This window comes from Pinus tabuliformis, chromosome 5_1 (assembly GCF_031772625.1).
Source record: "Pinus tabuliformis cultivar Carrire ecotype Pingquan chromosome 5_1, CPIR1, whole genome shotgun sequence".
NCBI lineage: Eukaryota > Viridiplantae > Streptophyta > Pinopsida > Pinales > Pinaceae > Pinus > Pinus tabuliformis.
Genome location: NC_142305.1, coordinates 757,763,455 through 757,835,543, shown reverse-complemented (window position 1 = coordinate 757,835,543; position 72,089 = coordinate 757,763,455).

Sequence of the window (72,089 nt, the reverse complement as noted above, 5' to 3'; positions counted from 1 at the left end):
ACACAACATCATCAATTTGAAACTCATCTGCTTTGGCCTTTTTGTCATAGATTTTCTTTATGCGCTCTTGCAACTTAAGGGAATTCTGGTGAACCTCATCTCGTGTCTGCTGTAAATGAATCATTTGACTGATCCGTCGTTGCATAGGATCGTCCTCACCACTAGCTTCTTGAAACAACTTGGCTACTGGAACACTTAGTGAAGTAGGAAACACTGCATCTACTCCATAAACAATTTCAAAAGGTGACATACCAATTGACTTCTTTTGACTTACCCGATCAGCCCATAGTGCATTTATTAACTTCTTGTGCCAGCTCTTCTTGTTTATTTCCAGCAATTTCTCTATGATGTTCACTAGAGATTTGTTTGAAGATTCAGCCAGCCCATTACCTTGCGGATGATAAGCGGTTGAATGCCCCAAGCTGATGTTATATTTATAGCAAAAATCAACCAACTTCTTTGATTTGAATGCAGCTGCATTGTCAGTAATCAACTTTTGTGGACATCCAAAACGTGACAAGATATTATTTTCAAGAAAAGAAATAATTACCAAATCTGTGGCCTGCCGGGTGGGAATGGCTTCAATCCATTTTGTAAAGTAATCTGTGGCCGTCAAGATCCATCGATGCTGCCCAGAAGATGCTGGGTGAATTTCGCCAATAAAATCCAAGCCCCACTGCTGAAATGGTGCGCTGATTTCCACCGGTTTGAGAGGCAATGGCTGTAATTTCTGTTTTCCTTGAAAAAATTGACATTCATGACAGCTCTTTACCGCTTTATATACATCAGAAAATAAAGAAGGCCAATAGAAACCAGCTCTCAAGATCTTATTAGCCGTGGTCTTCCAAAATAAGTGACCCCCACAGTCACCTTTATGGAAATCATCTACTGTTGTTTTAGCTTCCTCTTCGACCAAACAATTCAGCAAGATGCCACCGGGATCCTTCCAATAAAGTGCAGATTTGATAATGCAAAATTTGACAGCCTTTAGCTTCAATGTTCTAGCTTTGTTTCTAGGCATTCCAGGAGGTGCAGATAAGTTTTGAAGCACATAAACTATATCAGCATACCAAGGAGAAGACACAAAGATATTGGACACCTGTAGAACTGAATTTTCTTCATCTTCATCGGACAAGGCAGCAATCAGATTTATATCAAGGACATGAAGGTTTGCTTCAACCATCAACTTAGCTAGACCTTGACCCTTAATCAACTTGGTAGGCTTAATTTCTACATCATATTCTAAGAGTGCAGCGATCCACTTACCCCTTCTTCCTTCCGGTTCCGTTTGCACTAAAACATCCTTTACAGCTGCATTAGGAACATATGCTAAAACATGAGAATTCAATATGTAAACTCGGAAATCTTTCAATGCTTTGATCAGGGCCAATGCTTGCTTCTCAATGATACTATAATTCAGTGCTCTGTCCCTTATGATGCGGCTGAAAAAAGCTATGGGCCTTTCAACTCCATCTCTCTTTTGCATTAACACGGCTGCCAATGTATGCTCAGAGGCGAATGAAAACAAAATAAAATCCTGTGTATAATCCGGGCTAATCAAAGTTGGGGCTGAAGATAAGATTACCTTTATCAAATTAAAAGATTTCACCGCCTCTTCGGTCCATTTGAGCTCGCTGTCCTTTTTCAGCATATTTGTTATCTCTCTAAGATGTTCAGCAAGATTGGGAATGAAACGACGCAGAAAATTCAATTTACCATTGAAAGACTGAATTTCTTTCTTGCTACGGGGCTGCTCCACTTGCTGAATTGCTTTTACTCGTGCAGGATCTATACGAATGCCTTCTTTAGAAATGATATGGCCCAGTAGCTTGCCTTCGCTCATAGCAAAAAGACTCTTTTTCGGATTCAATGAGATACCATATTTTCTGCACTTCTCAAACACCTTAGTCAAATGAAACAAATGCTCTTCATCTGATTTAGAAAACACGGTCAAATCATCAAGATAAACAACTAAAAAGACATCCTTTTTGTTTGCAAAGGCCATGTCCATTGCCCGCTGAAATGTGGCACCCGCATTCTTCAATCCAAACGGCATCTTGGCATAATGAAATGTACCCCATGGAGTAGTAAATGTTGTCTTGTCACGGTCATCTTCGTGCACCAAAATCTGATTATATCCAGAGTAACCATCAAGCAATGACATCCTAGATGCCCCCACAACCCGCTGCAATATGTGGTCCATCTTGGGCAGCGGATAATTGTCCTTTAATGACACCTTGTTCAGATTTCTAAAGTCTATACACAAGCGAATCTCACCGGTTTTCTTCCTCACGGGCACCAAATTTGAGATCCAATTGGAAAATCGGATTGGCACTATGATTCCAGACTTATACAACCTGTTGACTTCCTTCTCAATCAATGGCAGCAATTTAGGATTAATTCTTCTCAACTTTTGCCGGAAAGGCTTTTGATTTGGCTTTATGGGGATGGTATGCTGAATAATGCTTGTGTCATAAGTTTTCAAATCTGAACAGTCCCATGCAAAAACATTAGAATACAGAGACAATAATCTGATATACTCTTGCTTTACCTTAGGCGGCAATGCTTTTGAAAGCTTCACCATCTTTGGATTCGCAGCTGTCCCAAGGTTCACATCTTCAACTCCTTCATCTGTAGGCCTCAAAGTTGGCTTGCGGGCCACATCATCCTGATCAAACAATTCTTCCAAAGGAATCAATCCTTTAGGAATGTAATTGTCCTTGAGCTGCAACACATCCATCTGATTCACTCCTTCGGCTTCCGTATCTATTGAAATGTCTTCGAATTTACCTTCAACTTGCAGAAAATCTTTGATTTCTTCATCATCTTGGAACACTTGCCAACACCTTTGGTTATCTGGAACTGTAGGACGATGCTTCACATATATCTCAAACTTATTGCTGGAATTCATGGGTATTTTCAGGTTACTTGCTGCCTTAGCCAATGCATCCGCAACACCATTTTGAATTCGGGGCACACATGTCAAAGTATGTTCAGAAAATCTTTTCAAGATATCTAAAACAGCATTCCGATATGCTCTCATGCGAGGATGTTTGGCCTGAAATTCACCTTTCACCTGTTTGATAACTAACTCGGAGTCGCCATAAACCACTATCTTCTTTGCTTTTAACTTCCGAAGAATTTTCAGGCCAGCAATTAGAGCTTCATATTCCGCCTCATTATTTGAACAATCAAATGCCAATTTATAAGAACATACCCGTACCTTGCTTGGAACTTGATCTTGGGCTGAGAATGAGCTTCGGATCCACACACCTATACCAGCACCATCGCTGCCCACTGCACCATCAAAATCCATGGTCCAAAGACCCTCTTCATCATCTTCTAGGTGCTGAAAGTCTGATTTTGATTCATGTTCTGCTTGTTGCCCATTTATTTCTGCAATCGGCCTTATGACAGTAGACCTTTCTTCACTTTCCTTTCTCAAAACTTCTCTGAAATTTTCTGAAATGTCTGGTATATCTTCTACTTGAACTAACTGACTATCTACCTCATTGAAATTTTCCGCAAACAAAACAAAAGATTCTAAATCTGTTTGTACATAATTTACAGGATGATTTACGGGCTTTTCCTTACTAGTGATCATGTATTTCATCTTTTGTTCCCGATATAACTTCCTCATTTGACCGAAAACTGGAATTGTAGCATATGAAAAATCAAGTTGAATTGTACCTTTGAGTTTGGCTCCCCATGACCTCGACAACAACATGCCAAACCGTGGAGGAATATCCACCACCACCACATCCATCAAAACATTTTTCGCTGGAATTTGATCTAGGCTCACCACTAAGTCTTTGATCAAGCCAATACATCTTACCCGGCTGGAATCAAATGAATACAGATCATGATACTTTCTTGTGATGTCAAGTCCCAGCTTCTCCATGATTGTTTTTGGCATCAAATTATGTGAAGCTCCCGAGTCAAACATGGCATTGTGCAACACAAATTCATGCAAACGTAAACTGATATAAAATGGAGGAATATCACTTTCAGGAGACTCACCATTCAAAGCTGGCCCAAAGATTAACTCCAGCTGATCATCTTGTGCATTCACCATGTCTAGCATTGGGTCAACATTCAGGAACTTAGAAATTTGACCTCGATAAGTGGTGTTTTTCATGACCTCCGTTAAAGGAATAGATATCTTCAACTTTGCAATCTCATTCTCCAAACTGAAAACTGGAAACTTCTCACCTTCTTTTGCCGGATTATCCCTTTTTTTCAGCTTTATCCTTCGGTGCATTTGATGGCTGGTCAATCTTTGCTGCTGGTAATGTTTGAGTTGTTGATGGACTGACTATATCTTTACCCTTTGAAGAAACCGAATCATTCTTTGATGCAATGTCTTTCCTCTTCTGCACGGGATTTATAGGAATAGCCCTACTTCTCAATTGCCTTTGTTGTCCTTGCTGAGCTAATAAAGCATTTAAATAGCCTCTTTGATACTCTTCAGATTCTTCTTCAAGTATTGTATCATTTGACAAAATATAATGCTCATCTTGAGGAAAGACAGAATTACTCACCAACTCATCTTCTTCCGTAATATATGTGGGCATATCATCAGGAGTGAAGAAATGATTTTCCTCACCAACATTATCACCTTCATCTTCAGATTCTTGGCTAACAAAATTCTGCTGAAAAGGAGGTTTCATTTGCTGTTGAACTGCTGTGTCTTGCGCCTTTGTTTCGCGCTGCTTGATCCTATATTGTTGCTGCTGTTGACCTCTGAAATTGGGATTACGAATTTGAGGCTCCGGCTTGTCAAGGGTGATCTTTTCAAGTGCCCTCTTTATCTGTTCAACATCACGATGTAACTGATTTGAAGTGGATGCTTCCTCCTTAATTGTGACTCGCTTTTCTGCCTTCATCCTTGCTCTTTTATCATTTAAATTTGCCTCAACGGTGACAGCAATTTTCTGCATTTCTTCCAATGTAGGTGGATCTCTGTCTCTCAATGAATAAGCCATCTCCGGATCAAAACCATTCGGGAACTTAAGAAGTGCTGATTTTCTAGATGGCCTCAAATCATCGGGAATAGCATTATAAACTGTATTGAATCTGATTATGTAATCTTGAACAGACTCACCCGGATTACGCTTGAGGTTGTTGTATTCGGCATTAATTTGAAGTGGATCCTTTTTGATTTCCCACCGATCTAAAAACTGATTCTGAAGTGCTTCCAAAGTAGTGATGCTGTTGGCTGTCAACCCTCTGAACCATTTTCTAACTTCTCCTGCAAATGTTTGCATGAATAACCGCATGGTAACATTTTCTTCATCTAACTCATATAGATCAAAAAATGTGGTCATCTTGCCGATATGTTGCTGAGCTGTAATACTTTGTGGAGTGCCATCAAACATGGGGATTTTACTTTGGTAATCAGCTGGCATATCATGAAGATTTGCAGGTAAAACCAATGGGGCAAACCGGGCAGCCATTGCTCTCGGAGGGGGAGTAGGATGAGTATGAAGTGGAGGAGCTGTGATAGCAGGGATTATTATAAGAGGAGGTGTAGTTTGTGGAGTTGGGGGAGTCGGAGGTGTGGGAGACGAAGGAGGAGAACTGACTGTTGATTCAGGATAAGTGATTATAGGTGAAACTGAAACATAAGGAGGGTAAGATTCTTCGTGAGCCGTGATAGTAGATCCAATGTGATCAGAGATACTCTCAACAAAATCAGCAAGGGTAGTAGCTTGAACACTTGACTGAAGATGTCTTAAGATGAAATTTTCAACCAATTTATTATGTCTCTCAAACTCAATAACAGCTGCAAAATCAGGGTCAAGAACTAGAGAATCGAGCGCACTTTCAGACTTAGCTTTAAACAGAGACAACTCAAAGCTTTCGTCAAAATCTAAATCTTCAAGATAATCAAAAATAGTTGGGCATGAATGAGATCTGAAAATGGGTCTAGGATCTGTAGCCAGCTTGTTTTCTCAAAATGACTAGGAAAGAAAAAGCATTCAGCCTGTGAAAACTCTCAACCTATCATCCACGGCTCAGAGTTAACAAATACACGGGGATAAGATGTCAAAGAAGCGCTATGTTCACAAGCTCATGGAGATTGACTGAAGCAGCGTTTATCTACTTGCGCTGATGTAAAACAAGAGCGTTTTCGAAGGCTACCTGGCGTAACTTCAGGCTCCATCTAAGACTTATGAAATAACACGTTCAATGAGAAAAGGATTAGATGTTCTCCCCAGTATGGTCGCCAGTATGTTAGCACTTGAAATTTCACCTTAGGCTGAGAAAGGCAAACCTCAAAGCTACATCAAACCATTCAGCCTCGTAGCTAGCCCTACGGGGCAGGAGAAGGCTCTCTCCGGTCAATCTCGGTAGATATTTCAATAGGATGAGATGACCAACAAGGTAACACTGATATTAGGCTAGTAAACTGATTATAAAGGTTGATTTGGGGATTTTTTGGGGTTTTTGGTGGCAAATTGAGGAGCTGCAATTTAGGGTGCGGGGATTGGACACAGTTTCTGCAGGGGGGTCTTTGGGGCGAGGTAGGAGCCTGTATTGATGCCTTTAACTGAAATGAATGGTGAGGAATGAAATATGAGGAGCTAAAGAGAGCAAACAATCACTTTGAATTCTCTTTAGACAGAAAAAAACATTGAAATTAAACAAATTTAAAAGCAGAGCATGGCTAGCATGAATTCATACTTTAACACTTCATTTGTTTAATGTGCATCAGTTAAGAAAGGAAATGAATCACATAACAAAGCTTACAAGAACATGAAGAAACACACCATCAACACATGAGTCCACAAGAATCCCAAAGATGACTGCAAAACCCTGGTCTTCCTTAGCCAAAAATTGCAGAGATACAAGTGATAATACAATGATAGCTTCTCCCTCAAGAGTCCAACCTTTCAACCTCTGAAAATGATTAAGAAAATACATAATATAGGCAAGCCAACCTCTTCCCTTGCCTCTAGGGGTCGAGCTCATCCTTCTAGGAGCTGTTTCAACTAATTCTAAACTGAGCACTAAAATCTAGGCAGTCAAAACAACTTGCCTCTATAAGCTAGGAAACCAATCCATTCATTAAATATTTACCCTTGACATGAATGAATCTTCTAGAAGTGTTAAACAAGAGTAAAATTGTCTTAGAGTTACAATAATTACATCAAAGATAATCATCTTCAACCCCAAAAAGTCAAACTGAGTCAAATCTGCGTTTTCTGGGTTGTACAATGCAATCTGGAAAAATCTGCTCAACGGGTCGCGCCCCCCTACTCAACGGGTCGCGCACCACTCTGCTACCTGAAATCACTGTGATTTTGCTCCTTTCGCCAATCACTCTCTCAAACCACTCTTTCAATCGTTGGGATGCACAATAAGAGTAAAAGGTGGGAAGTTGAACCTTTATAAACTTCATTTGAAAAAATTTCATCCATAAACCCACTTTATAAAGTTTATTTTTGACACTTTTTAAAACACTGATTTTTTGGTTTCCTTTATTCTGAATTTGACTTTTTGAGTGCTTTGACTTGATTCTTTTTGCAGGTAGATCATCTGAGGGACTGTGGCAAGGGGACCAGGGTTATTGCTGCCTTTTTGAAGACTTTTTGGAATTTTATTCTTTTTACAAAAATTTAACATGACCTTGGCTTTAAAAACAGAGTTTTTAAATCCAAGGTTAAAAATGAACTGTACATGATGAAAATATCAAAGAAAAATGTTTAAAATCCTCCATCTGGCTTGCTGGGCACTCAACGATTTTCAAAGACATGACCTTGCGAAGATAAATGACCAAAACCCTAGACCTAGGACTTTGACCTCAAGACCTAACAAGACAAATTTTGAAATGCTTAATGACTGATATGACCAGATCCAGCAAAGCCAAGAGGGGCATAATAGACCAGCTCCTCCATCAGGGTTATGGCATGCCTAACGGGATGCAAACTTTGACACTGATGAGACACCTACTAATGCAAATGCAAAGAGCTTTGATCACTGATGGAGGGCTTTCATGACCGACACTAACATGGTGCAACAATGGAAAAAGCTCCCATTTATAGCCACTGACGACGTGATCTTTGCAGTGTTAGAGACATGGCCTCTCGAGTGGCGCACCCAGAATTTGGCAGAGTTGGAGAAGACATCAGCACAGAAAAGGAAGGATGAAGCCAAGCTGCGTGTCACCCAACTGGCTAAGAGAAGATGAAACAAAAAAGCGGCAGCCAAGGTAAGGGCAGCCCACAAAGTGGCACAGGTAGCCGCAGAACAAAAGAAGGCCATAGAAGCAGAAGTAGCAGCAATAGCGTAGATAGCAGAGTCCGTAATAGTGCATGTAGAGGAGGGCCAAACAGTGTCCTCAGGACATGGGGCAGAGGACATGGAACTTGTAGAAGAGAGCACGGACCCAAGGACCACCTCTACATAGCTCAAACTGCTGCACATTGTAGAAAGATTAGGTCCACAAAAGAAGGCCAAGGCCTCGAAGCTTTCCATCAACCCGATCACCTTAACTGAAAGTGATCTCCATCACATCGGCGAGATGGTTTGCGATGTCACGAATGAAGTGCTCCAAGAGTTTATGACAAAGCAGTAGACTGTGTTGGGGGCCCTAAGGGCGCAACTACAGGAGTTACAGGTGCAGCCCCCACTGGAAGGAACCTTGTCTACCCACGTCGCAGTAGGCACGTCAGCAGCAGAATAGATGCTATGCGCGAAGATGGAAAATACGATAGTATTTCCAGATGGAGTGTTGGTCTCAGAAAACATGATGGATCGAGTGATGCTTAATATGATGAAAGGCATTGGCCTTAACTTGGTTTCCCTTCCCCGAAAAACACTATGTCAGCTGCAGGATGGGATATCAACAGAACTTTGTGCCAGAGAGAGCTACACAATCCAGGTTCTGAGCGAGTAGAAGATTAATATCAAACAGCTTAGCTTGCAGCGCGATGAGTTGGTGTCCCAAAATCGGCAATTGGTACAGACGGTAGATGATGCTTGCCGACGCATCCCAGAGTTGGCTATCATAGCAGATCTACCGGTAGAAGTGTAGATCCACAGTTTGGCAAGTGGATTCCATGATGCGAAAGAAGAGACAACAAAGGTTCAGCTAGAGCTAAACCTTCAGATTTCCAAACTACGGTTGAAGGTGCAACCTTCCACCCCCTAGAAATCAGAGAACAGCGTGTGAGCACTATTATAGCAGGGTTGGAAGATATTGGAGGTGCAGTGCGCGACTGTAAAAATATGTTGGAACAGGCACTAGAGGTCCTCACGACTTTGCTGGAGGATCCCAATATCCAGCAGCTGGAGACAAAGGCACGCGAACTCCAGCAGTAGTACGACAACATCAGAGGGACTGTGCAGACAGTAGTCCTCACTTAGCAACATGCGAGGATGCAGCAAGCCAAGGCATTAAATGAGTAGGTGGATGCGCATGCCATAAGGAAGTCGTTCTTAAAGCGTGCATCCATCCATGGATCGACGAAGCCTTCACAATCATGGTAGCTATTGAAGGAAAGCTCATACATATTTAGGGGATGCATGCATAGATGCAGTGCAGCATGCTGGAAACAAAGGTCTTCGAAGATATAATGCAGCAGGTTCAATAAGTAGCAACTCAGTGCGCTATAGAAATCAAGATTGTTTGGGATTAGTTGGAGGGACTCTGCACCAAGATCGCTGCACTGACAGAGTGACTCAAGGATGAGTCATGATGTTTGTGTTAGGGGCTTGTTAGGCATGGAATCCCCCCACAACATGTTTTAGGGCTCAAAGCCCAAGTTTTGAGTAATATTGTTGTAAAAACTCCACAAATTGTGGGTGCGAAGCGCAAATTGTATGTTAGATTCATAGGTTTTCCACCCTAAGTTTTGAATGTAGTGTTGGCCTACCCATGGTCCGCGGACCATGGGATTGTATAAATAGAGCAAGGTTCTAAGTGGTAAATGAAAAAAAGGCTATGAAGAAGGAATGAAGGGATAGAATATGATAGTAGCAAGAGCCTAAGTGTCTTGGGTCGTAGTAGTAGGAAGAGGCGCTGCAGCTAAGTGCACAGAGGCCTAGTAGAGTCTGCAGCTAAGCGCACGAACCCTTGCAGCTGAGTGCGCAGGGTAAGGTCAAGTCTGTAATAGAAGGAAGAAAATAATAAAGAGAAGTTTTATCTAAATCATGTGTATCTGTTCTGAGTTATTACATGTTTGATATTACTTGCAATTATATTGTTTGTTTACTGTGTGCACTTATATGAATTGTGAAAATTGTTATGTATAACTAAAAGGATATAAATAAGTTCAGTTAATCACCTAATATTGGGCTGCGAGTAAAGATTTGGGTAATAACACTTTTTGGTCCCCAAATAGGGCTGCATGAAGGCAGCATCTCAGGCTGTGAGGTATGGGTAATCACGTGTAGCCACATGCGCAGGGTTGAACCGCGGACCACTTGATACCATCAGACATCTCTAGGGTGTGGAAACCTGGTTCTAGCAACCTGCCATACTACTTCGGGTGAGATCTTAGTCTGTGCTCCATGGATTGTTGCCGAAAGGGCCAGTAGTACCAGGATTTGTTTGGCTAAATCACCTCCGAACTTGGGTCAGGCCCCAACAAGCTAACAGCCCGACACTACAACTCCCTTTAAATGGCCTGTAGACCTTCGCGAAGGTCTACGATACCTTTTTGTGGACCCTTAACATATGAGTCATCCACTTATGCATATCAGAAAATACCCCTAGATCTGAGCTCATTCAGATCTACTTAAGCATTTAATAAACATGACAGAATGTATTATAATCATCATGAAGGTACTTAACATGCATTGCGTACAGTTAATAAGACTTATCCCATAGATTCGTGCGTCAATAGATCAATATTTCATAAAGACGTTATTCTATCACAACATATATTGCAAACATAAATAACAAAAGTAAATAGATAAACACAAAGATTCTTCAATAGTCTTCTTTATTGATCTTGAATATGGTATTACAAACTCAAAACTGCCCTGCGCACTCAGCTGGAGGGGTCCGAACACTCAGCTACAGAGCATTTTCCCTTATGTCTACCCACTTCTTACTTGCCCTTTTTTCTCTCTCAGACATAGGCATGCCTTAGAATCTCTAAGACACACCTATTTATAGATTTTTACATACAATCCAACTCAACTTTACATAGACAAGGGGCTAAAACCCCTTTTGACTCCTAACTATCTACGCACTCCACATCCACAAATTGTGGATGCTTTACATCTTTTACCAAAATTTACCTCAATACTTGGGTTTTTAACCCCAAAGCTAACCTAGGGGACCCCATTACAACATTGGGATATAAGGAGTTAGGGCTCGAACTGGTCGAACCTTTGCAAGACCAGCCTTCCGACAGCACCCCATGGGGAAGAAAAGAAAGATGAGGGAGTAGGAGATCCTATCAAAATATTTCTCGAGGAGGCTCTCCAGAAACAAAGGAACATGATGATGGATAACTTTTCCTAGATCCTTCAATGGTTTCCCATCAGCGGGGCATCCACATCCAACAACCTCTGTAGAGGCTCCACACCTTTTAAAGTACAAGTAAAATTTTAAAATCCCCTGTTTGAGGGCCAATTAGATGCAGACGCTACAGATAAATGGTTGAATCTGCTAGAAGGATATTTTTCTATTCCTAATTTTTCCAGCCAAGAAAATATTACTTTTTCTCTTCTCAAATCTGCCTCCCACGTTAAGGACTGGTGGGAAATCTATTGTGAGCAGAAGGTGCGACCTCACTATTTTCAGTCACATCCACCTGGAATTCATTTCGGGATGCCATTAAGGAGCAGTACTACCCTATCGGTAGCTACAAGGATAAATACATAAAGTGGACCACACTACAGTAGGGAAGGGACGAAGATGTGCCAGAGTTTACCAATGTTTTTCATACCCTTCGTAGGAAGTTGGGTATCAAGGATTCTGAGAAACACTTGGTACTCAAGTACCATGGATGCCTACATAGATACATCTAGGATGAGATGGAGTTCTTGGACATCTCCTCGCTTAGCATGACATATAGATACACCGTAAAGATCGAGCATAAGTTTAAACAGAAGAAGCGAGACTTTGGATCTGTGAATCTGAAGCAAGGGAAAGGTGCCACACAATCACAAAACAAATGACAAAGCTAAGGTAGGATGTCCTAGGACAAGCCGCCAAGGCCACAAGTAAATGATAAGACTACGAAGCTAAAGAAGGACACGGTAAAGTGGTGTGTGTTCCATAAGAGCTCCACCCACAACACAAGTGAGTGTCGGGCAGAGCAGTCACTGGTGGCTGAGATGAAGGCTTCGAAATCAGATGCATGTTTTGACTCTGAGTTAGAACCCAATAAGGGGAATGAAAAAGGGAAGCAACTTATTGATGTGAAGCCAAATTCCACCATCACCACCACAAATATCCAGAAGGATGAACTCGAAGATCTAGAGGAGGAGGAGCGTCTCTTCCACTCCTAGATGTGGGTAAAGGGTTCCCCGCTACAGTTCATTGTCAACAGCAGGAGCCAAAAGAACCTCATTGTAGTAGAGGTCGTGAAGCAGTTGGGCTTGCTGACCATAGTACACCCACAATCGTACACCATCTGGTGGCTTCACCAAGGATGGGATCTGTGCATGAGCCAACAATGCCACCTTCCATACAGCATCAAGCCCTTCATGGATTAGGTATTATGAGACGTTTCTCCACTTGATGTTTGTGATGTATTATTAGATCAATCATACTTGTGGAAGAGACATGCTGTGTATGAGTCAAGGCCTCATGCTGTTATTGTTACATTAGGAAATAATTTGTACAAGATACCAGAGGTAGCACCACCTACTACCATCTCTCTAGTTCCTACAAAACAATGTAGTAAGCTCATTTCAAAAACTAGGAAATTTGTTTTCCTGATGATACAACCTCAAGGAAAGAAGATAGTGGCCACAACCTCCATACATGGCCCCTCCGCATGACAACAATAGATGGACAAGGTCATGGAGGTGTACGAGGACATCTTCACCTCCCCCATAGGGGTGCCTCTGCACTATCAGGTCAAGCACTCCATCGATCTGACCCTAGGTGCATTGTTACCCAATGGACCAATCTATCGGTTCTCCATTATGGAGAATGATGAAATCAAGAGGAAAATTCAAGAGCTGCTACAGAATGGTCACATTCGGTCGATTTCATTGCCCTATGAGAACCCGATCGTGTTGGTACAGAAGAAGGATGGGACTTGGAGACTTTGTATTGACTATTGGGTGTTGAACAAGATCACTGTCCAGAATAGGTACCCGATCCCACGGATTGATGACCTTCTGGACCAACTCAAGGGGGGGAAAATATTTCAGCGAGATCAACTTGAAGTCTAGATATCACCAGGTACCAATCGAACTCTCTGATGTGTGGAAGACTACCTTCAAAGCCAAGGAGGGCCTTTTCGAATGGTTGGTTATTCCTTTTGGGTTCACAAATTCTCCTACAACCTTCATGAGGCTGATGGATGACACCTTGCAACCATTCACCAACTCATTTTTAGTGGCATACTTGGATGACATCCTGATCTTTAGCCAAAGTTGGGAAGAGCACTTCCACCAAATCTGACAGGTTCTCCAAACACTGCGGCAACACAAGCTGTGTGCCAAGTTGGAGAAATGCACTTTTGGCATGACCCGGGTTCAGTATTTGGGATACATTATTAATGAACGGGGGTTGCATGTATATCCAGCCAAGATCCAAGTCATTTTGGATTGTCCAACCCAACCACTCTGACAAAGCTCTGCAGCTTTCTGGGTCTTGCCAATTTCTACTGTAGGTTCAAGTTGGGGTTCTCTCATATCAATTGGCCCTTGAATCAAGTCACCAAAGGAGGAGCGAAAGAAAAATTCTTTTGGTCTAAATATTAACAAAAAGAATTTGTAGAGTTGAAACATCACCTCTGCTCTGCACCAGTGCTCACATTACCAAACTTGTAACAACCATTCGAGATTGAGACAAATTCCTCTGACTGTGCTATTGGGGCAATCCTTACTAAACAGGGGCATCCAGTGGAATGTCATAGTGAGACACTTTTAGACATGGTCCAGAAGTATCCCAATTATGACAAAGAGATGTATTCCATTATGCAGACCTACTAACAATGGAAGCATTACATTTTGGGGAAGGAAACGGTCATCCACACATACCACCAACCCCTACAGTTCATATAGATGCAAGGGAAGTTGTAGAATAATCACCATCAGAAGTGGTCCACATACCTTCAACATTTCCATTTGAATAACAAGTATAATAAGGGAAACACAAATAATGTTGCATACTACCTCAACCAACCACTAATCATAGTGTTAACCACCGTGCTCAACTCTTGTGGGTATGAGACTTTTGATTGGCCACTTCTCTACAAAAGCGACCGAAAATTCGGCCACACATACCATACGCTCTTGGAGGGTCAGCAAGTTCCAGATTTTCACCCCTAGGATGCTCTATTATTCCATGTGGGACATCTTTGTGTTCCTTCAAGCAAGCATACGAAGATGATTTGGGAAGTGCACTACAGTCAGGCCACTGGGCATTTCGGGGTTGAGAAAATGGTGGCAGTAGTGAAAAAGTATTTGTATTGGCCCAATATTTGACATGATGTCAGGAAGTACATCATATCATGCACTACTTGTGCCATTTCCAAACTGAGCATCAAGAAGCAAGGTCTCTATACTCCGCTTCCTACTCCTAGTTGACCTTGGGAATCCATCTCCATGGATTACATGTCAAGCCTTCCTTCTACTAAGCATGGCAACGACTATGTTTTTGTGGTCATCGATAGATTCTCAAAGATGGCGATTATGGTGGTCTGCAAGAAGAGTATCATAGCAAAATCCACTGCTAAACCCATCTTTCAATGAGTGTGAGTACACTTTGGGACCCCCCTGTCTATCATCTCAGATTAGGATAGCAGGTTCCTTAATACATTTTGGTCCAGTCTCTGGTTGATGTTGGACACCAAGCTCACTAAGCCCACAACTTCCAATACACAAACTAATGGTCGGATAGAGGTCATCAACATGATGATCATACACATTCTATGCATGTACAACTCAAATCATGCACACACATGGGATGAGAGCCTCCCTTTTGTCCAGCACAGCTAAAATCGGGCTCTCCACAGCTCAACTAGCCACAACCCTTTTTAGGTGGGCTTGGGATTCCAACCAATATGTCCCATTGATGTGGCCATACCATTTGAAACGACTCATGTAGATTCAGCTCATGTCCAGTTAGAAGCCAACAAGGAAAATAACTTCATTCATCATATTCAACACATCCCACCAACAGGTCCATACCATATTGGACAAAGCTAATGCTAATTACAAGTAGCGGCATGATCAGCATCGGGTTCCACACAAGTTCCAGGTGGGTGACAAAGTTTGGCTACATTTGCAGAAGGAGCGCCTCACTGAGCCCCACCAAAAGATTCACCCACTTTGATATGGGCCATACACCATCACCAAGGTTGTGGGAGATAATTCTTTTGAGCTCAGCATTCCCCCATTCCTTGGCTTTCACCCAGTGTTCAATGTGGATTGCCTTCAGCCATACTTTCAACTATTACTAGACACATCCAACATTGCAGAACAACTCACACCAACATAGTTAAATCCAGACTGCATGGAACAAGATGCAACTGATCGGATCATGGACATGCAGATCAAGAACACTCACCAGCAGAAGATCCAACTGTATCAATTTGTCAAAGCTGACCAACTCCTACACCAAGGAAAATGGCTCACTGGGGACCAAGTCCAATAGAAGTTTCCTCATCTCATGGAGGAACTCAATGCAATGGAGACCATTGCTTCCTAAGGGGGGAGGAATGATCTAGGTGGATATTGGTGGCCACCCGCCTATTCCACTTGGACCCCCACGGAGATAATATGACCAGGTTATGACCCCGGGAAGTTGGTTACCCAACTAACCCCAACGGGTCCCATAAAATCTTGGTGTTACATCTCCTTAGGTTAGGGTTTTGGTTATTTAGGGTTTTCTCTTATTATTCAATAATAAAAAAGGCCCTTGAGCCTCATTGTAACTCATTTCAAAGGCATGTAGCTGCCACATCTCTTTTCAGAGATAAGCTACCATCACCCAAGATAGTCTCATTTGCATTTTTTTTGTAAGCATATTTCATTATTTGATATTAATGAAAGGAAGTGTTATTTCTACTACATCTATGTATTTATGGTTATAACTGTAATTTGCTGCATTCCTATTTAAATTCATATAAGAGAGAAGTAACAAAGGAATATTTGGCACTTATAATGCACTAAAACTTGGCACTTGGCACGTATTGGCACCTACACTACTACAAAAAGGGCCTTTAGGGTTGATTTGGCTTGCAACGGTCTTGCCAAAACAACCTCTAAAAGTGTTTTTAGGGATTTAGGCACGTGTTGGGAAAGGGTCCCATGGGTCAAATTTTGTTAAGTTTTGTTAGAAATTGTAAAGTCTTCGGTTTTTGAGGAGCGAAGCATGAGTAGCGTAGGTCGATAGGAGTCAAAGGGGCTTTAGGAAGGTCAAAGCACCTTATTTCGTTAGAGTCAAGTTGTTTTGAGACCCACCCATGGTTCACGAACCATGGTATTGTAATGAAGAAGAATATAAAAGGAATCCATAGAAGAGTCATAAGGGAGAAGCATAGAAGTACGAATAGAAAATGAATTGGGTTTGATTTTATCTCTTTTATACTTGGGCGAAGGGGAAGACTCTTGTAGTTGTGTGTGCGAAGACCTTGATAAGTCCACAACTAAGTGTGCACGCCCCTGCAGTTGTGCACGCAGGGTTGGGAAGAACTGTAATTGAGGATCTGAAGGATAATAAAGGCTTATTTTGAAGAATTATCTGCATATCTATGTATCACTGTTTATCTCTGAATTTACTCTATTTTTGATATGTTGAATACATTTAATCAGGAAAATTCCCTGATAGATTTGCAAAGATGTAGATATGTTTATTTATATGATGTTATGCATGTTTAACACAATCAACGAAGGACATAAACCTAGTAACTGTTAATTATTGTAAAATCTAGGTTTTAAGGGTTAGGGTTTGTGAAGGTCAAAGATAAAGCCCTAAGTTTGGTAGAAACACGTCACATAGCCCTCTGGATGTAGAAAGATGGTTCTAACATCCCCCAATACTACCACTAGTGAGACTACAACCTACGTTACATAGGTTGTTTCCAAAAGGTCTGTAGTGTATGGTTTTGTTGGTTAGCACAGCTAACTCCAAACTTGGGTCCAAGCCCACTCAAGCTAAGAAATGGTTCCATTGCCAAGACTGGGATCTATCTGAGGAATGCGTGATGTGTCATAAGTGGATGCTGACCAAAAAGAAGATTGATAAGTGGATATAGTGAAAGCTGCACGCGTTTGCAATTCAAGAAAATCAGAACTCGCACCCGTCGAAAGAAGAGTGGTTGCAGAGATACCTGTATATAGAGGAACATGAAGTTTTCTTCTTCTATTTTCCATGTGAATTATATAAATGATGGGATAAATTGGTGGATGGTAAACCAACTTGGAAATTGGATAACCCTGTTGTGTGGACTCTAGAGTTAGTGAAGCATGTGGAAGGATTAGAAAACAAGGTTGTGAAGTTTGTCGATTATTGGATCGATAGTATTTTGGGAAGATTCATTACTTAGTTCGTGATTGATACGTATGCTAGTTATAGCGAAGTTGAACTCTTGCTTTTCAAGGGACCAAGAGGTAAGTATCTGAAGTCTCTGAAAACTTGGATTAAAATTCTATTGTGTGAGAAATGGGTTATGCAACTAAATTGATGTTCATATGAGACTTGATGGGAGCTACACAAAGTGGGAAACAATTCAGAAAATATCTAGATACAATTGCTGAGTACAATCCTCTGTTGGGAGCATTTGACAGTGAAGAATAAAGTAGTAGCCCAAAGACGCCCACAGTTGTGCTGTAGCTAGTATATCAGTTCACTGTGGGAATACCACATCCACCCACTCTATTAGCACAAGGAGTTACTCCTAGACTACAAAAGGAGTAAGCCTTAAACATCATGATTTCATTTCAAAATTTAAAAGGGTTTTTTGAGTGGTGGAATGGATTCTGAAGGAGTTTTGAAATGATTGTGTTCCTCTTTAACTTTCAGGCATTTGGAAAGCTGTGGAAAGAATAAATTGCATGGTTAAGTGATTAATATAGGGGAGCAGAGGAAAGAGAACATGTAGCTGATAAATATCCTAAGAAAATTGAGTATCTTAAGACAGTCACTTCAACTACATAAAGAACCTTGAGACAAACTCTATTTCTTGGCAATGAAAATAATAGTTAGAAAGTAAGAAAATGTATAAAGTTTTTCACAAAGCCTTTGTGAAACCTTCACTAACAATTTCTACTTGAATTGATATTATGATTTACAGAAAATTGGATAGTAGATAAGTCATCATTAGATCCTCTCAATGATTTCTCACTCATACTATACTAGCTGCTGTATTTTATCATTTAAAAGATTAAAATGGGCTTGACAAGGAAAGCAACAACTAGAAAGTAAAAACATGTATAAATTATCCCACAAATCATTTGTGAAACCTTCACAAAGACGTTCTACTTGAAACATAAATTATAAATTACAGAAAAATGGATAGTAGATAAGTCATCATCAGATCATCTTAATGATTCTCACTCATACTATACTTGACTACTGCAAATTTATAATTCAGAAAATTGAAACAAGGAAATAAACAAACCACACATTACATATAACTTGAATAAAAAAATCCTCCAGCATGAAGTGCAGAAAAAGCCATTTTATTAAGCTGAGTCTTCAAGTGAACCAAAATCCAACCTTGAAATGATATTTACAAAAGGTATATATATAGAGAGAGACACCAATTCCAACTCTTGTAAATTGGTGGTTCTAGTCTTTCCTTGTTACATAGGTGTTTTTTAGATATTAAAACCATCTCTCATCAAATCGCCATAGAAAGTATAGGTGTAGATGAGAAGAAGACAAAAAATGACACTTGGCTGCTGGAAAAACTGATTGGTTGCCACTTTTGCTGCTAATTTTTCTCTTTATGGTCTTGACTATTAAATGACCATATGGCTTCATTCAATACAACTTTCAACAACTTCATAACTCTCATATCCATCATTTCCCTTATCCATATTGTTATGGGTTGTTGTCTTTCCAAAATTCGCTTGGAGGTTTTCTGCTGATAGCTGTATATTTCTATTGAAACATGTGCTACCTAAAATTTCGGTAATACTTGTAATAGGGAAAAAGATGGAAACACTTTCGGAATTTCTAGTAGGATAACGTTTTCACTTCAAAATTTTAATAGAAAATAATTCGAAACGCCTGTATATGCTTGGATATTCTGATCTTTAATATTCTCATTTAAAACTTTGACTTAATATGTAGAAAGATATTTTTTAAGGAAAATTACCCTTTCATTTCATGTGAGCTACAACCTCTACAAATTTATCCACATTTTTTTTATTTCTGGCAGCAGATTCTAACCTTGTTATTTTGGATGTTTCTTCTTTGATGATGATCTTTTTCTTTTCTTCTTCTTTTTGGACCTTTCTTCTTTTGGGAGGCTCTGATGGTTGGTCCATGGGAGCTTTACCTCTTTGTTTCTTCAAAGATCTTATGATTTCTAAAATTGAAAGATCTTTAGTCTGCAACTCTGTATGTTGTTCTTCTATGAATATTACCTCAGTCAGTAAACTAGGATTATTTAGGGCTTTTGATTTCAGTCTATATTTGTTTCTTTACCTAGTATGTCTCCTCCTAGCTCCAACAATTGGTTTTATTTCTTCTTTCTTGTTTTTACAGATCCTTTTATACCTCTTTCTCTCAACAATTCCTCATCAGAATCAATAGGTTGGTTTTCTTGTTGTTGTTTATGTGCTTCTGAAATTTCAGGAAGCACCTGCGCTTTAGATTTCTCTTTAGCTACAAGTTTTCCTCTTCGAGTTCTTGTGTAAACCTTAGGAAAGGTCTAGCAGGAGGAACCATTTTGATGCTTTTTGTTTTCTGGGCAGAAGAGCTTTCACCTTGCTCCTTTTTCTTTTCAAATTCAGTAGTTGAAGGCTTCTGTTTGTTGCTTTTGGTACCTCTGCTTACACTTCTTTTCCTGTCTTTTGGAACTTCCTTCATCTGATGTAGTTGATGTCCTTTTTGTCTAAACCCGCGTTGAAGAATATTTAGCAGTTTCTTGGGGTTTTGGTGTAAGTTCACTTGCCCTGTAAAACAAGAAATGTTCCCAAGTTTGGTTTCTCTTTTTTAGTTATTATTCAACCAGAACCTTGATAATTTCCTGATGATATAGGTTGTATTGTCATGCTTCATGGTGTGTTTGAATTATGGTTGCCATTTTGGTCAGGCTCTTCAATATGAAGTAGGGCATATTAAGAGTCCTCATACCCTCAAAATGAAAAAGAAACCTCATATGGTAAAGAAATACTACTATATACCTTCTCTCACAAGTGAGAAAAGTATTAACTAGTTTGATTATTTCTTCCCATTCCTTCTTAAGATAATTTGTGGGAATTCCTTTGGCCCAGATAGGATAAACCACTTTTCTCCTTCCTGGGGATGGTTAAAAGCTTATGCAATTGACTGTTATGAAACATACAATTTGAAACCAAAGATGGTAGCTTCCTGTCCATTGAAAGTTTGAGCAAACTCCTATGCTACACCTTGATTTGAGCCTCCTAACCTGGTACAGAGTGGATACCAGCTTGCCTGAATAAACAATCTTCTAACAATTGGATTAGCATCAACTAGTTCATCTCCTTGGGGTTCGATTCTCTTAAGCTTTCCACCTTTCCTAGACTTTGGTGTCATGTATATCTCCTTGCTTGTTATGAAGAATAGGTGTCTAAGTATGGAGGCTTACCCAACATATGTTGTAATTAGCTTGAATTAGGCTGCCTGAAAAACTGGGATGTGTTCTTAACCACCTCAATCACTATCTCCTTTGCTGCACTTCAGAAATTCGAAATTGTGAAATTTCCTCCATTTTCGAATATTTGAGATAAAGCTTTGGTTCAATCTCCTATGCATATGATCCTTCATGATTACATGAGATTTCATGTCATAATAGACAACATGTAATAGTAATGATGAAGTCGAGTTGCTTTGGAGAGTCCATCTAATATGCTACAGGTGGTTGTACGAGATATTTTGCAAATCTTGCAATTTTCTTGCTTTAATTCGGACTGGTCGGAAATTTCAGTAGTGTATTACGCGGAACAGAAAGAATGGCCGTCGAAATTTGAACATATGACTAAGACTGATGTTGTAGACACGTTTTAATTTTGGAAGCATGGGTTTATTTAAGATTAGTGGGATAGGCAATGGCTGGCTATGGCTGTGACTGACACCTAGCTAATACAATCAACCAAATCGATTAGCCACTACCACTTGACTCGAATTGAAGTTTGTGACCTATCCAATCAAAAAATCTCATGATTTGAATTAAATATTTCACCATTATGACACGTGGACAATCTAAAACTTTTGTGTCTTCAACTTTATTTTTTTATTAATGGGAGACGCTACCAGAAAATTAGGAAAAAAAAGCAGGAAATGAAATAGGGACAAAAAGATTGTCTGAAAAACATGAGAGACTGTCTGAACAAGAAAATCGGGCACTACCAGAAATTCTAGTACCATTTTAATTTTTTTTTGAAATTTACAAAATTAATCCTCAAAAATAAAAATTTAAAACCTACTCATGACTTAGCCTAGAACTGTGCTAACATTGGCTCCACAGGGGATAGAGCTCTCCCTGCAAGGCTCTAAGAATCTTTTTGCAGTTTCAATGCCTTGTCATTGGCCTATGGAGTATTATTATGAAATCACACATATATTTACAGTGAAATCAGGCTACCAACAACCTTCGTAAAATATTTTTTGTGAAAATGCCCATTAAATGGGCCTCCATACAGTTCTGTCCCATCAAGATGTTGTAACTAAAAAGTATTGTTCTAGAAGACATTTGAGATATTGAAAGGACCAAGCCATAAAGCATCAAATTTTGAATGCTTACTTAGATCTTGGTGCTGTGCATCCCACTTCAACACCAGATCCCCAATCTGAAAATCTTCTTTTTTAGTCCCTTTATCAAATACTTCCTTTACAACTCGCTGATATTTTGTTACCAAATCATATTGTTGTTCTCTCTTTTGTTGCACTTCTATGATCTGATAAATTCTCCTAGTCATGTCATTTGGTTCAACTTCATGATCTTGCAGTAGTTTGGCTACATGAATAGCTAACTGTACTGGAAAAATAGCATCAATCCCATAAACCATTTGAAAAGGTGATGTATTAATAGACTTTTTGATTGTCACCCTATTAGCCCATAAAGAAAATTTGACCCAAGCTTTTTTGTTTTTCTCTAGCAACTTGGTGACAATTCTTACCAAACTTTTATTAGATGATTCATCTAAGCCATTCCCTTGTGGATAGTAATATATAGAATGAGTAAGTTGAATACCATAATATTCACAGAAATTTACCAATGGTGTGGCTTTAAAAGCAACTGCATTATCTACTACTAGTCTTGATGGACATCCAAATCTGGTTATGATTCCTTCTAGAAAGTTAATGATAACTCTATGAGTGGCATTCTTGGTAGGTATTGCTTCGATCCATTTGGTGAAGTAATTAGTAGCAACAAGAATCCATTGATGTTTCCCACTTGAAGGTGGACGAATTTCACCAATGAAATCTAATCCCCACTGCTGGAAAGGTGCAGAAACAATTATGGGCTTGAGAGATAAAGACTTCATATGCTTTTTACCAGTGAACCTTTGACATTTTTCACATGATCTCACCTCAGCACATACATCAGAAAATAAGCTAGGCCAAAAATATTCAGCTCTCAATATTTTGTGTGCAGTAGTTCTCCAATAATGATGACCTCCAAAAAAACTATTATGCATTTGAATATGACCTTTCTAGATTCCTCTGGGTCAATGCATCTCAACAAAACTCCTGTAGGATCTTTCCAATAGAAACAGTTATCCTTGATGCAATACTTAATGGTTTTCAACTTCAAATATCTCACTTTGATTTTATCATAATCTGGAGGAGGTTTAAAATATTTCAGAAAATAAATAACATCTTTGTACCAGCTATACTCAGCAAGCTTTGAATCTACTGTCATATTGTCAAGAGGTTCTGAAATTTGCCCTTGTAGATTATCATCCATGAAATTCAAACCCAACACTTTACAATTTTCTTCAACAAGTAGTTTAGCTAATCCTTGACTTTTGATTAGTTTAGTAGGCTTTATATCTAGATCAAATTCAAGAACTTTAGTCACCCATTTACTTCTCTTTCCATCAATATCAGGTTGAACCAGTATCTCTCTAACGGTAGATGAAGGGACATAGGCTATCACTTGAACATGCATAATATAAACTCTAAAAGCTTTCAGAGCTTTAACTAATGCATAAGCATGCTTTTCCAACATTTCATACTTTAATTCTCCATCTCTAAGAGCTCTGCTGAAAGATGCTATGGGCGCTTCTTTATTTTCTGAATCTTTCTGTAACAAAACAACAACAATGGTGTCCTGAGAAGCAAAAGAGAATATTAAGAAAGGTTTTGAATATTCAAGACTCACCAATTGAGGTGCTTCAATGATAGCCTTTTTTATCATCTCAAATGAATTTCTAGATTCAACTATCAACTTAACTTCTTTGTCCTTCCTTAGCATATAAGTAATATGTTTCACCACTTCAACAATATTTGGGATGAATCTTTTGAGAAAATTGATCTTACCAGGGAAATATTTAATCTCTTTCTTGGATCTTGGAAGTGTTAAATCTTGAATTGCAATATGGATCAATCTTCACTCCATTTTTAGAGACTACGTGACCCAACATCTTACCTTCTTTGAGAGCAAAATGAGACTTCTTCAGATTCAAGGATATGTCATATTTTCTGCATTTAACAAGTACTTGTCTTAAGTGCTGAAAGTGTTCTTGATTTGAAGCTAAAAAAACAGTAATGTCATCCAAATATATGACCAAGAACTTGTCCTTTTCTCCAATGAATGCAAAGTCCATAGCATGTTGGAAAGTAGCTCCAACATTCATGAGCCCAAATGGAATCTTTGCATACATGAATGTACCCAAGGAGTAGTGAATGTTGTCTTCTCTCGATCTTCTGGCAAACAAATATTTGATTATACCTAGAAAAACCATCTAACATGGAAATTTTGTCTGACCCAGTTACCTTTTGAAGAATATGCTCCATCTTCGGCAATGGATAGTTATCTTTCTTGGAGCCTTTGTTAAGATTTTTGAAATCCACACATAATATGATTTCACCACTTTTCTTTCTTACTGGCACTAGATTGGCAACCCAATCTGAGTATCTCAATGGAATAATGATTTTAGCATCCAACAATTTCTTCACTTCCTTTTCCATCACTGGTAGCAATAGTGGATTGATTTGACTTAACTTCTGCTGGAAAGTTTTAGTACCATCTTTCAATGGTATTCTATGCTCAATGATAGATGTATCATATGTCTTAATATCTTTATATTTCCAGGAAAAAACATCAACAAATTCACAAAACAGCTTGTGATATTCCATCTTTCTTTCATCTAGTAAAGCTTTTGACAACTTCACATACCTTGGTTCTTGTGTTGTACCTAAGTTGTAATCTTCTAATTCATCATCTACTTCAGCTAACTATGGCTTGACTGCAACATCATTCTGATCAAAAATTTTCTCAATTGGAATTAACCCCTTGGGAATATGATTGGTAGGCAGCTATATTATAGGTTGGTCAACAATTTGTTCTTTTAGATTTCTGGAATCTTGATGATCAACATCAACTTGTGTTAGGTATTCTTCTTTATCAATATTTAGAACAACAAACTCTTTAGCAACTTCAATGAATTTTCTGATCTCTTGGTCATCTTCAAAAACTTTCCAATGCTTAACATTATTAGGAATGCTAGGTCTAAACCTAACTTCCACTTCATATTTCAACTTTATAGGCATTGGAATTTTGAATGAGCTGGTTGAAATAGAAAGTGAATCGGCTAGAATATCACTCTCTTGGAACAAAAGAAATGTTAAAGGCCAGGAAAGAGTCTTCTACAATGTCATATACTGCATTCTGGTAATCTCTGAGTCTAGGATGCTTAGTTTGATAAACATTTCTGATTTGCTGAATAATAAGTTCAGCATCTCGAAAAACATAAATTTCGGATATATTCATATCTTTTTCCTTTTTTAAACCAATTAATAGAACATCATATTCAACCACATTATTAGTTGTCCCAAATTCAAGTTTGAAAGAAAAAGTGGAACTTTCCTTCAAAGGAGAAATAAGAACAATCCCTACACCAACACCTTCTTTGGAACATGAGCGATCAAAATTTTTTTTCCATACCTTCGATCCTTCATGACTGATTTGATTTTCAGCAGGCTTTAAAATTTAAAATTTTTTTGTAGGCAAGGCGAAGTCATCCATATGTAGAATACTTGAACCTACTCCAGTTTTTCTAGAATATATCGGATGATTAGTAGGGTCTTTACTGTCAATAATGACATATGCCAGCTGAGATTCTCTGTAAAGTATTCTTTGTTCTTTTCCAAAAACAGGAACAATAGCATAAGTTAAATCCATTTGCAAGGTTCCTCCCAACCTTTTAATCCATGACCTAGAAAGTAACATACCAAATCTGGGAGGGATATCAGCGACAACAATATCCATTACCATCCCTCTCATAGGTAACCAAAAAAGACTTACTGCAAGGTCTTTGATGACACCAAGGCATTGGACTTTCCGAGAATCAAAATAATAGAGATCTTGGTACTCTCTAGTTATCTCAAGATCTAGTTCATCCATAACTACCTTGGGAATTAAATTATGTGAAGCTCCAGAGTCCATAAGACAATTATGTAGGGTCTTTTCATGAATATTCAAAGATAGATAGAAGGGAGGGGTAGAGTCATCTTTGTCTTCTACAAATGGACCTAAAATAACAATGGGATTATCATCTTGAAGGTTAACAAAATCAAGGACTACTTCAATAGGTGAAGGCTGAAAAGCTTTCATAAAAGTATTTTTGAAATCTTGATTTTTCATGAGTTCTACAAGGGGAACAAGAATCTTGATTTTTTGAATCTCATTTTCAAAATTGAAGGCAGAGTGTGGTTTGTGAGAAATTTTTACCTCAAGTGAAGGAAAATTAGACGCTACCAGAATTTCCAGTTTGTCAGGTTTAGTCACTTGTTTCTCTACTGGAATATTGGATGCTACCGGAATTTCCAGTCTGCCATATTTTTCCGCTGAAATTTTAACTGCATCTTTATTCTTCTTTGGCTATGAAATAGGCTTAGAAGTGTCATCAGTTTTCTTTGATCTGAGATTGTATCTACTTTGATGATCAGCTACAATCATGGAATGATTAGGACTCACTTCATTATTCTGAGTATATGACATGAATTCTTCATACTCTGCTTGTGTAAGATGAATCATCCCTTCCTTGTCTCTAAGACAATTTATATCAACACCTCTTTCGAACCCTTCAACTTCTTCTTCATCTTCAAATATAGCATTCTGCAAACGAGGCTGCACCTTTTGATCATCATCATCTCTTCTCTCTCTGCATAATTTGAGGAGCATTAGGTCTTCTAAACTACTGTCTATTTGGAAAATCAAATGAAACATTTTTGATAGTAGGTGGTCTTGCTTCCATCTTCAACTTATAAATATCAGTAGTCAATGATTTGACCATCTTGGTAATCTCATATAGCTTAGGATCTATGTCAGAAGTTCCTAAAGTAGAAACTTCAGCTTTTTTCTTTCTGTTTTCTCTGTCAATCCCTCCTCTAAGTCTATTAGCTGCTAATATATTTGATTCTACCTCCAGTGTATTGTCCTGCATTTGTGATAGCGTAGTAGATCTTCTTTTTCTCAACAATAAACAAAAGTTAGGATCAAAAGCACCAGCATTAGTGATTTTAGCTGAAGCTTTAGTAGGCTTGATTTTAGTAGGTATCTTGCTATACATTTTATTGAATCTCTTAGAAAAATCAGAAACTGGTTCTCCTTCTTTTCTTTTGATTGCACCAAATTCTATGATATAATACAAAAAATCTTTCTTGTCACCCCATTTTATTAAGAATGTATCATCCAGGACTTCAATTCTAGATGCTACCATCTGTCAAAGATCTGAACCATTTCCTTATATCACCCTCAAGGCTCTGAACAAAAACTCTCATTCAAACATCTTCATGCTCAATGTTTTGTTTATCAACATAGGCATAAAAATCAGCCATATGTTCTTGAGTTATTACCTCCCCTTCACCATTAAATTTAGGCATGTACTTGAGATAATCTCCGCAGGTAATGCATTCATAGGCTGAGGTAAAACTAAAGGAGCATACCTAACAGCAATAGTTGCATCCATTCGGTTAGGGGGTGGATTAGGACCTGCCATGGTGTGAGTTACTGGGATTTGTGGAATAACAATTGTAGGATTTTGAACAATAGATGAGGAAGAACCAACACTTGATGTAGAGGTTGTTTGTTGATTGGAAAATGAGAAAGGTACAGAAATTTTTGTAAAATCAGGAGACAAAATTTGTTGTACATTTTCAGGAATAGCTTTTTAAAAACCAGAAGTAGAAGAAACAAGATTTCTCCTACTATTTTTCTTGATTAGCTTCTCAAGATCAGGGACTTGGTTTTTCAAAGGAGAATATGGGTTTTCCCTGGTTCTAGCCTTTCTTGGAGCCAGAACTTCAGCAATGCAGTCGCCAAGTGTAAAGCAGTCGAAAAAGACAGTTGGATCTTTACACCTCAGAACCAGACTTATAAATTTGTCATTTACCCATGGATAATCTTCAATTCGCCTCCCCGACAATGGTGCCAAAGATGTTAGCGGAAGGAGTTACTCCTAGACTACCAAAGGAGTAAGCCTTACACATCATGATTTCATTTCAAAATTTAAAAGGCTTTTTTGAGTGGTGGGATGGCTTCTGAAGGAGTTTTGAAATGATTATGATCCTCTTTAACTTTCATGCATTTGGCAAGTTGTGGAAAGCATAAATTGCATGGTTAAGTGAGTAATATAGCGGAGCAAAGGAAAGAGAACAGGTAGCTGATAAATATCCTAAGAAAACTAAGTATCTTAAGATAGACACTCAAGTACATAAACAACCTTGTGACAAACTTTGTTTCTTGGCAAGGAAAATAATAGTTAGAAAGTAAGAAAATGTATAAAGGATTTCACAAATTCTTTGTGAAGCATTCACTAATAATTTCTACTCGAACTAATATTATGATTTACAAAAAACTGGATAGTAGATAAGTCATCATTAGATCCTCTTAATGATTTCTCACTCATACTATAATATCTGTTGTATTTTATTTTTTAAAAGATTAAAACATGATTGACAAGGAAAACAAAAACTAGAAAGTAAAAACATGTATAAAGTATCCCACAAATCCTTTGTGAAACCTTCACTAACAAGTTCTACTTGAAACATATATTATAATTTACAGAAAACTGGATAGTAGATAAGTCATCATCAGATCCTCTTAATGATTCTCACTCATACTATACTTGGCTACTGCAAATTTATAATTCAGAAAATTGAAACAAGGAAATAGACAAACCACACATTATATATAACTTGAATCACAAAATCCTCCAGCATGAAGTGCAGAAAAAGCTATTTTATTAAGCCAAGTCTTCAGGTGAACCAAAATCCAACCCTGAAATGATATTTACAAAAGGTATATAGAGAGAGAGAGAGAGACCAACTTCAACTCTCCTAAATTGGTGGTTCCACTCTTTCTTGGTTACATAGGTGTTTTTTAGATATTAAAATCATCTCCCATTGAATTGCAACAAAAATTATAGGTGTACATGAGAAGAAGAGGGAAAATGACACTTGGCTACTGGAAAAACTGACTCACTGCCCCTTTTGCTGCTGATTTTTCTCTTTATGGTATTGACTATTAAATGACCATATAACTTCATTCAATACAACTTTCAACGGATTCATAACTATCTCATATCCATCATTTTCCTTATCCATATTTTTATGGGTTGTTGTCTTTCCAAAATTGGTCCGGAGGTTTTCTACTGACAGCTATATATTTCTGTTGAAACAGGTGCTACCAGAAATTCCGGTAATACCTGTAATAGTGAAAAAGCTGGAAACACTTCCGAAATTTCCAGTAGGATAACATTTTCACTTCAAAATTTTAACAGAAAATACTTTGAAATACTTGTATATGCTTGGATATTCTGAACTTTAATCATCTCATTCAAAACTTTGACTTAATATGCAAAAAGGTATTTTTTAAGGAAAATTATCCTTTCATTTCATGTGAGCTGCAGCCTTTTCAAGTTTATCCAAGTTTGTTTTATTTCTGGCAGCAGATTTTGACATTGTTATTTTGGTTGTTTCTTCTTTGATGATCGTCTCTTTATCTGCTTCCTTTTGGACCTTTCTTCTTTTGGGAGGCTCTAATGGTTGGTCCATGGGAGCTTTACCTCTTTGCTTCTTCAAAGATCTTCTGATTTCTACAGTTCAAGGATCTTAAGTCTGCAACTCTGTATCTTGTTCTTCTATGACTATTACTTCAGTCAGTAAACTAGGATTATTTAGGGCTTTTGATTTTAGTCTGTATTTGTTTCTTTCCCTAGTATGTCTCCTCCTAGCTCCAACAACTGGTTTTATTTCTTATTTCTTGTTTTTACTGGTCCTTTTATACCCTACTTCTCACAAAAATTCCTCATCAAAATCAATAGGTTGGTTTTCTTGTTGTTGTTTATGTGCTTCCGGAATTTTAGGAAGAACCTGCGCTTTAGATTTCTCTTTAGCTACAAGTTTTCCTCTTCGAGTTCTTGTGTAAACCTTAGGAAAAGGTCTAACAGGAGGAACCATTTTCATGTTTTTTGTTTTCTAGGTATATGAGATTTCACCTTGCTCCTTTTTCTTTTCAGATTCAACAGTTGAAGGCTTCTCTTTGATGCTTTTGGTACCTCTCCTTACACTTTCCTTCTTTGCCTTTCTTTTGGAACTTCCTTCAGCTGATGTAGTTGATATCCTTTATATCTGAACCTGTGTTGAAGAAGATTTAGAAGTTTCTTGGGGTTTTGGTGCAGGTTGGCCTGCCCTATAAAACAATAAATGTTCCCAAGTTTGGTTTCTCTTTTTCAGTTATTGTTGAAACCAAAACCTTGATAATTGCCTGATGATACAGGTTGTATTCTGATGCTTCATGGTGTGTTTTAATTCTAGCTACCATTTTGGTTAGGCTCTTCAATATGAAATAGGGCAGATTAAGATTCCTCATACCTGCAAAATGAAAAAGAAACATCATATCATAAAGAAATACTATTTTATACCTTCTCTCACAAGTGAGAAAAATCTTAACCAGTTTGATTATTTCTTCCCATTCCTTCTTAAGATAATTGTTGGGAATTCCTTTGGCCCAGTTAGGATCTTTGTATTCATCTCTAATAAAAGTATTGAGATCTCCTCCTGTAATGAGTTGTCCCTTAAACAACTTTTCTTCTTCCTGAGGAAGGTTAAAATCTTCTGCAATTGACTATTCTGAAGCCTGCAATTTGAAACCATATATGGTAGCTTCCTGTCCATTGAAAGTTTGATCAAACTCCTGAGCTACACTTTGATGTGAGCCTCCTAACCTGGTGTAGAGTGGATACCATCCTGCCTAAATAAACAATCTTCTAACACTTGTATTAGCATCAACTAGTTCATCTCCTTCAGGTTCGATTCTCTTAAGCTTTCCACCTTTCCTAGACTTTGGTGCCATGGATATCTACTTGCTTGTTATGAAGAATAGGTGTCAAAGTATGGAGGATTACCCATAAAATCTTGCAATTAGCTTGAATTAGGCTACCTGAAAAACTGGGATGTGTTCTTAACCACCTCAATCATTGTCTCCTTTGTTGCACTTCAGAAATTTGAGATGGTGAAATTTCCTCCATTTTCGTATATTTGAGATAAAGTTTTGGTTCAATCTCCTATGTGTATGATCCTTCATGATTACATGAGATTTCATGTCATAATAGACAACATGTAATAGTAATGATGAAGTTGAGTTGCTCTGGAGAGTCCAACTAATCTGCTACAGGTGACTGTATGAGATTTTTTGCAAATCTGGCAATTTTCCTGCTTTAATTCAGACTGGCCAGAAATTTCGGTAGCGTTTTACACAGAACAAAAAGAACGGTCATTGGAATTTGAACATATGGCTAAGACTGGCGCTATAGACATGTTTCATTTTGGAAAAATGGGTTTATTTAAGATTAGTGGGGTAGGCAACGACTGGCTATGGTTGTGACTGACACCTAGCTAATACGATCAACCAAATTGAGTAACCACTACCACTTGACTTGACTTGAAGTTTGTGACCTATCCAATCACGAAATCTAATGATTTTAATTAAATATTTCACCATTATGACACGTGGACAGTAAAAAATGGTTGCATCTTCAGCTTTATTTTTTTAAAATGGGAGATGCTACTGGAAATTCAGGTAGCATCGAAAATTAAAAATAAAAATAAAAAAAATAAAAGAAAAAATAGGAATGAAAACACTGTCTGAAAAACAGAGGAGACTGTCTAAACAAGAAAATCGGGTGCTACCAAAAATTCTGGTATCATTTTTATTTTATTTTTTAAATTTACAAAATTAATCCTAAAAAATAAAAATTTTAAAACCTACTCATGACTTAGCCTAGAACAGTGCTAACACACTCCACCTCCACCATCACCTCTGCCATCACCTACACCTCACACACCTAAGACTCCACCTTCGCTTCCACCAATGCTATTCAGTATGGTGAACACTATGAAGATTCCTATATTTAGGGGTATGGGGACAAAAGACCCTAATCAATTCTGGTTTGTAGCAGATGTTGTGTAGAAGTCACAACAAATAATGGATGATGATCTAAAGAAAGTGCAGCTGGTCATAACATTGTAAGACAGGGCATTGAGTTGGTATATTAAGTATAGTACGACTCATCTAGCTGTGTTGTTGAAAGACACAAAAGATGCGTTGAATAATGAGTTTAGAAGCCCTAAGTCTCAAGCCTAGTATGTGACTAAGGTCAAAGAAATTAAGCAGAAGGTGAATGAATCTACACGGGATTTTTGATCAAAGGTTGAAATGTCTGCTACAACAGGCTAATCTACAGATCTTGGATAAGAAACATAAGGATTGGTATATTGCTTCACCGTTACCTCATTTGATATTACCATTCTCACAACAGAAGCTTGGAACACAGGCTAAAGCATTGGAAACTGCTATGAAGTTGGAAGCTTCGCCTATTGAGGATACGAATCTGGGAGTGTAGAAGATTTAGTCGTAGTTGGCTAGCCTACATATGGAGTTGCAGGATCTCAAAAAGGGGAAAGAGGTCAAAAATGAGAACCATGATGAAGTATGGTGTTTAAAGCGCAAATGAAATGGTCATGAAAAGGATCATTGCTCGGTATATCAAAACTATCTAACTGGGGGAGGTCCTATCCCCTTGAAGCCAGAAAATATCACTGGAATGAGTAACAGTGTAGTGCCATGGTGTGTTATCTGCCAAATAATAGGAAAACACTCAACAAACAATTTCCATTTGTAGAAAAAGTTCATGCAGACTCCCCAACAACTATTCTGCAATTTTTGTAAATTTGTTGGCCATGATGAGCGCAATTGCCAAAGCTATGAGTTAATGATGGAAAAAACTCTGACATATAGAGTACAGGTTGAGACTCATCCGCAATAGGATCAAGGTGCACCTACAGTGCACAGAGGATTCTAGGGATGAGGAAGAGGACGAGGGGGAGGATTTGGAAGAGGTCATGGATAGATTATTTTTTACAATTGTGGGGTACCAGGCCACTTTGCATGAGATTGTTAGAACCCGACACACCCATCTTGTCAGTATTGATGATAGTTTGACCACGTTATAGAGGATTGTCCTGTATTCATTGCAAATATGCAAGAGAAGAAGAACCAACCACCCACTCAGAACATCCAGATGATGAGGTCAGAACTACATGAGGATGACGCCAATGTTAATATAGTTACTCGAAGCAGTATAAATACTGGGGAGGATAAAACCACAGGGAAACAAATAAAAGAGAATCCTTCAGTGTGCAGGGCTACTAAAAAAGATACTGAATTTGATTTTCACAAGGCAAAAGAAAATTTTATGGAGGCAAAAAAGCGCTTTGTGGATTTGGGAGCTTCCGCACCCAAGAATCAAAGTGCATGAACATAAAAGCTTGAAGAAGTCATTGCTGCATGGGAAATAGATCCTTTAGTATTGACATCCTTCTTACAGACCTGTATGAAGCTCTTAAGGGACTAGAAAGCAGTCAAGGACTGCAAGAATTAATAGACAACTACATTGGAAAGGGTATGTCACTGCCTAAATAGCAGGCAATGCATAAAGTAGACAAAGTAAGAAAAGGATTGGTCAATAGATGTGATTGACTGCACAAATCGAAGAATTTGAAATGGACCAAGTGATCCTAGATTTGGGATCTGATATGAATTTTTTTCCTAAACAAACTTGGGAAAGAATGGGAAATCCAGCACTACACTGGTCCCTAATTCAGATACGAATGGAGAACCAACAGAAAATTATTACTATGGGATGCTTACATGGAGTAACTATAGACATTGAAGGGGCACATGCTATTGTTGATTTTGAGGTAATCAAAATAGTGGACAATAGTAATCCCTACCCAACACTGCCTGGAATCGATCGGGTGTTTGATATCAATGTGGTCATCAACCTAAAGAAGCACAGCATGGCATTTGAGAAGAAGGAACTGAGAGTCATGGTTCCCTTAGATCCAGCCGAGGGTGCATGGCATACTGAACCAGTCCACGATTACTATGAAGAGGATGATATTGAACATATCTATAAGCTTACTACACGGAATGAGGATTGGATCAATCCTACGACAGAAAGAAGAATTAATTGGGAAAAGGACAACTCCTACAACTCAGATTTAGATGAGGATCTAGAGCACTGGTAGAATAGATTGGATGAAATATCAACGTTGCGATGCAACAAGATTACTAAATCACTCCAGTTTATATCGAGTGAGGTATGCAATTTACTCTATTATGATGGTTTAAAAGATGTAAATATTTTTATTGATAAATTTGAAAGGGATGTACCAGAGGAGCATCGGTTCCAGGCATTGGACATCATAACGAGAACTACGCCTTCCAGATGGTGGGGTAGACATAAGAAAAATTTTGCAGACTAGAAGGACTACCGAAGAATGATGAAGTTGCGATTTGGATATGAAAATACTTGTATTTCTGAAAAGTATACAGGGAAGCATGATCCGAGCAAGAATTTGGCTCTTTGGATGAAAGTATGGGGAGAGGAACCATAGCCTGAATGGGTACATATATTTTTCCATACCATGGATACTATTCTGATGAATTGGTATTTAGAAATAGAGCTACGACATGGAACTGTGGAGTGGTACATTCTGAAGGAAAGCTTTCTACTCACATTCAGTTTCAAGGATGGGTTTGAATATATTGATGAAGCCTTACAGGAAATCATGGCTATGATATTTAGAAAGCCTATAGATCCTATCTCATGGGTACAACCTGACTGGAGTACATAGTTGCACCATGCTCTGGAGTGTTACAATGTTACCACAAAAGAAGGCGAGGAAGATCCCAGCAATATCAATATCCCTGAGTCAAAGGGACAACATGAAGTCATTGGGCCTATGGTAGGGGTTCCTGATATTTCAAAACCATTGAAGAACAAGAAAGTAAACATTGGATTGGAAGTGCCACCAAAGTTCATGAATATAGGAGATTAAAATGATGAGGGCACAGTTGATAAGGTCGCAGAGTTATTACAGGAATATCAGGACTTGTTTCCAACAAATTTATCTGATCTAAAGGGGATAGTAGGTGATATCAACATTATGAATATCAATCTGAAGCTAGACTTGAAGCTGGTAAAGCAGCGCCCATACTGATTGAATCCTAAATACAAGGAAAAGGTGCACGAAGAGATAGATAAGATTCTTGCAGCAAGAATTATTGAACCTATAGAAGAGTTAGACTGGGTTAGTCCTATGGTGGTTTAGGAGAAGAAGACAAAGGGAAAAATAAGGATATGCGTAGATATAAGGAATTTGAATGATGGTTGTGTACATGATCCATTCCCTACGTTGTTCATAGATGAAGTCTTGGAGAACGTTGGTGGTCAAGAAGCATACTCTTTTACAGATGGATTCTTAGGGTATCACCAGATCAAGATCATGCCAAAAGATTGAAGTAAGACTACCTTCACCATAGAATGGGGCTCTTTCCAGTATACAGTTATGCCCTTTGGGCTTAAGAATGCCCCTCCGATCTTCTCTAGGGTGGTAGTTGCAGCCTTTCAGGAATTTATTCACAAGTTTTTGGAGGTCTACTTTGATGATTGGACGGTGTTTGGGTTAGTTAAAAGGCATGTTGCAAGTCTTCACCTAATGCTAGATACTTGTAGGAAGTATCAGATCTCCCTAAATCTGAAGAAGTGTATATTTTGCATACCATATGCGTTACTTTTGGGCCATGTTGTTTGTAAGCAAGGGTTGATGGTGGACCCTGCTAAAATTGTAGTGATTATCAATTTGGAGCCTCTGAGGAATGTAAAACAGTTGCACGAGACAATGGGCCATATAGGATACTATAGAAAGTTCATTAAGGCATACGTGCAAATCACTACGCCCATGGAGAAATTATTGAAGAAAGATGTGACATTTTTTTGGGATGATGATTTCTAGAAAATCTTAGATGTTTTAAAGGAAAATATGGTTACAACATCTATTCTAGTATTCCTTGATTGGAAGAAAAAATTCCATGTACATGTGGATGCGTCCTCAATAGCACTAGGAGAAGTTTTAACCAAACCAGGCGCATGGGATATCGACCATCCAATTGCATTTACGAGCAGAAAGTTGTCTAAGGTAGAGAAAAATTATTCAGCCACGGAGCGTGAAGGGTTGGTGATGTTATATGCGCTCTAGAAATTTAGGCGCTATCTATTGGGAGTGCACTTCAAAATGTATATAGACCATTTATATTTGAGGTACCTAGTTAACAAGCCTATGTTGGAGGGGAGGGGAGATTTGTAGGTGGTTACTGCTATTTCAGGAGTACGACTTTGAAATAATTCTAAAGCCGGGAAGATTAAATGCTAGACCCAATCACCTTTCAAGGATTGAGAATGGTGAAGAACCTACCAGTGTTGATGAAGGATTGCCTAATGCAAAACTCTTTTCTATGTGTGCTGCAGATGAAAATTTTGCGGATATGTTCTAATTCCTGTCTACAGGTGTAGCCCCTGAAGGATATATGACACATCATAAGAAGTAATTGGTGTTCAGGGCTACGAAGTTTTCTGTAATTGTAGGACACTTTTATAAAATGGGCTCAAATGAACTTTTGCATAGCTATGTACCAGATTATGAAAGGCAAAGTATCCTCACCGAAGCACACAGAGGAGTTGTTGGAGGACATATGTTGGAAGAGCGACTACGCAAAATATCCTATGTGATGGGCTATGGTGGCCAATTGTGCACAAAGGTTCCAATGAGTACTATCATGCATGGGATGTTTGTTATAGGACTGGGAAGCCATCGTGAAGGGATGAATTGCCTCTCAACTCGCAAGTCTTGTTACAGGCATTCGATAAATGGGCAAGCAATTTTTCTGGGACCTATCCAACCACTAGGAAAGAAAACATAAGCATGCTACATTATCACGGCAACAAAATACTTGACCAGGTGAGCTGAGGCATAGCCCGTGAAGGATTACAGCATGGCTACAACTGTGAAGTTTATATTTGAGTACAACATGTCCAGGTTTGGCTGTCTTAATATTTTGATGAGCGATAGGGGTTCACATTTCCTGAATGAAACGATTGCTTCTTTACTTGAATAACTCCATATGTATCATCAGAAAAGCACACCATATCATCCTCAAGACAATGGAACAGTTGAAGCCTTTAATAAGATCCTAGAGGATGCTTTTATGAAGATCTGTAATGAAAATAGGAAAGATTGGGATGTGTGCATACCAGTTGCTCTTTGGGCATATAGAACTACCTGTAATAATTTCACTGGACATACACCATTTAGGCTGGTTTATGGACAAGAAGCAGTGAAGGAGGAGGAAATTGGAAAGGTTTGGTTTGAGCTACAGTTGCATATTTCCTAGCTTCAACTGAAGTTGCAACCAACCACTCCTTCAGAAGTTAGAGAGTAGCGTGAGGCTTCTATTAAAGAAGTCATGACCACTCTGGAAGTTGTAGTCAAGAACTGTAGCCAATTGTTTGAACAAACAACGGAGATGTGGAAATGACTGCAGGAGGATCCACACTTATAGATGATCGAGGCAGACATTCATGAAAACCAACTACAGTTTGATGAGATCAGGATGATAACGCAGACCTTAGCACCTATGCAAAGGTGTACCAAACTTCAGGAAGGGAAGTTCATCTAGACCTAGATTGATGAGTTGCATCAGAAGGCCTATATTATTTCCTCAAGGAAGCAGCCATGGGAAGACAAGGCAAGCCAATTCTCACAGACCATTCAGAGCAAGCTCAAATCTCTGCAACAAACACAGAGAACCATGGGCCTTATAGTCGAAGGTCAACCAATGGAGAAATTGGTCAAGGAAGTTCACCAAATCACCACGTAGGGAAGTCTCTTGAACTTCCATGTTACATTACATTGATTACAACAGTATGGCCCACAGTAGTGATGTGGCCAAGATGACTCATGACATGAGTCGACACAATAGAGTTGGTATGTTCATGCTGGTGGTGGTGTGCATGTCGAGCTGCAATGTTGCTGAGTGATGGATGTGCTCTTGGTGTATCATAGCTTCACATTTACTTGGTAAGGTGTGTGGAGTCATTGATGGTCTTGGTGTTTGCTTAATGTTGCACGTGCATGGCTCTCCTTCGCTTGTAATTTGGCATGCTTGTTGGCTTAAGGGGGCCTAACCCAGGTTCAGTGTTAATTAGCCAAACAAATCCCTACACCACTAGCCCTTTTGGCATCAGCCCGCGAAGCGCAAATCGAAGTCTCACCCAAAGCAGTATGGGGGGATGTTTGAACCAAGTTTCCACACCCTTAGATGGTTGCGATGTCGTTTGATTCCTTATATCCATGCCTTCGCATAGGTCGCTTCGCTCTAGGGCTTGTAATATGAGCCCTTTATTCTGTCCCTTAATACCTATGTGAAAGGGTATTATCAACCTTCACGTAGCCCTAGCCAACTGCTCAGGTGATTTCACGCTGCTATGGCAGCATACCATGCAGATTCCCAAATTACTCTAAGTGACTTGCTTATCTTATCAAATAATTAGAGTTAACACTACGTAAACATATACCCTTGATCGCATTTAGTTATCCAATGTATTTGTATTCATTCACACACCATATAAACATAATAAATGAAATTCATATATAACATATCAAGATGCTTCAATAGAACAAAGACACAGAAATTGTAGAATATCTTTCTTTATTAATATCTTCCAATTTTTTACAAACTCTGTCCACCTTGCCCACACAGCTGCAGGGGTCCGCGCATTTAGCTGTGAACTTCTACCCTAGGCCTCTATGCACTCAACGACAAAGACTCTTACCTACACTACGCCCCAAGACTTAAAATTCTTCCTCAAAGCTACAACTCTATCCCATGTTTGATCATTCTATCTCTCTGATTTTTTCTAAGTACTTAGAGCTTAGAGTTGAGGTCCGCGAACCATGGGTAGATCTCTTACCGTCGACTTAACTTAAAAAACTAAGGGTAGAATACCCTTTATGATACATAACACCTTCGCGCTCCGTGACCACAAAATGTGGAGTCTTTACAATTATACAACAAAATTTGACTTAAACATTAGCTTTTAGCCAATGGCCCTTGGGGCATCCCATTCCCAACAGGGCCCCAACACAAACATCATGACTCATCGTCGAGTCACTCGGTAGGCGCGGAGATATTTGCTCAATGCCCATCCATCTCAACCCGTATGACCGCTACCTCGGCCATGCACTGAGCTGCCACCTACTTCACATCTTGCATTGTCTGCTCAGTCACTGCTCCTGTGCTATCAGCCTGAATCTTTTGTTGCATCACTTTCAGAGTTGCAAGCTTGCCTTCAATATTTCTTATGACTGCGTAAGCTTCCTCCAGCCATGGCTTTAGTCATGCCTTCAAAACTGCTTCCTTGTGCAGTGCTGCATCCACCTGTTCCTTTAGTTTTGTCATGCAGAAAGAGTCAATTTTGCGGACAAAACCGACCTCCCTAGAAGCTAAGGCTTTCTAGTGACAAACAAGACAAGTAAACACTACCTTTCTCTAAATATGTATTTAGAATACAAGTAAACAGGTGTTTATAACATACCTTTAGTCTAACGCTTTGTAGTAGTCCAGCCTCGCCGATCCGGATGAGCTCCTCCTTCTCTTCTAAACCTGCATTCACTAACAAGCCAAAAGATTACATAGCACCTGATAAACTTATAAAATAACACATATTCATCATACAGACCAAGGAGTATATGAAACAAATCATGTATAACAATCTGTTGAGAAAAGTGAGTTTATTTGTATTAAGTGGAAACAAAAGAAACCATTACAACCTGAGCCTTGGTGTTGTGCAGGTCCCTCCTAGGGTCCAGCAAGAGTTTTCCTTTACTTTGATCAGCTCACCCACTTCCAAATAAGGCTAGGAAAGGATGGGAATCTCTCCTCTCAAGCTCTATAAGGGAGTCCTAATTCCAGCAGCATCTACCCTTAGGAATGTTCAGCTTTCAACCTCCTTTGCCTCTGGCCCAATGCTTGTATTTATAATGCTTTGGAGGAAGTTAAACAGGTCCACCATCAATGGGATAAACCCCTCTTTCAAAGGGATAGTTCCCCTCTTCATGGGATAAGTTCCTCTTTCATTGGGATGCATGAACCATCTGGAGGCGCTCAATACACGTCAAACCATCTTCTAGAATGCTCTAGATTCGACCACAAGTAACTTTTTTGAAGTAAAACTCACGCCTTTTGACCTTTATAGGAGTACGCACCCACCCCTTTACAAACAGAGCGTACAAGTACGCAGGTATTGTGAACTTGAGGTGTGTACACGCAGGTAAGTTTAAGAGAAACTGCGTAACCAGAGTTAATTGAATTTTTAAGGACTTTCTCTCTTTCTTGGAGTTTGACATGAGGAGCAGAGGTATAAGACTTGCCAAGGAGGATAGTATGACAGTTGATGGAGCCATACTGACTGCAAATAGTCATGGTGACAAATTTTAGTGTAACAAATTGCCCCCTAAAGTGCGAAGCCGGTAGTAGATTAGGGTTTCATATCATCTAGGAAGGGTGAAGCACTTTATCATTTCAAGGATTATCTTGTGGAGAGCCCAGTCGGAATCTGCAAATATTCAACACAAAATACATGTATAAGATCATATCATCGCTGAGGTAGGCATTCCCATACTCATATTGAAAACTTTAACTAACAAACTAACTACTGCTCTGATACAGGAATGGTTTCGCAGTACATCATAATCATAGACTCATGTAGACACATTATGGACGCAGCCATCTGTTTATGATTAGTCTACTGTATAATGAATACAAAACTCCTCGCAGCCTGGATGGTGGAAACTAGATCCAGGGTCTTCATTTCTACTTCCCGAAATAGTACGATTCTATCCATGTGAATAAATGAGTTGATGTCGAACATGGTAGAAACCACTTGATTACCAGTCGATGATGTAAACTGTTAACAAGTGTGAGAGAGACCACCAGTGATGTCAATGGTTCTCAAAGTACCCAGTACAATCCATGAGATGTGAATGAATGTGTTGATGTCGAACATGTCACGGAATCCTTCGATCGAAATTCAATGATGTAAACCGTCGTCAAAGGCGAGAAACCTACCATTGATGCATGCAGATTTCAAGGTACTGACGATTTCTAGGTCATCTTTCTAGATAATGTGCTGATGTCGATAGAAAGTGACCCGTTGTAGGCAAGCCCACAACACGAAATCATAGATCAAGTTGAAGAAATGTAGCTGTAAGGACTGACTCAGGGATGGTCGAGATGGATGACAGGTATTTTGCAGATGAATGGTTTATTTGCAGTGACCTCTTGAACACATAACGACACGACAGATGGCTTGGTGACAATTGACCCAAAGTTAATACCCGGAACCAGTTGAAGATTTTCAATGTGGTTTGATCAACTGTTAGGCAAAGGATTTCCCAACCCAGGTGAATGAATAGTGTCGTGTTAAAGAGTGGTGATAAGGCTTGTTCTGAGATAAAGGATAACAAATAGGCTCATTTTTCTCTCTTTTCCCCCACCATTTCTGGCAAGTACCTCTTTATTTTTTACAAGCTTGAGGAGGATAACATATTCTTGATTATAAGCTCATCCTTCGGATGAGTCCAACTTAGTTTAGATTTGAACCCTAAGAAGGAGCGGTCCGTTCCTGTTTGTAATCGAACAGGTCCTTTACTATGAAATTTTAACGAGTCCAGTATAGGAGAAACTCGACGTTTTTCAATTTTAGAGAGTCTGAAAAACTTAAGAAGACTCCAAGGTTGAACTTTTTCGTAAATTTGTGTCTCCCAAGCCCGAAAAAGTATAAAATAATACTTGAGAGAACCGCTTGATCTTTTACGACCAAGGAGTACTTTCATGATTAGTGTCTTTGACCTGAAAAGTGAAAAGCGATCAAGGACACGTCGTTTTATTTCCAATATCGAATTTGAAACGAAAAAAATCCGGCAACCTTTTCCTGTTTTTACGGTCAGAAAAGGGCTATAAGGGGACCGTCTTTTAATTCCGTTTTAACGAGTGTAAAAGAAACGCTCGGCAATCTTTTCATGTTTTAGGAGTCAGAAAAGGGCTTAAAGATGACTCTGATGTTTCACTTTTTCGTAAGTTTTAACGAGTTCGAAAAAATGATAAAAATGTACTCATGGTTTTCATTTTTTTTGTAAGTTTTAATGAGTTCGAAAAAATGATAAAAATGTACTCATGGTTTTCACTTTTTCGTAAGTTTTAATGAGTTCGAATAAATGATAAAAATGTACTCATATGGCCGACTTTCAATTTAATTTACGAGTAGGAAAAGATGGAAAAAACTCGGCATTTTCATTTGTTTTACGAGAATGAAAAATAGCAAAATAATCTCGGGATTTTCATGAGTTTAACGAGTCTTGGAAATAACTAAAATTGACTCAAGATAGGTTTCATTTTTACAAAAGCTTGAAACAGGGAAAAACTATGCTTCAAAGTAGTTTCATTTTTACACAAGCTTGAAACAGGGAGAAAATTGTGCTTGATGCCCCCTAAGCATAACTGCTAGAGCGCATGCCCCCCAGCTTCATTTCATTCAACCAGTTGGATGAAATGAAGGTTGAGTTAAAGACTCGACCTAAACTGTAAGAAAATTATGCAAAAAATTGAAATAACTAACCTAAATATACAACTTAACATTTATGAGGTCTAGTCAAACTCTCGACTCAATTAGAGGAGGATTTGTTTCATTTTTTAACGAGCTTGACACAGGAAAAGAACTATGCTCGGATTCAGTTTCATGTTTACGTAAGCTTGAAACGAAAAACTATGCTTGTTATAAGTTCACGTGCCCCCAGCATAATGACGCAAAACGAGGTACATGCCCCCCAAGCTTCATTGCATTCAATGAGGTGGATGGAATGAAGCTTTACTTTCAAGATCTTGGAAAGACTTGTGGGAGTTGTTTCATTTTTAAGTGAGGTTGACATAGGAAAAGAACTATCCTCAAAACCCTTGTTTCATTTTTTAAACGAGCTTGACACAAGATAAGGAACTATGCTCATAACTACTCTCTACAATCTACCTAACAAAAACTCTACTCTAAGAACCTTGATTCATTTTTTAACGAGCTTGACACAAGACAAGGAACTGTGCTCTAAAATCCTTGATTAATTTTTTAATGAGCTTGACACAAGACAAGGAACTATGCTCATGACTACTCTCTACAATCTACCTACTTACCTACCCTTGTTTCATTTTTTAACGAGCTTGACACAAGACAAGGAACTATGCTCATGGCAGAATGTTTTATTTTTTAATGAGGTTGATACAGGAAAAAACTATCCTCGCACTCACTGATTCATTTTTTAACGAGGTCAACACAGTAAAAGGAACTTTCCTCGAACTCACTGATTCATTTTTTAACGAGGTTGACTCAGTAACAAGAACTTTCCTCTAACCTGATTCATTTTTTAACGAGGTTGACTCAGTAACAGGAACTATCCTCGCACTCACTGATTCATTTTTTAACGAGGTTGACTCAGTAACAGGAACTATCCTCTAACCTGATTCATTTTTTAATGAGGTTGACTCAGTAACAGGAACTATCCTCTACATCCTACTTTCTACAATCTACCTATATAACCTAAAAATCTACCTGATTCATTTTTTAAGGAGGTTGACTCAGTAAAAGAACTATCCTCATGCTAGCCTGTTTCATTTTTTAACGAGGTTGATACAGGAAAAAAACTATCCTCGTAACATTGATCATGGCTTCCAACTGGAAGAAAGACATGTCAATGGACACACCTTGATCATGGCTTCCAAGAGGTCTTCATCAGAAGGAAGAACAGTTCTCTGGAAGGAACACATGTCAAGGGACTCAAAAGGGATAAGAACATCGTGTTCAAGTAATCCCATAGAGTTTTCCATGTCAATTACCGGATCTAAATCAAAGGAAGATGAGCAAACAGTGAGAGGTTCACTGACATCGGTAACTGAAAACATCGGACCAGTTGCCACATAATTAACTCGTGGCAGGGTAGATACCACTTTAGAATCAGGAACATTTAGGGGTGTCATATTATTGGTAGTTGAGACAAGACTAGGGAACGAAAGCTGGTCTACAGTCACAATACTGCCATTGTGAGGGAAAGACATCACGCGAAAGAGTGTCGATACGACAGCTTTCATTGCATAAACATAGTCTCGCCCAAGGAGTAAATTGAAATCCAAGGGACCTCGAACTACCATAAGATCAATACAGACAGTTTTACCTTCCAAGGTAATAGAAAACTTAGGAAGGATCCCTAAAGGTTCACTAATGGTTCTATTAAAAGTTCTCAGATTCTGCGTAATAGGCGCAAGTTGAGGGGAACCCAAAGCCTTCCAAACAGTTGAGGATAAGATACTAACAGAAGCACCTTCATCTACCTGAGTACGATGTATGTCCCTACCACCAGCCTTGACAATGATTTGGAAAGGGATGGAGGAAGGGAGACGAGGTTCTGTCAGTCTATTCCAATCAAAGGAAAAGACCTCAGTACTTGGAGGGGGTTCTGTAGAAACAGGTGAAATGCCCCCCGACGTAGAAGAATCTGATGTAACAAGAAGAACCTGAGCGGTATGAAGTTCACTCTCTAAATGGAAAGTGGGATCGACCGAATGTGAAATTGAATCGACCACTTGATCAAATAATGGATCATCAACCTGAGTGACATGAGTTTCACTCTTCAATGGGAGAGTGTGATCGACTGTACTTGAATTTAGATCAATCACTCCGTCAGTTGACGGTAGGTTGGGAGAAAGTTTACGGTAATGAGTTGGAAATTCTTGCTATGGAACAGTAAGGTTTTCCAACAATGTTGAGGCTTCATCCATGTGAGGGCAAATGTGAGTTTGATGACTCCCTTTGCATAACTTACAAGGAAACCTAACTTTACCCTTTTTCCCAGAAACCTGACTATCACTGGTTGATGGATCAACGGAAAGTTGATGAGATTTTTCTGACCATACTTCCAAGACCTTTGGTATACCAGGACAATTGACAAGGAAGTGGTCACCCTTACAAAGCCTGCAAGGGTATTTGGGTTTACGATGCATGTCGGAGTTTTCCTCAACACAACTAACACTTACAGTCGTGGTTGGTTGGTTGACTTCTTTCTTATCTTGCTTCTTCTTCTTCTTCTTCTTCCCTTTCTTCTTCTTCTTAGCCTCCTAGTTACTAACATCAAGGCTTTTACCAGGCAAAGAGGAAGAAATGGAGGAAGAAAAATTAGGCGAAGAAGGTAAAGGGTCAACAGAAGGTTGGTGATGTTGAGATGGTGAACTCTGTTGAGGTGAAGCATTCGGTTGAGGTGGAACAATTGGAGTACTTTGGGCCAACGAAGTTGAAAATAACCATATCGGTAAACCTATTGTAAATCCAGGTAATGACAAAGTAGCCATATAAGGAGGACCAACATTTCCAAAGTAAGGAAAAGTACTAGGATTCTCGTTAGGAGGGGTTCCTAGGTTGGTAAATTCCAGAACATTTGCCATTATATTCAACTTTAGTGAATTTTATTAACAATTTTAAAACGAAAACTAACAATTCACAATTCACACCTAACAATTAAAATTCACAATTCACACCTATGGTCTCTAAAAGTAAAAACAAACAAATTAACACACGCTATCAAATCTAGGAGTCAAACCACACACAAACAGTAACCTTCTGGACCGAAAACACTAGTTGGTGATGAAATCCAACATCGCAGAATTCAGTACAGAAGTGGCGGGTGGAACAGTTACCCCGACAACTTGCTTAATGAATAGACTGGCACAAGTTCCTCCACTTTAACCGTCTCGAGTGAAGTGAACCCCCCGGAAAATCCAAGTGAGTCTAGCCGACGTCTGCTCCAGGTACAGTGGGATCTTCCCTCCACCATCACCTTAGGTAGAACCCTAAATATAATGGCCACTAAGGTCACCAACAGCAACAAATATACCTGGGGGAACAGTCTACGATCCGATAGCACGCAAGGGCAGAGTATCAAGCTCAATCCCCTTGCCGGATCCTTGAAAATAATCCAAGGTTTACCGACAAGTGACCCCAAGCTCCTCGACAATAATCCGAGGTTTACCGTTTGTAGTACGTGCGTATCTGGCATCATTCCCAATGAAGGAGGATTGATCCCCTCACTGGTTCAGACACGATCTCGTGCTTCTCCTTTAAGAGGAGCTTTCCCAGAGCATAAATGTAACAGTTGGATTTATCCTACCACAAGATGAGCTACTTGTTTGGTTTTTCTGTCTTGGAGAGTTAATTACTCTCCTACTCCAAGACACTAGCCTGATCTATATTGGTGTTTCAGAGCCCTAGAAATGTAAAAATTACTAGATGAATTTTAATTAAGCGTTGTGTTATTTAGGCTGTTATTACTCAAATGGGTAAATGGACATGAAACCAATGGTGTTATGACCCGACTCAACTGAATGCAATCGAATATGATAATGTAATCCTTTCAATTCGATGAATCCTAACTAAAGTAAGGAGAGAGTTTCCATTCACTTCCAACAATGCAAAAAATTGATTACTAAGAGAAAATATAACAAATTCTCTAATGCACTAATTTCATCAAGAAAAACTAATGCAAATCAATTCCAAAATAGTTTTTTTTATTTTTATTTTTGTGTAAATTCAAATCAAAGAAAACTGATCTAAATCTACGATTGATTTTTCAGAATGTAGACTATGCAATTGTAATCTATGCACAATTCAATAATATTCTGAAAATGAGAATTCTAATTATGCAAATGTGATCTATGCAAGAGAATTCTCAAACACAAGATGATTCTAATGTAATCTAAGAACCAATCAAGTGCAAGTCGAGAAAATTGGGTGAGAGTTCCAAAGATCAAAAAATAAAAACACCCAATTGATGAAAGCTTAAAGCAGGAATGCCAATGAAATTAGCCAAGATGAAAGCTTTTGACAGGTGAACAGTGGATCTGGGCAGCAAAAATAAGCTATAAACAAAATCTAATAGGAGAAAAAGGAAAAAATGGAAATTTTATAAGCTTTTGACAGGGGTATGCAGGCAGCCTGTTTGCACAGGTGCGTGTACGCTCTGTGTACAAAGCTGCAGTGCGTACAGGTACGCACTGTGCTCAACGCAGAGGCTGCGTACTTCTAGCAAAACCAAGAAAAACTAAAATCTAATTTAACCCTAATCTATCCCACCCAAATGCATAGTCAAACAGCCAAAAACCAGAAAACAAATGACTTTTCTCAAATCAAAGTTTCACACAAAGGAAAAATCATTCACATCAATGGATTCCCCAGTGGAGTCACCATTTTGTCATGTGGAAAGAGTCAATTTTGCGGACAAAACCGACCTCCCTAGAAGGTAAGGCTTTCTAGTGACAAACAAGACAAGTAAACACTACCTTTCTCTAAATATGCATTTAGAATACAAGTAAACAGGTGTTTATAACATACCTTTAGTCCAACGCTTTGTAGTAGTCCAGCCTCGCCGATCTGGATGAGCTCCTCCTTCTCTTCGAAACCTGCATTGACTAACAAGCCAAAAGATTACATAGCACCTGATAAACTTATAAAATAACACATATTCATCATACAGACCAAGGAATATATGAAACAAATCATATATAACAATCTGTTGAGAAAAGTGAGTTTATTTGTATTAAGTGGAAACAAAAGAAACCATTACAACCTGAGCCTTGGTGTTGTGCAAGTCCCTCCTAGGGTCTAGCAAGAGTTTTCCTTTACTTTGATCAGCTCACCCACTTCCAAATAAGGCTAGGAAAGGATGGGAATCTCTCCTCTCAAGCTCTATAAGGGAGTCCTAATTCCAGCAGCATCTACCCTTAGGAATGTTCAGCTTTCAACCTCCTTTTCCTCTGGCCCAATGCCTGTATTTATAATGCTTTGGAGGAAGTTAAACAGGTCCACCATCAATGGGATAAGCCCCTCTTTCAAAGGGATAGTTCCGCTCTTCATGGGATAAGTTCCTCTTTCATTGGGATGCATGAACCATCTGGAGGCACTCAATACACGTCAAACCATCTTCTAGAATGCTCTAGATTCAACCACAAGTAACTTTTTTGAAGTAAAACTCGCACCTTTTGACCTTTACAGGAGTACGCACCCACCCCTTTACAGACAGAGCATACAAGTATGCAAGTATTGTGAACTTGAGGTGCGTACACGCAGGTAAGGTTAAGAGAAACTGCGTAACCAGAGTTAATTGACTTTTTAAGGACTTTCTCTCTTTCTTGGAGTTTGACATGAGGAGTAGAGGTATAAGACTTGCCAAGGAGGATAGTATGATAGTTGATGGAGCCATACTGACTGCAAATAGTCATGGTGACAAATTTTAGTGTAACAAGTTTCTCGGCTTCCTGCAGCTTGGCTAGCCTCTGTGTCAGTGTGATGGTTCACGTTGTTCCCTTAACTTCGTCATAGTGCTATTGTAGCTCTAACGCTTCTATTTCTAGCCTTTGTATATTTGCAACCTCCTGCAAGTTTTTGAGGACCTCAAATGATTGTTCGAACAACTATGTGTAGTCTACTACTACACTTTCCACTGTTCTGACTGCTTCTGTGATAGTGGTCATCCAGTCTTCCTTTATCTTTGGAGGTGTTGAAAGTTGGGCCCTCAATTGAAGCTCTATAATTTGTAGGTTCAACTCTAGTTGAACCCGCACCATCTCAATCCGAGTGTTGCGCACCCCTGTGGCTAACTTGTGGATGCAGACCTCAACTGGATCTTCCTCTGGAATGGCCAACTCTAGGACCATTTTGCATGCATCCTCAACAACCTGCATGATCTTCTTGCTCTAAGCGGTCGCCTTGGTCTCAGCAGTGATGGCAAAATTTCTCTGTAGGGTGATCTGCTGGTTGTCGATCCACTGTTCACTGATTATTTGGAGGGTGTGGTGCTCACGAGCCCTCAGCTCTGCAATTACTCAATCCTACAAGAGGTAGAGTGCTTTGCATAGAAGCACTGCCAAGTTCAACCCAACTCCCTTCAGGCCACTGACAGTGGGCCTGTCAGCTTCATTTTTAGTCTTCAGTGCTCCCTCTCGTAGCACTATCACACTGGAAGCCTTCATGCACAACATATCGACAGCCTCTGAAGTGTCGATAGCCAAGCTGGTAGACACCGTGCCAACTTGCGACGTGCGGGTCTGCAACTCCTGCAACCCGGTCTGGATAACCCCTAGTATGATCTACTATTGTTGTTCGAATTTCTGTAGGGCCTTCGCGGTGACATCTCTGACTATGTCACCAATGTCGTGTAAGTCACCCTCCATCAATGTGATATGGTCTAGTGAGGTCTTGGTTTCCTTGGATTTCTTTCTAGGCCCTCCCTTTTCCAGCTCTCTTGGGCACTTAATGCAGTCAGACATCTCTTGAGGGTCCGCGCCGTGCTGCTTTGTTTCTTCCTCTTCGATCTCAAGTGAAGGTGATCATGAACCTTTGTTAGAGCACTACTCTGTTCCACCTATCTATTTTCCTACCTCCTTTTCTATCTATTTGGCCTGAGCCTTCTCAGCAGCATCCTTTTTCCTCTTCTTGACTAGTTGCACCATCTTCAGCTTGGCCTCCTCCTCCTTCTACATGGCAGACTTGATTCCACCACTGCCAAGTCTGTGGTAGTGTGCCACTCCACTGGCCATTGATTGATCACCACATCGATGGCGTCATCTGTGGCCAGATACAGTAAGTCGTACCATTTCTGCGTAGGGTCCTTCCACGCCATGGTGGAGAATCAATGGAAATTAGCTTTAAACTTGGCATAGCTCTGCAAGTTATCATACACTATGGGTGACAATCACAACTTGCGATTGATGGCCATCCTGATATTCATTTCCATGAAGATTTAAAAGATCTTGCTATCCTGAACTCGTTGCACATCCTTGGTCACCCACAGTGAAGCATACTTCGCTACTTCAGGAAGGTCTAGAGTGATCGAAGGGAACTGGCTCTCTCCTCTGGTAGCTCCCACACTACCAACACAATCAACAGCAAGAGCCACACATAGTGGAACATCTTTCTCTGCTCTTGTGATTCGCGACAGTTTGCTAGGAACTATCCGGAAGGTAGTCTGACCAGTTAAACTGGACTCCTTCCATGCACTATTGTGTGAGTGCGACGACAGGTGCTGGCTGTTGTTGGGAAAAATATCCAATTTGGAATGCCCCTATCCCACTCTAAGAGGTGATAGTGCCTTAGCAACAAACATGTAAACTTATTCGAGTATTCTTCTTTATGAAATGCAAGTGAGGAAGAAGGATCTAACTAACCTGTATCTTCCGCTAGTTTGTCGATCCAAATCACTCCTCTCTTCAGTAGCTCCCAGTTTCTTACTCTTTCACCGGCCCAGCTTCACTAAGTTCTTGCAAGATCACAAGAGAGAGAAACTACACAAAGATACAGATATACATTCATAAAAAGCTCAAGATCAGATTAAGCTAAACATGTAAGCATAACAAAACATCATTGGTATACAACATGTAGCAGAAACTCAAATAGTTTATTGATATGATAATAAAGTCCAAGAGGAGATACAACCAAGTGAGTTCTGATCCAGCATCTACCTCCCAGCAAAGGAATCCCTTCCTCTCCTCCAACAAAGCATAAATGACCCAATGGACTAATCTCAATCTCAAACCAACAACAATTCTCTGCAAAGTACAAAATTCCAGCCTCCTGAACCTCTGGGTGAGAGATCCATATATAGATGTGAGCAGAGAGGATGAGTCAGCTCATGTTTTGACTTGTGGCTTCTCTCTATCAGTTCTTGCTTCCACTTGGAGGTTGAGAACCTCTTACTCATCACTAGTTGAATTCATTGAGGCAAGTGTCATTGGAGAAGACTCTGGAAGCTTCCAGGGTCTTTCCACCTCGTTGAATGAACTTGCCATTTGTCATTTCCCGCTCAGCGCACCCTGGTAGTGCTTCTACCTGTGTTGCAGTGCACCTATCCAGTGTAAACTCTGCATTTCAGCGCAGACAGCTAGTGGAGCCTCTAAATTGATCTTGAATTGACTGTTTCTGAGTGGTTTTTGGTGGAGAACTTCTGGGAGAAGTTGTCTTTGGTTGACCTTGTTCCTTTAGGGGTAGGAACAACTCATTTAGGGACTTTGGATCCCTTGGATTATGGACATTTCATTCTCAATTCTTTAAGGCACAAAAATGTCTATAACACTGGCACCTCATCAGCGTGACACTTCCACATCACCTTCCTTGCAAGGATCTTCGTTACTACCTTCATAGCGGGGTCGCAGATGTTGGAGATAGCGTACCCGTACGACTTCTTACCAGTTTGAACTTCTCCTTAATTGATTCTGTGAGAGATTTCTTGCCACCCTTGCTGCCAAAGATCATCACTGGATTATCACCTGTATATGGCAGGCGCGTTATCTAGTGAATCAACATATCAGTGATGGGTATCGGCTCCTCCAACCAGACACCCATCATGCACCAAGCACAATAGCTGCTTGATGACCAAAACTGTCACTGGGGTGTGGTTATAGTGCAGCACCCAGAGAAGGTTGAGAAACCCTGCCTTCTCTACTCCCATGAGCCACTTCCATGGCTCCAATGTGGTCATCCCCGTATTCATGTCTATGATGCAGCACACCAACTGCTCAGTCACCAGGTGCGGGAATTTCTTGTGCTCTGCCAAGTCCCAGTGTTCAAGCTTCAGTATCGGCACTTGGGCCAAGCATGGAATGTTGAAAGAAATTTCATCTGGTAGTAGAGGGGTTTTCAGGGGAGTCTTACTCTTGTCAATGTCTTTTGGGACCTTGGATTTAGGCTTGCGCAAAGGGACATACTCCGATAATCGTGTAATAGGGTCAGCACCCTGGGCTTCAACCTCCTCCACTTCCACTCCCACATCCTCATCATCCATCAGGATGTCTTCAATGTCCTCCTCCTCTGCTTCTAATTTTATGGCCTTTCCCTTCTCCTGTGTAGTGGGTTTTGGTGGGTTTTGGCTTGGCGAGGCGTGCACTGATATGGCAGGTTGCTTGCCCTTCTTGTGCTCTCCAGCTTCATGGGTTGGGATTGGCTTCAGTCTTAGCATTCTCGGTGACTTAGGGACTTATGCCAATACTTCAACAACCTTCTTCAGTGTCCATAACTTCTGCGCATGTTGACATGACGCTATTCACTAGATCCTGTGTCTCCTTTGACAATTGTTCAAACACCAGAATCACTATCAGATCTTAAAAGAATTCGTGGTTCATGTGCACCTGAGAGCGCAACAACTCAATTCTCAAAAGTCCAAGTGTTTCTTGTTGGACAGCCACTCGTAATTTATAGGGCATTTTGAATTCAAATCTGACTGTTCCCCCCAAAATCGATTCATTAATGCCGGATTGGCGACATATTTTCAAGGATCTAAGCTGTTATCACTTAAGAATTCTGATGCCAAAATTTCTCACATTAGTTTGATGGTAAAGGTCGGTGCTAGTCTAAGTTTGATTTTTGTTTGCCTTAGAGTCTGAGTCTTAGGAGTCTTGAGTCAACTATGCATTCGCATTCATCACCGGTCATTCTCATTCATCATAGGTCTCATAACCATGTGTCAGTTTTGTTCAAAGGTTACTATGTGCGACAAAGCTCTTTAGGTGATTTTGTAGCACATGTAATCATTTTGAAGTGTTTTCGCAGCACATAAATCCTTTTTAGCAGTTTCGCAGTGCAACATGTTTTAGGTGATTTCGTAGCGCATAATTCAAAATTTACACTGACTGCGCTACAAAATTGGAGATTCGTGCAATCCGTAGCAGATCTTTCCTAACTGTCAAATTTGTCAAGTTCAGTTATGGTTGCATCATTCATTGTCATCTTATACACTCCACATATCATGTCCAACCGCTTATCTCCATCATTACAGCTACTAGGTACCTTGGTACACATGGATTGCAAGTTCCAAGAAAAGCCAGGTATTCACAGTCTTAATGATGATTGTATTTGTTGCATGGGGAACGAGTCTGCAAGTTTTCAATTTGAAGGCATTGTTATCAAGCGAGGCATCCATTCAAGCGAGGCAGAGATTGAAGTTTGAGCAGCATTAGCATTTCAAACCTCCATTACGTTGAAGTCTCATGGAGGGATCAACAGAAAGAAAAGACCACAGATGAGGCAGATGCTTGAGAAACGAACCTGAAGGTGTAGACATTGTCTTGAAAAACAAAGAAGTTGAGCATGCACTCAAGCAGGTTCGATGCTGGAATTTTTCTGAGAAACTCTAGGGAGGTCATGCACAAATCACCAAGGAATTTGCTTTGAATTTCACAGGGCTGAATTCAAAGGTTCGGATGCTCGAATTGCAAGTCTCACCAGAGGTAATATCCACATTTACTGAGATTCCAAGGGGACAAGAAACTTGGTTTAAGAATTTCAAATTTGATATGACCCCCTGCAAAGAATTTCTGAAGCCGGAGTACATTGACTCAAATTTAAACAAGTCTGTGCCTAGAAATTATGTCAAGGACTCATATGCCAATCTGCTTACCTGTATTCAAAGGTACCTTACCTATGGAGGGAGATATAATAAGGTGTATTCATACCATTTCAAGCTTCTGCTACATTTTACAGCAAAGATATCCATTGATTTACCTTTTTACTTATTTCATAGCTTAAGAAAAATGTGTGATAAGGTGCAGCTAAGGAAAGAAGCCTATGAGACCTCATTGTTTCACCACGATTTAATTAAGTTGATTGTTCTGCATGAACTCCAGAGAGTAGGTAGGGACTGGCCCACATTCATATTCATGTCTGGTTTCAAAAACAAGACCGGTCTTAGTCTGCAAGCTGCAAAAGATCTTCCAACAACAACTGGTCATCAGGCAGAAACAAGATCCAAGAGGTTTTCAAAGTTGAAGGCTAGGAAACAAGTAAGAGAATTCACCAAGCCACTGACTATCCAGGATACTCCCCAACAGTCCCTTAAAGAGAAAGCTCAGGTCAAAGAAGGTGCACATGAATCAAGCACAGGTGAAGGAGTTCAAAGAAGAAGGACTAGGAGCCAGGTAGCTAAAGAAAAAGGCAAGTCAGTGATTATTGAAGAAAGCCCTGTTTCAAAGGGAGACTTAAATGACTTACTGCAAGCCATTGACATTGAAGAATCTCCCTTGGTTCAAGCAGATTTGATAGAGTCAGGAAAAGACAAGGCTAAGAGAGTCAAAGCCTCAAAAAAACTCAAGTTTGATGATCAGGTTGATCAATTTGTATTTAAACCAAGGAGACCCATAACGAGGAATTTTAAACAAGTACAGGAGGTACTGCCAAGAGCAGATGAAATAGGGGAGGTAACACAGCCTCATGAAAGAAAGGATAAAGGCAAAGCAGTTACCATTCAAGAAGAAGATAATGTGGAAGACTTGAAAAGGAGGTTGGAATTGGCAAACATTGAAATTGCTAGATTGAAGAAATCCTCCAGGAAATTCGCAAATAAGGAGGCTTATTTTAACCAAATGCAAGCTCGGTGGGAGGACAAAACATTTCAAATACCCGAGGTGGTGGATTGTAATGTTCAATTCTGTAGCTGGACTATCCCTACAATAAAAGAAGCACAGCTTATCAGAAAGGTCAGTACAAACCTGAGAGCTGGGATCAGAGTCATGAAGAAACAAATTGAAGACTTAAAGATACAGTTAAGCCAGCAGAAAGAATTTCCTTAAGGCAGTCACACATCAAGTAAGGTTATGTTTCAAATTTTGATGGTTTTCCTTGTTATAATCCTTCTTGAAGAATCATACCTTTCCATTCAGTTTTGAAAAGCTTTGGAGCAATTGAAAAGGATATTTAAATATCAAGAGGCTCAAAATAGCAAAATTTTGGTTGAAACTATGTTTTTGGAATTACACAGCAGTTTCGTAGCGCGCTACGAAACTGCTGAAGCTATATAATCTAAACTCAGTCAACTGATTTTGAAATACAAAGGGAAATTTTTTGAAAAACGAATATCTTCAAGGGATCATCTAAAGGTAACAACTTTCAACAAGGTCAAGGCAGGTGGAGGAAACATATATTCGAACCTAACTCTAAACTTTTTGTTATAAAGTGATCACATTTACTACAGTCCAAGATATGTCAGACAGCTTGGAGGAGCTTTTGTCTTCACACATGGAAAAGGTTGACAACACATCAAGGACGTGGCATTCTAATATATTTTGTATAATCAAAGATGAAGGGCATGGTTCATTGGATCTGAATATCTTTGAGGAAAACCAAAGGCAGATAAACAGGGACAGTTTCCTATTTTTCAGGGGCAATGGAGAAGATGTGACATTGAGGACCAGTATGGAGCTTTGAACATCCACCACAGCCAAACTAAAAAGAGACCACTTGTCAAAGAACGAGAATGATTGTAATTAAGGCTATTATTAGCATGATATGGAGTTAGACTCCTATTTGATTTAGATCTCTAAAAAGTCTAGTAGCAGTTTGTTACATTTAATAGGTAGTTAAAATTTGAATAGGTGTCATAAGAAGTAGAATTCGAGTTCCCCTCATGTTGGAGGAGGAATCTCAGCTTTGTAAAAGAACTCTATATATAGGAGAAAGAGCAATGTAACCAGGGTTGGAAATTTATAAGTAAAAGCTCTGATATTTGGCTTATGTAAAGACTCTGTTTTTTTGGTAATACAGTACTGGCTTATGCTTCTCAAGAATCATAAAGAGTTCAATGTAATGAGTTTCTTTTGTTGTTTGTTCATGTTATCTACAGTGTTATGAGTATCTGATTACTTAGAAATCGCTTACAGTGCTCTAATTTCCTTCATATACTCATAAACTGCCTTCTATATGTTTGGTGTGTTGAAATCTGAATGCCTTGACTTCTATGCAAATCCAACCCTGCTGTTAATACTGAATCATATATGACTCCATAAGCCCAATGGATACTTGTTAGTTGTGTTTCCACCATTTTCATTTCTTAGTTGTTTCACAAGAGTTAGCCATCTTGATCATAATCAAAAAACCTTTAATCCTTTGAGAGAGCCCTCTCAGGTTGGGGAGGCTAAACCTCAGCCTAAAGTAGGTTTGAAACAGTTACTTGAAGTCTTCCTGGTCTGCACCTTTCCAGGGCCTGATTTTGAGATAACATAAGCCATAAGTTTCATCTTAAATGTTGGCTGCCCGCTCCATTTGGCCTCACTTCTGCCTTACTTTCATGAACAGTGACTTTAACAATCACTTTCTGGCTAACCTGCGCAATTTCTCCCTAGGTAGTGCAACTCCCTCCGTGCTGCCATAGACCCAATGACACTTCCTTGCTTCGCACCATCTTCCAATCACGTAGCTTCCCAACCCGGCCAGTGTAGTTTATATTCCTACACCTCCTTTCAATTGCATGGAGCGCTGAGACTATGCTACTTTCATTTATTCACATGGCTGGACCGTCAATGTATGGCTTCAAGCGACTACCATTCACCTTTCTGGGGAAGGGTTCTCCATTTAGTTTGACCAGCTGTACCGCTCCTCCATTGATAATCTCCTTAATAACATAAGGCCCTAACAAGTGCATCCTGAACTTCCTTGGAAATTTATCAAACTTACTATCATATACAAAAACCAGGTCATTTACCTTAAATGTGCATAGCTTGATGTGTCGATCATGCCATGCCTTTTCGCATTGCCTTTGGACCTGCTAATGAAATCCAGCCAAAACTATTTCTTCCTCCAGTTCATCCAACTGTGCGAGCCTCTTCTCTAGGGCTCAGCGATTCATCATACCTTTGAGTGCTACTATGCGCAAACTAGGCACAATATACTCCATAGGCATTACTGCTTCAACACCATAGACAATCCTAAAGGGGGTTTGTCCAGTCAACTTCTTGCATGTCATTCAATAAGCCCATAGTACTACAGGTATGCGTAGGTCCCAATCACTTCGCTGAGCATTGCAAACCTTGGTCAGCACATTTTCAAGCACTTTGTTGAATGCCTCCACTGTCCTATTAGCCTGCAGGTGATAAGGTGTGCTCTTCTTGTGGTATACCTAAAATTCCTCCATCAACACACTAATCGTCTCATTCAAGAAGTGCGTACCGCGATCACTCATCAAGATATTCCTACATCCAAATCATGTCAATACATGCTCAAAGAGGAACTTTGCAGTAGTTGTACTCGTGCAATCCTTCACCGACTACACTTCTACCCAACGATTCAAATACTCTGTCACGGTGATAATGTATCTTGCTCGCATCTATCCTTGTGGCTGAATAGGTCCCACAAAATCTATCGCCCTCTTCTCAAAGGGTTGCAATGTCATATGTGGATTCAAAGGCATCTCATCCCTCCGCGATGGCCTGCCAGTCCTTTGACACACAACACATGCCTTGCAATATGCTTTTGAGTCCTAATGAAGGGTTGGCCACCACAACCCTGTGTGTATAATATTTTGCACGGTTGCTCTCCCTACATAATGTCCTCCCGTGGTGCCCCCATGAGTGTCCACGAGGATGCTGCTTCTTTCGAACTTAGGTACATACCGTCGCAATATCTCATCAGTCCCCATCTTTTACAAATGCCTTGCAATGACAGAGAAATCTGCGGTGCGCACCACTAATTCCTTTTTCTGTTGGACAGTGTATCCTTCCGATGTAGTACCTAACGTTATGAAATGTACTATATCCTCAAAATAACCATCCGTGACTTGCACTGCAAATAGTTGCACGTCAGGCAATCCTTCCTCCAAATTAGTGGGTTCCTCCCTTGTTTCAATGCGCGACAGATGGTCTAATCCCGCGTTTAGTCATCTAGGCTTCACAACAACTTCAAAATCATACTCCTGGAGCAAAAAGAGCCACCTGCAGATTCTCCCCCTCAACATAGGCTTATTGACCAAGTACTTTAGCATGGAGTGATTTGTATACATCTTAAAATGACCTCCCAACAAGTAGTGCTTGTACTTCTTGAGCGCATACACCATAGCTAGCCCTTCATGCTCAGTGGTGGATAGTTCTTCTCTGCTTTGGATAATACTTGGCTTACGAATGCGATAGGATGATCCAAGCCATCTTCGCTAGCCTATGTCAGTACTTCTCCCAGCGCTATAGGTGATGCGTCGACATGTACATGAAACTCTTTCTTCCAATCTGGGAAGACTAGAATCGACGCGGTGACCATCTTTTCTTTCAATATATCCAAGCTCTTCTTATAGTCATCATTCCAATAGAATGTGACATCCTTCTTCAACAATTTCTCCATAGGCGCGGTGATCTGGGCATAGCCTTTAATAAACTTTCTATAATATCCCATATGTCCCAGGGTAGCGCGCAACTGCCTCACACTCCTTGGCACTTCCAAGTTCAATATCACCGCTATCTTTGCGGGATCTACCATTAGTCCCTTCCTGCAAACCACATGCCCCAAGAAGTTCCCAAAAGGAACACAAAACAGACACTTCTTGATATTGAGCGCTATCTGGTATCTTCGACAGGTATCTAGCATCATGTGCAAGCTTGCTACATGGCATTTTACCAGCCCAAACATAGTCCAATCATCAAAATATACCTCTAGGAACTTATGAATAATTTCCTTGAACGCAGCAACAACTACGCATGAGAAGATTGCAGGTGCATTCTTTAATCCAAACAACATTATAGTGTAATGAAAATAATTGCACTTAGTCACGAAGGTTGTCTTGCTCCTATCCTTCGACGCAATTTTGATTTGGTAATACCCAGAGAACCCATCAGTGAAGGAATATGATTCCTGACCACCTACATTGTCCAACACTTCATCAGTGAATGGAGTCGGGAAAGGGTTATGTACACAAGCATCATTCAGCTTGCTAAGAATCATGCATATCCTTATTTCATCCTTCTGCTTCTTTTCCTATACCACCATTGGACTTACATAGTCAAATTCTTCCACAAGATCAATGATGCCTGAAGTAAGCATCTTGTCCAGCTCTAAGGGGACCTTCTCCTTATATTTCAAATTGAGACAGTAAGGCCTTTGCTTAACCGGATTCACATCGAGTTTCAATGTGATCTTCATCATTCCTAGGTCCCCGATTATTCCTTTCAGATCCGTAAACATGGTGGGGAATAAATCCTGGAATTCGTGGAGTAATTCAGCGACCTTATCCACCATCGCATCATCCCAGTAGTTTCCAATCTTTGTGAATTTGATTTCTACCTCCATACCAATGTTTACTTGTTTTGTTTTCAACAGCACGGTTATATCAGGGTTCTCAATCTGTGGTCCTTGAACCTCATGGTCACCTTCTGTTTCCGGAGTGTTAATCTTCCACGGATCTTCGTCCTCTTCTTCAGTTGTTACATTATAACATTCTAGCACGTGACTCAGATGAGTATCCCATTCAAGCTTAATCTGGTCTAATGTATCCTGCAGTATCCTAAAGATTGCTACTTTCACCTCTTGTAGTGCTTCATCAATACTGTCAAACCTGTCCTCAAAACTGAATGTCATCATGAATCCCTCATGCAAGATATCCCATTCACTTGTCCCATGGAAGAGCTTGGTTTTGACATACCAGTTCATCAGGACAATATCCAGGGTGTGACAACATAAGTGCACCCATTCAGGTTGGTGCTTTTCTCCATAAGCCTAGGTCCATTTGGCCAAATGCGTGTGTGGATCATCCTGCCCATCATACTTTTTTGTCATTCGCATCTTCGGCTTCCTAAAGTGAGTTCTCATCATTCTCCTACATTTGTGCCAATCATCAAAGCTTCCCTGGTGTGTACCCCACCATCTTGCGAGTGTAGCACGCAGTGCCCAGTCCAATGCCTGGAAGCGCTACTTTTCTGGCACCTCCCTTTCAAATGCATCCAAAAATATATCTACCTCACTCAGACCATCATAAGTAGGCATATTTCTTACCTCTGAGGACACACAGTGCAATGATCGGGTCATCATGTTGTAGATCAGTGTAGTCACTTCATGTAACTAGTTCTTCCAGCACTCTAACTCTTCATTGGAGTCTAAGGTGGAGGAACTCTCGCGATCCCATGTAATTTGTCCATCCATGGTGGGGTTTGCCCAATCTTGGTATCACGTTGTTATCTTCTAGATACAGTCCCAATCATCATCACTCTCATAATCACGCACTGGTTCAGTATAGCACGATCCCTCTATAGGATCTAGAGGTACTATTACGCATAGCGGTTTCTTCTCAAAGATCATCTTCCGCTTCTTCAAATTGATTACCCTGTTTATATCCATGGCCCAGTCAATTCCTAGGAGCGCAGGATAGGGATTGTTTTCATCCACTATCTCTATTACTTCAAAATTAGCCAGTGCACTCGCTTCCTCAATATCCAAAGTCACCCCCTGTAGCCGCTCCACGGGGATGATCTTCTGCTGATTGGCCATTCTTATCTAAATCAGAGACCACTTCAATGTGGGTCTCCCCATTCGTTCCCAAGTCTATTTCGGTAGGATGTTCGCGTCTCACCCCAAGTCCAAAATAAACTGATCCATCTCATACTCTCTTATCTGCGTGGTCAGTCTCATCTCCCACCCTGTCCTTGTATTATGCTTGCCAATCTTTCATACTACGTGCAGCTCACCCGGTACAGTTCCAACACATCTATTGATGAGCTCTCATAACCCTTTCACAGTTTTACTATCACGCAATAACTTCATATAGGTCTCTAAGAAAGTTTTGAGCTAGAGGGGTCCATATCCTTCTCAGGCTTATCCTTTCTTCCTGAAGTGGAGGCCTCAGTGAAGCTCTTTTTAGCTTCCATGAAGGTTTCACTTGCGTGCTCCAAATCGAACTCAGTCTCCTTCGGTGGAGCTTTGCGAACACATGTACTATCTTCTAGCTATTTCCTTTTGTCATATCCCATCACGATTCCACTCCTGACCACTATATTTACGTTGGGATCTTCTTCACATGGCTCAAGCCTCATCATCTATAGGTTTTGAGTCAGCGGAGGTGGTAGTGCCCCTTTTTCACGTATCCTAGCTATCAACGTAGGACAGTCTTCCGTTTCATGGTCAAACAACGTGCAATACTTGCATGATGGACGTGTTGGATTGGTGCAATCATGGGCATAATGTCCTAGCCCTCTGTCATTGTAACAAATCAACTCTCCCTGACCCCTGCCAGGTCCTCCTCCTCCTCGACCTCGTCCACACCCCTGAAATCCTGTTCGCACCATCCTTGCGCTCTGGTCAGGGGATCGCATTTTGGCCTGAAACCTATAGGTGGGAGTTCTATCCATCATCAATTCATAGCTCCTACAAGTACGCTCATCATTCCCTACCGACCTACAAAACATGTGGAACAGCTATTGCAGTGTCTATACAAACTTATGTAGCAAGTGACAGTTATCTGTGGCATGTTTTCCTACTACCTGACAGATAGTGCACCATAATGTAGGCCATGTGCTAGTTCCTGCTTGAGCTTCTGGCCTTAAAGGCATCGGTCCTCCTCCTGTAATATAGTTTGCAAAGACTAGGCAATGGTCCTTGTCATTCCCCTGACTCTTGCATTTCAAGCACCATACCTCCTCGCACACCTCTGGTCTAACCGTCCTGTCCTTCTTCATACTCTGCATCTGAAGGCACAGATTCTTTAGTTGCACATGGATTTGCTGAACTCCTAGATTTGGGTCTTGCATCGGAGTTTCATGAAACCTCATTGTGATCTCCAAGGCCTCCACCTATGTGGTTATCTTCTGCTGCGACATCACAGCCCTTAAATGTGGAAGTAGTGAAGCCACAAACCACTTGCGATGTTGTCCGTCTGTCAAATTCATGTTGGCTTCACGTATGGTACACTTCAACCTTTGATCTAGTTCCCAAGGTGTCTCACCTAGTTGCATCGCGGTTTCTTTGAATCCCACAATCGGTTACACCTCAAATTTAGGCCTACTAAATTCTCTATTCAGTGCTGTCTAGATGTCTGCCACTCTAGAATTTAGGTTATCATTAGAGTACTTAATATACCAAGTTAGCGCGTGATCTTGGAGAGCACTAACCAGTTTCGCCTTCTTTATATGATCATTTGTAACACCTTGAGCTTCCCATGCAACCCTTACAACGAACCAGAATTGTTCTGGGTCCTCATTTCCCAAGCCTTTGAATAAAGGCATCTTCACTGTATTGGCCATACTGAACTGCGGTGGAGGTGGAGGTGGAGGTGGTACAGGTGAAGTTGGAGTTGTGGGCGGAGGTCGTATTCACAGGAATCCTTGTCTTATTAACTAAATAGCACTTCACAAAGACACCTTCGCTATCCTTTCTTCGTCACCTCGCGGAGGTGCGATCAAGGGACTATACTCCGGACCATTTTTACCTTCATTCCTATAAGTTTTTCCACTTCGCATAGTTCCAAACATCAAGGTAGTTGCATAACTTGTTTTTTGCACAATAGCATTTTAATCCAGGTATTCAAAGATTTTATGTACTTGCCTCGCGGTCCTTTGAAAAATCTTCGCTCCGCCTCACTGCAGCTGACTAAGGTGTCAACCACGAATTCAGTCACAAATCCTCCTATGACGCGATCAAGCCAATGATCGATAGCACAGGCGATCTTATCCTCTGATGCTTCCAACCTTTGCACTAGTTCTGGGGTCCACATAATAGGACCATCAAGTTTCTGCCTTCCTTGGCTATCTATTAGCTTCACGATCCACTTGTATAGTTCAATAGGGAAGGAGCAGAAAAAGATCTTGTGGATCTCTATATATAGGTATCTATCCAACCAATGTTCATTTGTCAGTCATAGGTTTTTGTTCTCCTGCACCACAAATTTGTGGATCTTCCTATCCAACCAGTATCCAATCTCTTTCTTAGTTAGATTCTAGTGATACAACATCACACATCCCTTATGTAGATTCTGGTCCCAGCAACAGAACCATTTGTTGGCTTGAGGAGGCCTGACCCAGGTTTAGCGTTAATTAGCCAAACAAATCCCTACACCACTGGCCCTTTCGGAATCAACCCGCGGAGCGTGGACTAAAGTCTCACTCGGAGCAGTATGGGGGGATGCTGGAACCAAGTTTCCACACCTTAAGATGGTTGCAATGTTGTTTGATTCCTTCTATCCCTACCTTTGTGTAGGTCACTTCGCTCTAGGGCATGAAAGACGAGCCCTTTATTCTATCCTTTAATACCTTCGTGAAAGGGTAGTATCGACCTTCGCACAACCCTAGTCAGCTGCTCAGGTGCTTTCGCACTGCTATAGCAGTGTGCCTTGCAGATTCCCAAATTACACTAAGTGACTTGCTTATCTTATCAAATAATTAGAGTTAACACCGCGTAAATAGATATCCTTGATCACGTTCAGTTATCCAATGTATTTGTATTCATTCGCGCATCATATAAACATAATAAAGGAAATTCATATATAACATATCAAGATGCATCAATAGAAAAAAGACACAGAAATTGTAGAATATCTTTCTTTATTAATATCTTACAATTGTTTACAAACTTTGTCCACCCTGCGCACACAGCTGCAGGGGTCTGTGCACTCAGCTGCGGACTTCTACCCTAGGCCTCTGCACACTCAGCTACAGAGCCTCTTACCTATGCTACGACCCAAGACTTGGACTTCTTCCTCAAAGCTACGACTCTATTCCATGTTTGATCATTATATCTCTCTGATTTTTTCTAACTACTTAGAGCTCAGCTCTTTTATACAATCCCATGGTCCACAGACCATGGGTAGATCTCTTACAGCTGACTTTACTTACAAAACTAAGTGCGGACTACCCTTTATGACACATAACACCTTCACGCTCTGTGACCACAAAATGTGGTGTCTTTACAATTATACTACAAAATTTGACTTAAACATGGGCTTTTAGCCCCAAAGCTGCCCTTCGAGGATCCTGTTCCCAACAATGCTCCATTGTTATAGACATTTTTGTGCCTTACAACATTGAGCATGAAATTTCCATAATCTAAGGGATCCAAAGTCCCTAAACATGTTGTTCCTACCCCTAGAGGAACAAGGCTAACAAACCACAGCAATTCATAGAAGTTCTCCACCAGAAACTGCTCAAAAAAAAGTCAATTCAGGATCATTTCAGTGGCTACACTAGCTGTTTGCATTGAATGTCAAAGCCAACACTGGCTACCTGCGTTGAATGTCAACTAGAACACTAGGTACCTGCGCTGAACGAGAATGGACAAGTGGCAGGCTCATTTCTCAAGGTGTCAAAACCCAGGAAGCTTCCAAAATGACACTTGCCTCAGGGAATTCGACTGGTGATGAGTAAGAGGTTCCAAATCTCCAAGTGGAAGCAAGAACCTCCAAGTGGACTCAAGAACTGATAGAGAGAGAGGACACTAGTCATATCTCAAGCTGACTCATCCTCTCTCCAAACATCTATATATGGATCTCTCCTCTATGAGATCTGGAGGCAGGAATTTTGTTATTGCAAAGAATTCCTATTGGTTTGAGACTGGAATCATTGGGTGCTTAATGCTTTGAAGGGGCTGAAGATAGGAATTCCATTTGCTGGGAAGGAGATGCTAGATTGGAGCCCTCTAGGTTGTATCTCTTCCTGAACCTTGTTATTCATCAATAAAGCTATCTTGGTTTCTCCTATATGCTGATGTATTTTGATGTATGAATGTATTAGTGTATTTGGTTTATTTCTAATCCTAAACTAGTTATGAATGTGAACATCTGTCTTTGTGTAGTGTTCTTCTCTTGTCTCAAGTAGCTATTCTCTTGTCGCAAGTAGCTGTTCTCTTGTGATCTTGCAGGAAGTTGAAGCTGGATAAGCAAGAAGGAAAGTAGCTGTGAACACCCAAAGAGAAGAGAGACCGGATCGAGGGACAAACAGAAGACACCGGTAAGTCCATTGATCTCTCTTCTTTCACATTTCATAAAGGAAGAAACCAGTGTAGTTGTACTCGTTTGTTGCTAAGGCACTGTCACACCTTAGGTGGATAGGATCATCCTGCATAGGCATTTTTCCCCACAACAAATTGGCGACCATACTGGGGAGATCTGTTTAGTCATTTTATTTGTGTTTCTATCATTTGTTTTTTCATAGACTTGACAGCAACAATCGAACTGCATCTTTCCTGGATGCAAAGTAGACAGTTGCTGCTTTGATCCAATTGCTGGACTTGTCTATGATCTAAAAAATGGATTCACAAATGATTTGATGATTCTTGTGATAGATCTTAGTAGCCCCTCAAAGCATCCCTTTGATTGTACCTTGCTTGTTGCTTTTATTTGGCCTAAAACAGTGAATTAAATAGCAATCTGTGACCCAGAAACTGAGGGAAACGAGAGTTTCTCCTTCAGCGCAGACCAAGTGAAGGGATTCTGCATTTCAACGCAGGTCCCATGAAGGCTACCTGCGCTGAATGTCAAAACCCCTGTGTTGAGGTTGCGCTGAACCAGTTTGTCCTTGTGCAGCTGGGGTTCTCTGCTCTGTTTTGCCTTGTTTTGATCTCTGTTTTTTGCAGCCTGTAACCAGCATAGGTACCAGTTTGATAACTCCTTTTCTCTACTTATATTTCGCCTCCTTTTGTACAAAAAGACTGTGAGTGTTTTTATGTGTTTGTGGCATCATTTACAGTTTTCCTTTGCATGAGTGAAATAGTCATCCTGAAGCCCTTGATTCAGATCTGTTGATTGTGATCTTAGAAGAGAGTTCATTGGCTGTTTGCAGATTGATTATACATTTACTTTTTCTTATTGGTTTGAATTTGTCTCTTTTAAGTGTCAAAACAAGTCTTCATTTCGAAAATCGTTATGTGTTGTAATCTCTTCTACCCTCTCTGATTTCGAAAAAGTAAACTTGTTTGTATTGATCATTTAAAAGCAAATTCAAAGTTGTACAAAAAGCTTTCTTTGTAGGCATCAATACTAAGAAAGCGGAAAACAAACACCTGCATTGTGCATTTGCATTTGATAGTTTGCATGTTGGATTTAGGAAAAGTGCATTAGAGTGTGCTGATTGCTGTTTGAGAAAATATGGTGTCTTTCTTTTCCCTTAGTAGCTAAGATTTTCAAAGTTGAAAAGATATAAAGCTTGCTTATCATCTTTAGACTGCATTTAGGAATTTGTATCATACATCTCGTGGTGAACCTTGAAAGGCAAACTTTAAAAAGATCAACCTAAAATAAATTGAATGAACTTAACAACGCTTTGCAACATAACGCACAACATAGAGGTCTAGGCTAGAGACGTGTTCCGGCATCGTTAAGCCTGGTGACTGTCGATCTCGTGGATGGTGGGTGATTCCTCCTGAGGGATGATAGCGCCAGTACGGATTGTGCTCCCACGTACCGTCGCGTATATATTGGGAGACCCCTATAGGCATAAAACCTTTATCCTTAGGAAGCCGTGTCGGCCACCCTACTGATCGCAATGCACTGAACACAACATTCAGGAAGATCGACCGCCCATACCCTAAAAAGTATTCTGCGGTTTTGCAAAAAGTTTGGCACACCCTCTGCCTAGAACTCTAGAGCAGTTCCTTTTGGCCTTTTTCAGACTCTATAACAGAAAAAGTCCATCCGAGCATTTGTCACTTCGGGCTCGTTAAAACATCGAAGGAGACTAGAGTCATCTTTAGCTTTTTCTCGACTCTTTAAAACTGAAAAAGCAAGTCGTGTCTAAAAGCATCTAAAAATTCATTTAATTCGGAAACACACTTTACCCTTTTGTATTTTGGTTGATCGAGTAATCCGCAATCGTGGAAGAAAGTCAATTGAAACCCCGTCATTCGCGGAGGCTTACGAGTGAACCGTGTTTGTCTCCGGAATCGAAAACAGTACAAACAAAGCGAACTTGTTTAACCGGTTCGAAATCTCCTATCAAAGTTAGAACAAGTGTTCCAACCACATCTGAGATTCTGGTTACTCCAAACCCTGCCTCTATAGAAGAAGTTCAACAGCCACAGAGGGACAGTAACACTGATCCTAGTCCGGGGGCAAATACTTGCGTTACTGAACCAGTTCCATCTGTAACCGGTTTAGAGAGTCTTGCTCCTCAAACAACTGTTGTTGTCGATTCAACCCCTTCTTCGGCACCAGATATATTTTACGGATCTGATGGTCTTCCTCTTCCACCTGGTTTGATTGCAATAGAGGAAATTGTAGAGGATCCGCAAGCAAGTACTCCAACCCATTTTGGAGTCGGGGTCACTCTATTTCCTTCATCATAAGTTAATCCACCACAAGTGGAAGTTCCTGTAGAATTGCTAGGCAATCTATTGGATAGACTCAAAATATCTGAACAACCGTCAACATCTAGGACTGTGTCGAACGACACAGCGACAACAGAAGCCCTTGCCGTCACTCCAACAATGTTTGCCGACATACCAGCTGTCCCGACTAGCTCACAACCGCTAGAAGGAGTCCACCAAGGGACTATTTTGACAGTGTGGTCTGTTCCAGTTTATTCATCCGGAATAATATCCGGCAACTCTTATGTTGAGACTCGCCAGATTGATCCATTTGGAGGTCAATTTGGGCAATCCAGTCCACAAGGACAAACGATCCCCTTGAGTTCCAGATTGCTACCGTATGGGGGGCAGTATGCCCTTTCACTACCCCCTCCGGGAGGGTATCCATACGGGAGTTCACAACAGTATTCAGGCTATACTGGAATTACATCAAGTGGTTGGGTACCTATGCTACCTCAACAACCAAGGGTTGTATATTCTATGCAACAGTGTGTACCTATGACGAACATCCCGACCACACCGGCTATTGTGACAGTGTCGCAAGTTCAAGTTGTAATACAACAGCCCCTTGACCCTGGGACACAACCACAATCGCCAACTGGTGGGGCGACACAGGTCCAAATGGGTACAATTACCCCACACCTTGGTCCAACAGTTAGTATAGCACAACAAAACATGGCCTCACAACCATGGCTGGTGCAATACCAACAACCACAATTCCAGCAAGTGTACCAAGGTTCTGAGCAGCAGATCTTTGCGAACAGTGGACAACCGTATATTCAAAACGGTCAAAACCAACCGCTTTATAGTGGTCAAGTCCACCATCCGTATCAATCATACCAACATCAATTACATTATGCTAGTATGCAAAGGCCCACTGCTCAGGCAATTCCATCATACCCTGGGTATGCCTCACCTAACCTGAATCAACAGTTACCATTCGTGGTGACTTTAGAGTTACCCGATTTACACCGGTTAACCAACGATCCGATTGCTTACGCCCCTTGGTGGCCAGCGATTCCTCACAAACTTCCATCTGACATTCCTAAATTCAATGGAAATCCAGGTGAAGACCCATCAAATCACGTGATGACTTTTCATCTGTGGTGTTCATCAAACACCCTAAATGATGATTCGATAAGGCTTCGCCTTTTCCAGAGGACGTTAACGGGTCCAGCGGCAAAATGGTATATTGAATTACCTAGAGCCTCGTTCGACAATTTCAGCTCCCTAGCCACGACTTTCTTAACCCACTTTCAATTACTGATAAGGTATGAAACGGGAACGGAAATATTAACCAACTTCAAGCAGACAACTGCCACTCATATATCCGATCATATACATGAGTGGCGTCGTCGTCATAGGATGGTGAAAACATACGTTCCTGATCAGCTGTTAGCTGAATGGTTTATCAAGTCGTTACTTCCTGCCATAACGGAAGATGTGGCCAAGGGGGGAGTCGTAATGGAGGAGCAGGTTATTGCTCGTGCACAATATCTAGACTTAGTTTATACTCAGTCTGGCACGCTCTACGACAAAATACCTGATGCCCCTAGACCGGAATTCTCAACACCTCCTCCTCCTAAATCAAATAGTGACTCTCATGCCGGCGATGGCGTGATTGGCACGGAAAACACGAAATCGTCAAAGGCTTCGTCTAAGAAAGCCCGTAAGAATTCGGATCAAAATGCAAAAGAAGAAATTATTGCTTCGGAAGTAAATGTCGTATCAGCAGATAAGGGCAAAGAAACCAGACAACCAGGGAGCAAGAAGAAGCAAAACAAAGGGAAGAAGAAGAAACAGGGTGAGTCATCCCCTGGAAAAACCTCTTTAGACCCTCCTGGAAATAGGAAATATCCATGTCAAATATGCGATGAGGATCACTGGACAAGGGATTGTCCATACAAAGCTGAGCTAAAAAGGTTCTTCAAAAGTTCGCAAACCTCAGCTATGTTAACTGATCCGTTTCCCAACCCAGGCCAAAATCTGGTTGATAGTGGAAATGCTTCCCCATCACAAGTGCTCATGTTGTCGGTTTCAAAACAGCAGAATGATGCTTTGATTTCGACAAGGAACAAAGATTACGGGAATCCGCAGCTGTCGAACGACAAAGGTAAAGATCAACCAAGCAGTTCGACAACAACTTCGACAGAAGTTGTACCGCCCATCATTCCTGAATTAACAATAAAACCGCCAAAGGGAGTAGTACACAAGTCGACATTTAATCCTCGTGCCAGAGCGGCGCAGCATTATAACATAGTGGAAGATTTGGCCCAATCGCCATCCGCTATGTCGACTCTTGAAGTACTACAAAATTGCCCATCCCAAAGGTAGGCTTTGTTATCGGCTATTGGTGGGGTCGATCCCAAGGATTCCAATCTAGTATCCTTTGATCACAAAGGATACGATCCTCAGTTACCAGCTCAACTAGCTTTCCTTATTCAAGTGAAAGCCCTCAACAAAACTGTTCACCGAACAATTATTGATGAGGGGGCATCTGCATGTATTATGTCGATGAGTTGCTGGAAAACTTTAGGGTCTCCGACCTTGTCGCGATCTTCGACGACATTGAAAGCATTCGACGGAAGGACTTATACCCCGTGTGGTATCCTTAATAACTTGAAAGTTGAACTAGGAGGAAAAACAGTAGAAATAGATGTTGAAGTCATCGATGGGAATTTGGACTACAACATCCTACTGGGAAGACCATGGATATATGCCATGGCAGCTGTAGTGTCGACTTATTTTAGGAAGATCGCATTCCCTTTTCAAGGAGGGATTACGATCGTCGACCAACAAGACTTCCTCCCTAATGGTTCACAAGTTACAGGAAGCATTCCCATGATCCATGGAAGCAACCATTCGCTTCAAGACATCGGAGTAGGCCTACTGAAAGACCCCACATTAATGGGAACTTTCGCACTTCCACTTCCATTCTATATAGGGGAAGTAGCATTGGTAAGAGCCTGCAACATGATATCTTCCACAAAGATATCAGAAGACGATATCGACATGGATCATGCAATGGTCTTGCCCCCAAGCCCTATAGAAATATTGTAGCAATCAATGTTTCGGGCATGGGAGGCAAACCCAAATCAACGCTCGTCAAGCGTTTGGGTAGATAGGTCTAGAGAATATGGTACCCCATTAGATCCTTGGTCGAAAGTACATGGGACTGACGAAGGAATTCTACAATCAATGTTGATTGAAGGGACACCATGGAATGATTGCCACCATCGTTCCCTTCTTCCAGAATATGAAGAAGATACTCAGCATGACCTTTATCACCCTTCAGTTTTTGAATTCCTATCAAATACTGTAAATACGGTGGATTCCGAGCGAAACTTATCCAATATTGAAGAGACTATAGCCATAAATATCTCGACTAAGACAAATGTTGTAGAGAATATTTATGTCGGCAAATGTTGTTCTCCTTCAGAACTGGAAATATATAATGCTCTTTTTTGCGAGTTCAGAGATGTCTTTGCTTGGTCATATGATGAAATGCCAGGCATTGACTCGAGTATCATTAAACATGAAATTAAAATGTATCCTGATGTCAAACCAGTAAGACAACGGCTTCGGCAGGTGCACCCCAAGAAAGCCGCTACCATTAAGGCAGAAGTTGAAAAACTTCTCCATGCTGGATTCATCTACCCGGTTCCTCTAATTGATTGGGTATCGAATATTGTTCCTGTTATGAAGAAACAAGGGACAATCAGAGTGTGTGTCGATTATAGGGATGTAAACCAAGCTTGTCCGAAGGACAACTACCCTACACCCTTCATCGACCAGATAATTGATGAATGCGCCGGATGTGAAATCTTTTCATTTATGGATGGATTTTTCGGGTATAATCAAATAAATATCCGCCCACAGGACCAGTCAAAGACTGCATTCATCTGTCCGTGGGGCACATTCTCTTATCGAAAATTACCCTTTGGTTTAAAGAACGCAGGGGCGACGTTTTAGAGGGCAATGAATTATGCCTTCCATGACATCAAGAACATCGTTCAACCTTATCTCGATGACCTCTCGGCTCATTCACGAAAGCGGACTAATCATCCGCAGCATTTAAGAGCGATATTTCTACGTTGCCAACACTACAAGATAAGACTCAATCCGCACAAATGTGTGTTTTGCGTCAGTTCTGGTCGTTTACTTGGCTTTGTAGTCTCTAAGGATGGGATTCGGCTCGACCCCTGCAAGGTTCAGGCAATCATTAATTTGCCTCCACCTTCAAATTTCCTTCAGATTCAGAAACTCCAAGGGAAAGCAAACTTTCTGAGGAGGTTCATTCCAAATTACGCAGAACTTGCTAAAGGTTATACTCGTCTTTTGAAAAAGGATGTACCTTTTGTCTGGGATCAGGTGGCGCAAGCTTCCTTTGATGCTCTGAAAGATTCTCTATTAAAAGCATCATTAATGTATGCCCCGGACTATCAAAGAGATTTTAACCTGTATCTGGCTGCAGCAGATACGACCATTGCGATGGTTTTAGTTCAAGAAGTCGATGGAATTGAACATCCTATATATTATTTAAGTAAAAACTTGAATGATACAGAAAGCAAATATTCTTATGTTGAAAAGCTAGCACTCGCTGCTGTTCAAGCGATACAAAGATTTCGACATTATGTCCTCTTTCGGAAAACTACCATTCTATCAGATTGCAACCCCATGACTTATATATTGTCGCGACAATTGCTGGGGGGAAAATATTCAAAATGGATAGCGATCCTTCAAGAGTTTGATCTGGAATTTGTAAAATCCAAATCAAAGAAAGCTTTAGTTTTCGCAGAATTATTGTGCAACAAACGAGTACAGCTACACTGGTTTCTTCCTTTATGAAATGTGAAAGAAGAGAGATCAATAGACTTACCAGTGTCTTCCGTTTGTCCCTCGATCTGGTCTCTCTTCTCTTTGGGTGTTCACAGCTACTTGCCTTCTTGCTTATCCAGCTTCAACTTCCTTCAAGATCATAAGAGAACAGCTACTTGCGACAAGAGAACAGC